At 46.9% G+C, this 71,928-nt stretch overlaps 1 protein-coding gene across 1 annotated transcript; it reads left to right on the top strand.

The window, feature by feature from the left end:
- The first annotated feature begins 53,631 nt into the window (after nt 1-53,631).
- Nucleotides 53,632-62,644, top strand: APLN (apelin). Its single transcript, XM_002832099.6, has 3 exons — nt 53,632-53,886; nt 59,672-59,843; nt 60,536-62,644. Exons 1-2 carry the CDS (start codon nt 53,820-53,822, stop codon nt 59,836-59,838), a joined length of 234 nt encoding a protein of 77 aa, XP_002832145.2. The 5' UTR covers nt 53,632-53,819; the 3' UTR covers nt 59,839-59,843; nt 60,536-62,644.
- The last annotated feature ends 9,284 nt before the right edge of the window (nt 62,645-71,928 follow it).

Genomic DNA, 71,928 nt, shown 5'->3' with positions numbered 1-71,928 from the left:
TAGAGAAGCTCTAGAGTATCATTTATTCTAGGTCTAGTTTATCCCTACTGGTGAGGTGTGACTCTTCTGGCATCCTTGACTGAATAACCTGGATTTTCCATAAGGTTTCTCTACTCTGGCTAGCTGGAAATTGCATGTCTCCTATACTTGTCAGGACTCTGGGAATTTCAGCCTATCGCTTCCTGGTAGTTCTTGCCTGGATTTGTAGGGTGTCACCCTATGTATGTATAGCTTAGTGTTCAGCAAGTCAATCAAGAGGCTCCCTATGTAGACATCTGGAACTCTTTTTTTCTATGTTGCTCTTTCCTTTCTAGAACTCTGACCTGAAAATTCCAGCTGCCTCAGTCTCCCAAACTCTAATATTTTTCCTCATTAACTCCAGGAGATCAGTATGCTCTTTTGGGGTTTCCCCATCCCATATTATGGTCCAGAAAGTGCCTTCGGGCAGAAACCAAACGCCATCATAGAATTCACCTCACCTCTCAGGGATCACAGTCCTGCACTGCCTATTGTCCAATGTCTAAAAATAGCTGTTTTATGTATTTTGGTACATTTTCTAGGGTTTTTTTTAAATGGCAGAAGAAAAAGTCTGTTTCAATTTACTCCAATGTGGTTGGAAGTAGAAGTTCCAGTACAGGCTTTTAAACAGGGGAGAGACATGATGATATTTGTTTCTAAGGAAAATCTGGTGGCCACCTGGTGGTCTCTTAACTGGACAAGAGGTAAATACTGAGGCAGAAAGACAAATTAAGAGGTAATTTAAGTTGTTTATGAATGAGTTGATGGACGTCTTAATTAAAAGAGTGACAGTGGGACTAGGGAGATATGAAAACCATGGAGAGCTCTATAGCAGATGGAATTGACAAGACCTGCTGATAGATGGGATGTAGCTGATGGGTGAAGTAAAGGGCAGAGTTCAGGATGGCCCCCAGTTTTCTGACTTGAACAGCTAGAAGGATGGTACTACCATTCACTGAGAAGTAGAATACTGAAGCAGGAGAAGATACTTTTCTCTTTTGGGAGGGATGTGTTTATTTGGTGGCTGGGTAGAGTGGAGATGATGAGGTCAGTTGTGGCCATGTGGAGTTTGAGGTGCCTGTGAGCCACTAAGGGAGAGAGAGCAGCTGGATATGCAGGTCTAAGAATCAGAGGGGAGATGTGGCTGGAGAAATAAATGTAGAGTTTATGGCATGTAAGTGGTAACTGAGGCCATGGGTGTGGGTGGGACTGTCTAGGAAGAGAGTGTGCAATGAGAGGAGAAGGTGGCCCAGGACAGAGTGAATATCCTCATTTACCAGCAGACAGATGGATGCTAAGAGTGGGCCACGGTACAGGAAGTCATGATCGGGGAAAAATAGGGTGGAGCAAGAGCCCTGCTGATTCTTGTCCATGGAGAATAGGCCCTGAGAGGGACTGCCATTGAGGCCCAGGCCCTGCGTTGGGAGTGGGCAGTGCTAGAAGAGAAGCCACGAGGTACCATAGCACACTCTGCTGACTTTAGCGTTCTCTTGGCTCTTGCCCTGCCCTCCCCTGTCTCACCTCCAGGCACAACCACCAACACTATTAAAAAGAAAAGAGAAAATAGGGCAAAACAAAGGCAGAATAGAAATGGAAATAGTTTCTAAACCCCACAGTAGGAGAAAACCTCAACTGGTATTTTGGAGGCGACAGCAGTAGTTGCCACTCTGTCTCCAGTGGCTGGCATTGTCAACTTGGCCCTGCGCCCTGCAGCTGGGCCCTGAGGGCTGGCCACACTCCAGTCAGCCCGCATGTCTTCACCCCCACCTCTGGTACTGGGAACAAAGCCAGGGCCTCCCCAGGCAGCCAACCATGTGGCCAGGCCCAGGGCACAGACTAGGAGGACACTAGAGCAACTGGGACAGACAGGGAAAGGCAGGAAGAGGGTAGCTCTGTGTAGGTAGGGCGACCTGGAGCCCAGGCCCAGGCACCCACCTTCAGTGGCATCCCTGGTTATTCTTGTCTAAACTCTTTCCTGCTTCTCAGAGCTAGTGAATGAGCAATGCTGTCACCATCAAGGTCTGATTGAATTTGTTTTCCAAGTAGATCCTGTCTGTCTGTCTGGTGGGCTGGGAGATCCCCGGGGCCAGGGACCTGCTGTGGTTGCCGTTTGCTTGACTTCTGTACAGTTAACCAGTTTTACTGTCATTTACCCATAGTCATCAGTTTTATTGTCAACTCAGATACATGGCATGGGAACTGACTTTTGATGTGCTGCAGAGCTCCCTTTAATTGCGAGGCCCATGGGGCATGTACAATAAGATCTACTTCCCCCCAATTTAATTTGCACTTAACATCTCAAGGACACAGTTCTTGGGTAAAGTGAGGTACATTTGGATTTCTTTTTTTTTTAATTAAAATGAATAAATATTTGGAAATATTGGGGGAGAATTTTCCAAGACTGCTTTCTGCTTGAGGGAAATGGAAACCCCTGAGTTGAAGGGAGGGTTGGTGCAGGTTCTCAGCAGGATATGAGCCATGTGAGGCTGGGACCCCTTCTAGACCATTGGAAAGGAGCCCACACCCAGCTCCTCCTACAGACCTGGGAAAACAATGTTCTCCTGGCAGTGGGTAGTGGTCCTTTGGGGCTGCAGGGGGCACAGGTATCCGGTAGCCTGCTCATCCTGATCCACAGGATCTTTGCTTCCTAGGTCAGCTTAGGTCCTCTGAGAAGTAGACATCAGATGGGATTAAATGTACAGGAGCTTTATGTGGCAGGGAGGGGGTGGGGATCTGCAAAGGATACAAAGATGGAAGCAGGAGCAAGGAGGGAGCACCTTCAGACCACAGTGTGGGACTGACACTTGAGAAAGGAGAGGTGCAAGGGAGGAGGCTGGAGTAGGAAGAGTCTTGGGCTGCAGTGCAGCTCTGAGAAAGTCTGGCCAGATTGATGGGAGATCCCGGAGCAAGGGTTGCCTGTTGGAGGAGTCCCATGTCAGGCAGGAATGGGCTGGAACTGGTATCCCTGCCGGGCTTAGTCATTGGCTGGGAGCAGCCTATAGTGAACACCACCATAGATCCAAAAGTGTGGCAGCTGGGACTGTCAGTTAATTCTGCTCCCTGCAGAAGTTTCTGTTGGAGGGAGATCTGAGCAGCACAATTCCATGCTCACCTCATGATCCCTTCAGCCTCCTGGGATCACTGTCTTGCCATCTTGCTTGGGATCAGTCCTCAGTTCTGGTGTTTTGTTCTCAAGGCAATTATTTCTCTCCTTTCAGCCAAACCCCATGCCAGACAATCTTCCTGGGCTTCCCCCAGTTCCACAGTAGGGCCCTGGCTCCCAGAAACCTGCCTTACTGGACTGTCCACTTGGAGTAAGAAGGTTGTGGGAGCAGCTGGGGAGGGGCCATGGGCTTTGACTCCCCCACTGGTCAGTTGGTCAGTGCAGGCATTGGAGATGTTAACAATAGCCCCCAAAGGAAGGATGCTGCTGCCTCTCTCCAAGGCTGACCGGGGAACCACCTCTTCTCCTTGGCTTTCAAGGAAACACCAATGTGGCTCCTTGTGGATGTACTGATGAATGACTCTCCACAGCACAGCCAACTGTGCTGCTTGTGGTGGAGAAAAGGGTGAAGGGATGGGGATGGCAGTAGGCAGCTGGCCAGGGCCAGTGGCACCACCTTCAGCCAGAATCCTGGGGGGAAACATTTCCTCTGGGAGGGTGGACAGAACTCTGGCCTGGCTGGCTGGTGGCTCCTCCTGACCGAGTGGCTCTGCTGTGGCATTGTGCCTCTAGGACCTAGTCTAAAGCCTGGGACACAGTGGGTGCCCAAGACCTGATGGTTGAACAAGTGCCTCCTCTTGGCTTCCCCTTCTAGTCCTTCCCCTTTGCCTTCCACTAAAATGGGAGGTTCATGAGGTCTGGAACTTTGATTTTTCACTGCAGTGTCCTAACTCAGAGACTGGCACATAGCAGGCAGTCAGCAAATACGTGTTGGATGAATGAATAAATAAAAGTGTCCATTGGGTGCAAGAACCTTGTTCATAGGAACACAAAAAAGCGGAAAGGATAGGTCCTGCCCATGAGAACTCTCAGCCTGATGGGGAGACACAGCCCCTTAGGCAGAAGATGGGGAGCTAGGATTTACTCTGTGAAGTAGCTAGACATAAGGACCCAGTTAAAGAAAGTTAATAGCAAGAACATAGCCAGCTAGAGCTGGCCAGAGAAGGCCTTTGTGTTGAGGGGCATTGACATGATGGAGGTGATAAGAGCTGGCTACATATTTCCTTTCTAGGATTCCTATTTATACAGAACACATGTTCTGAACCAGAATTCTGGACACCAGGTCTGACTAAGGCACAAGATGCGGGAAAGTGGAGCCGGCCTGGAAAATCCAACAGGACGCTTCCTAGTATCAGACAAGAACTGCTCATGGAAAGCAACAGCCTAGATGAAGGCCAGGCTCTCTGCTGGGGTCTGGGCCAAGTTCCCAGGAAATGAATCTTACCAGTGGGTCAACCTCTTGCTGGAGGTTGGTATAACTCAAGGGCATTGAAGGAGGAGAAAGACTTGGTGCTCAAACACTTCTTGGATCTATGAGAGAGCAACAGCCTACTCCCTGCATCCAGTCCAGCCTGGGTACCCCTGAAGGCTCCTCCTCACCATGGCAGCAGGCCCCTCAGGTCCTTTAGTATTGATCCAACAAGAGAGAACATAGTATCATTTGTGGCTTGCCCTTGGATTCCTAGCTGTTGTCATTACCAACTTGAGATGACAAATTCCTAAAGGGCAGTTTCCAAGGGTCTCCCATTCCTTGGGGGAGTCTATTCTATGCAACTTCAGTTTCACTGAGTGCTCATAATTGAGAGAGAAGGAACCAATAAGCCAGTGTCATTGCCATGAGATGTCTTTAGGTTGTTTTCCCTACGGTGGGGATGAGTTTGGCCTGAGCCTTTCACATTTCATCTGAGGCAGGCAGATTAGAGCTTGGGGGCTCAGGCTGAGGCCAAGGTTTGGGTTCAATTGGGGTTGAGGCCATGGGTAGGGCTAGAATTAAGGAAAGTGGTCCACACGGATGGAGTCCATAGTGTGGGCCCTCACTGGGCCACAACAACCAAAGTTAACCAGCCTCGATGTTGAGATGTAGTCTATTACAAATGACACATTAGGACTTGTTTTATAAATCTTTGAGGAAAAGCTCAAAGTTCAATATTTTTGTTGTAGGTAAAGGCTCTCTCCATTCATGCAAGAGTTGTGGATGGAGTAAGAGAGTTGACTGTGATTGGCTATTAAAGTGGCAATGCCTCATTAATGAGGCATTGGCAGAGAGTAGTGTTTCGAGGGGCCAGTTATTTTCCAGCTGAAGAGAGGATAGGTTGGTTTGTAGCCCCAGGGAGGTCAGGCTCTGAGGGGAAGGGACAAGGAAGGACACAAGGCTCCAGCAGCACCAGGAGTCATTGGCTTCCTCCTCCTCCTCCTCTTGGCTGATGCTGTGTGCTAACAATTATGCTTATTGCTTCATAAGTATTATCTTATTTTGTCCTCAGGACACCATATGAAGAAAGTCTAACATTCTGTCTTACAGATAAAGAAACTGAGGCTAGGCTGGGCGCAGTGGCTCATGCCTGTAATTCCAGCACTTTGGGAGGCCGAGGCAGGTGGATTGCCTGAGGTCAGGAGGTCCACACCAGCCTGGCCAACATGGCGAAACCCTGTCTCTACTAAAAAAAAAAAAAATACAAAATTTAGCTGGGCATGGTGGTGGGCACCTGTAATCCCAGCTACTTGGGAGGCTGAGACAGGAGAATCGCTTGAACCCGGGAGGCAGAGGTTGCAGGAAATTGAGATGGCGCCACTGCACTCCAGCCTGGGTGACAGAGTGAGAAGAAAGAAAGAAAGAAAGAAAGAGAGAGAGAGAGAGAGGGAGGAAGGAAGGAAGGAAGGAAGGAAGGAAAGAAGGAAGGAAGGAAGGAAGGAAGGAAGGAAGAAACTGAGGCTGATGGGAGTTAGATAACTGGTTTAAAGATTCAGAACAGGGCCAGGAGTCGGACCTGGGTCTGTCTGACTTGATCACTGCTGTTTTCGCTGCCTCTAGTATTTCCTGGGCTTGCTGGGGGCTCCCCAGCGGACAGGTGAGCACCAGAGATCTTGGTACCTTGACACAAAGCTGTCCCATGCATGACTCATCCATAATACCCTTCCTGTCCAGCCTAAAGCTCTGCACCCCCTGGAACTCCTTGGTCCTGCTGGCCTGCCTTGGAGTTTCTCTGGGCCCACATGGGCAGGGGCCTGCTCTTTGGTCCCTGTACTGTCTCTACAGACTCACTCCGAAATGACTGGACTGGGGCCACCCGCTCCGAGCCCCTACCACATCCCGCCTCTCTGTCTCCCTTAGCTCGGCTGCTCCCCGCAGCCCTCCCGCTTCCTGCTAACTGTGGGGAGAATTTGGCAGCATGCACATGACGTTTGCTGGCCCCTTCCCAGGCTGAATTTCACATGGTTATTTCCTCACCATATTTCTAGCCTGCCGGGCCCCCTGGAGACTCCATCTCATCCTTGGCTGATTCTGAACAGTCCAGTTTTAGCTCATCTGTGGATTTCATTACTGTGCTATTTACTGGCATCTTACAAAGTTTTAACTGAAGCTGTTCCTAGAGACTGGGCCAGGGATTGGTCACTGGGGTTGGTCAGACCTTGGTGTTAATGAAGCCAAGCACATGGACGCAGGCCACGTCGGGCCCAGTGAGCTGGACTGGGCTGCCAGCCACAGACTGAGGCTGAGCCCAGACCTGTTTCAGATTGAGCCTGAATCCTATGCATAGGCCTCCTCTGGGGCCTAAACTCTGAGGTGGCAGTGGACATGGAACATCGTACCCAGAAACAAGCTAAGGTTCTTGCAAAGACACTTGCTTAGAAGTTTGTCCCAGGTGTCCACTCCGTCACTCACCTCCTTGCCATCCTCATCGCAGGCTTTAACTCATCAAGCCTGGGCCTTTCTGCACGGAAGGATGGAGTATTAACAGTGTGCAGCAGGGTCTAGTCTGGACCCCTCTTCCCACTCTTGCACTGGCCTCCGGCTCTGGCCACAGTGTTATGGTGTCTCATGGTAAGGGGCAGTCTTTGCCGCCAGGCCTCCACTGGGGCTTTCTCCTCTGCTCCTTCTCCTTATCCCAGCTGCACTGACCCCAATAAGCCCCTGGATGAATACAGATGGCAGACCTGTGGTGTTCACAGCTTCTTTGGTTAGGAAGAGTCACATATGATTCATTTCCAAGACAGCACAGAAAAGTAGGACCAAAACATGGAGACTGTGTTGCCCTCTGTGCCCCAGGATGTTGCCCCAGCTTTCTGTTCTCCAGGGGTGGAAATAGCTGAGCTGGAACTGAGCTGTGACACATGCTCTCCCCTGGGCCCTGTGTGCCAATTTACAAGGTCACTAAGGATGAAGTAGGGATGTAAGTGTGTAGACTCTGCCGTCTACTCTTTATTATTTCTCTCTGCCTTCTCCCTCTGCCCATAGTGGGGCTGGGTACAAGAGAGATAGATGGCGGAGGCCAAGGGCCATCCCACCATGGGCTGATCAGCCTCACCCCTCTGCTCATCTGTGGTACAAGTCTGCTGCTTCGCACAAATCTGGGGGGAGGGAGGACAGCTATGTGCAGCACGATGGGCATTCCCAGCTCAGTGAAACTTTGCAGCTGCCACACCAATGATGCCTGGTCCTCGCTTATTAAATGGGCCCCTCTGGAGTTTGGGTTGTCAACTGGAGCATGAGGTAGGGGTGGCAGCAGAGCCCTGATCTCCATTTATAGACTCTTCTGTAATGTTCCATTTGATCAAACACCTCCGAGCCCCTCTCTCAGCATCCTCTCTGTCACAGTCAGCAAATGCTTCTAAGCTCCCTTTTTCCTAAAGGTGACCATAAAGCAAATGAAACTGAAATCTGATGGAGCTGAAGATCCTATTCAGTTTGATTTGGTTCAGTGTGATTTGACAAACATTTACTGAAGGAGCCACTGCTCTGGACCAGGCCTTTTGCCAGCACTAGGTACAAAGATATGTCTTGGTCCCTGTCCTCCAGGGGTTTCCAGAGACCATCTCAGTCCAACACAGTAAGGGCACTGATGCAGGTCCACTGACGGGAGCCCAGAGGACGAATGAAGTAACTCTGCTGGGCATGAGGGTAGAACGGGAGCGCAGGGAAGTTGTCGTGGTCTGAATGTTTGTGTCTCTCCAAAATTCATATGTTGAAATCCTGACTCCCAAGATGATGGTATTAAGGTGGGGCCTCTGGGAGGTGATTAGGTCATGAGAGTGGAGCCCCCATGATGGGATTAGAGCCCCTTAGAAGAAGAGGCATGTGACGGTACAACGAGAAGATGGCCAGCTGTGAACCAGGAAGCAGGCCTTCACCAAGAACCGGGCCATGATGGCGCCCTGACCTTGAACTTCCAGCCTCCAGAACTGTGAGAAATAAGTATTTGTTTAAGCCACCCAGTCTATGGTATTCTGTTTAACCTGAATGTCCTAAGACAGAAGTCTTCACAAACAAGGTGATTCCTGGCCAGGGGTTTGAAGGGTCAATAGTTTTCCTAGAAGGACAAAATGAGGAGAGTGGTGCAGGGGAATGAAACAACACAAGCAAAGATGCAAAAGAGACAGTAGCTGGGTGGGGAGCTGCAACTATTTCAGCTTAGCTGTTTGACTTTTGCTTCTCAGTGCCTGGCACAGTGCCTGGCGCATATGGTGCTCAGAAGATGTTGGGCGAATAAATGGACCTTCTTGCTCCTGGGGGATCACCGTGCATCTGGAGGAGTTCTGACCATCTTGCTAAATTTCAAGACAGTTGAGGGTGATCTGTAAGAGAGAAGTGAACATGGCCAGGCACGGTGGCTCATACCCGTAATCCCAGCACTTTGGGAGGCCGAGGGGGGTGGATGGTTTGAGTTTAGGAGTTCAAGACCAGCCTGGGCAACATGGTGAAACCCAGGGTCTACTAAAAATACAAAAATTAGCTGGGTGTGGTGGTGCACACCTACAGTCCCAGCATCTCAGGAGGCTGAGGTGGGAGGATCACCTGAGCCCAGGAGGCAGAGATTGCAGTGAGCCAAGATTCCACCACTGCACTCCAGCCCTGGGCAACAGAGTGAGACCCCATCTAAAGAGACAGAGAGGGAGAGAGGGAGGGGGGGGGAGAGAGAGAGAGAGAGAGAGAGAGAGAGAGAGAGAGAGAGAAGTGAACACATCAGATGACACAGAGAATTAGGCAAGGAACTGGTCTAGAGCCCAGGTCTCCTGACTCCCAGCCCAGTACTCTTTTCATTCCACCTCCTCTCCTCTCAGGCCACACTGATCTCTCCCTTTCTCAAGCCCCTTGGCCCCTTCAGCACTTATAGTCAGAGCCACTTCTTCCCCAGCTCTCCTGTATCATGTATGGGTTGTTTCCAGTGTGTTCCACTTGTTTCTCCAATGAACTGTCAGCTCCTTCAAGGTGGAGACTGGGGGCTCTTCTTTTCTGGGTTCTCCATGGTGAGCAATAAATGTGTCCTCACCCAAAGCATCAAGAATTAAAGAAATGTAGAAAAACTCTCTTTCCCTCCCTCTCCAAGAGCCTCGTGGATTCGAGTGCTGGCATCCTGAATTTAGGGGTTGAAATTTCTCTGCGTACACACCTTGTGGCCCTGCCCACACAGTGTGTAGGGAAGTCTAAAGAACCTACACCCTTCCTTCCCTCGGGAAGTTCACTGCTTAGAAAGGGAGAGAAAATGGCCCCAAATATAGAAGAAGATGGATTTCTCGTATTTTGTGGATAAGTGTGTTCCTGACATGCTTGTGGGAGTGGAATCTTACCTTTGATGTGCTGGGAAAAGTCCCTAGTTGAGGAAATCCCCTGGCGACGTTTTGAAAACTAATGATATTGAATCATTGAATTAATTTATTTCATTTCTCCATGGCATCTTTTGCTTATTAGAGTTGGCATCTAATTTAATTTACCAATTATCTAAGAAAAATCCATTCATCCCAATGAATCCATCCCTCCCAGTAAATACCCACACAGAGTAAATACACACTGACTCATAAAAAGTAAATACACACTGACTCATACACACATTTTACTTGTTGTAAATTCTTTTTTAATGTGAAGAATCAGCTTCTAATGGACCCACTGTGTTCTAATAGGACAAGAAGCTGCATACAAATAAAAGCAGTTCTTGCTGTTCTCATCTAGCAGGTCACCCTAGAAGTGTAGTTAGATTTGTGATTTAAATCTCATGAGACCTACTATTTAGTTTTTCCTATGGAATCCACAGAGTCTAGTGAATCAGAAAGACTGTGATTGAATCCCACTTCTGCCACTTACAGAGTGACCTGTGATAAGTGACATTGGTTTTTCTGGCCTTCAGTGTCCTTGGCTATATAATGGGGACAATCATAGCCACTACCTCATAGGATCATTATGTGGATGAAAGGTAACACTGAATGTCAAGAGCGCAGATCAACTGAACTAGGTGAAGGTAGGAACTGTGAGACAGGGAAGTATCTTCTTCCTAAGGTGACCCTGAAGCACCGATTACATTTCTCTGGGGTGGGTTCTCCTCCACATGCACCCATAGTATAAACTATTTTACCAACGGGAAGGCAGGCCTAGGGGAGGGGGGGCACATGTGGGTTTCAGCAGGCCATCAACGGGTTCTTCCATGACACCCCTATGAGCAAGGTGTCCACTGGTGCTGGATGACAGTCATAATCACAACTGTAAGCAAGAGCTCGCCTGAGCTGCTCATGCACTCAAAATAGAATAGTAGAGACACAGATGACGTGCAAATCCTGGAAGCTTTTTGTAGCAGATGATGACGACCCCCTTCCCTCCCCCATCTCTTCAGTCTAGCTGAGGTCACCTAGCTGTGGGACAGGGCTGTTTGCAGCATGCCACTATTTCCCACCTCGGACACCTGCAACTTCTCTGCTGGAGGGAGGGTTTTCTGCAGCACTTGGGAGAGTGTGGAGGAGTTGACACACCCAGGTAACTTTCAACTGATGGGGGAGGGGAATTGGTGGGCAAATGCCCCAGCCCTTTGACAGGACAGTTCTGAGGAGTGTCCCCACAGTTTCCCAGTGGTCCCCCACAGGTTGGAGCTCCAATTGCCTTAAGGGCAACCTACTCTTTAATGTGGCACTTCATTGGCTTCTCTGCCTTTTCTCCCTTTCCCTATTTCTGCCTCCCCAATAAACTACCTGAACCCAAGTCCTTGTCTCCAGGTCTGCTTTTGGAGGGGACTGAAACGAAAACACTTTTTCTGTTCTTCCACAGTTCACACAAGATTCAGGTGTGGGGAAATAAGAGTGTGAGAAAAACTCATTACAAAAGAAATGTAATCCCCCTACCTGACACCTGTTTTCAAAGCACTTTCTTTCACCTATATCCTCGTTATTCAAAGCAGGACAAGCAGCAAGGATGTCACCTGGGAGCTTGTGAGAAATGCAGACCCACCCCAGGCTGGCTAGCTCCAAATCTGCATTTTAATGCGATCCCCAGGTGCTTCTTGGCTGTTATAGTTTGAGAAGCCCTGCCTTGTGCTACCTTATCCTCCGGTCCCTCATGAAGCTCCTGTGAGAAAGAATGGCTATTTGTAGTGGGTTGAATAGCGTTTTCCCCCAAATTCATGTCCACCCCAAAATTCACATTGTGATCTTATTGGGACATAAGATCTTTGCAGATGTAATTAGTTAAGTAAGATGAGGTCATCCTGGAGTAGGGTGGGCCCTCAATTCAATGATCCACGTCGTTATAAGAAGACAGAGAGAGACTTGCACAGAAAAGAAGGCCACGTGACAGAGATTGGAGTGATGCTGCACAAGCCAAAGAACACCAGGAGTCACCAGGAGCTGGAAGGGGCAAGGAAGGATTCTCTCTGAGAGCCTTTGGAGGGAGCATTTTCCCGCTGATACGTTGATTTTGGACTTGTAGCCTCCAAGAACAGAGCAAATACATTTCTTTTCTTTTTTTCTTTCTTTTATTTTGTTTTTCTTTATTTTACTTTAAGTTCCGGGATACAAGTGCAGAATGTGTAGGTTTGTTACACAGGGATACGTGCAAATACATTTCTGTTGTTTTAAGCCACCCAGTTGGTGGTACTTTCTTATGGCAACCCTAGGAAACTAATATCATTCCCAATTTCACAGCCTCGTAAGAACTTGGCCTAGGCACAGTTTGAATTGCTGATTAAACACCCCCCTCTGCTGCCCCCTGAGATGGATACTGGGCCTCAGGAGCTCTCCAGTAGCATTTTCAAGAGCCTTGCTTCTGGCCTTTGTCCTGCGCCATATTGTTGGCCAGGATTTGGGAGCAGACACAGGGACGTGCACTGCTCAGTTTTGTAGATGACACGAGGCCAGGAGGGTTGGTTAATAGAATGGCTGGCTGAATAGGGACATGGAAAGATTGGGACAGGTTACAACAATGGCCCAAGCAAATGATGGGACCCCATATGGAATGAGAGTAAAGCTGAAATTTAGGTTACAAAAAGCAACCATACAGAAACGGGATGGCGGGAAGCTGGCTTGGCAGATGTCCTGATTGCAGCAGGTGGGTATGTAGGTGTAAGTGATCTCCAGCTCTGTTGCAGCTGAGAGTATGATGAAGTTGGTGATAAAGGAAGGTAGCCTTAAGCAGCATGAATAGAAGTGGTATGTCCCCAGTAGGTGGGGACAGCATTGTCAGCTTCTACTTTTTGTTGTTCATACCATCCCTGGAGCACTGGGCCAAGGTAGGGGTACCACTTTACAGAAAGGACCCTTCAAACTAGGGAGTGTTTGGGGAGGTGATCAGAATGGTGAGGATTCAGAAATAAAATAATGATAATAGCTACCATTTATTAAGTGCTTCCTTTGTGCCAGCGACTGGACTAAGGGAGGTGAGCAAGACAAACACTGTCCCTGGCCTTGGGAAGCTTACATGCCTGGTAGCAAAGGCAGGCAATAAGCCTGGAGGCAGACCAACGCATGGATTTATTTAAAAACCTACAAGTGCTACAGAGGAGGACAGGGTGCTATTACCTAGAGAACCTGACTCAGATGGGTTCCTCAAGTCTTCCTTGAGGAAGCAGCATTTTCATCTTTGAGCTAGTTTATGAAAGCAGATTAGGTATTACTTAGTGGACCATGACATCTTTTAAACAACGAGAACAGCAAGTTCAAAGGCCCTGAGGCACATTTAAGGTACAGGGAGACGAGTTGTATTAAAGGATGTGACTTATTTTGACTAAGGTCCTGGGAACATTGCTTTGGCTGTGTTGTGGGGGATGGACTGGGGAGATGCAAGGGTGGGTACAGGGATACCACTCAGGAGGGAGCGGTAGCTATCTGTACTAGTTTCCTATTGCCACTGCAACACATTGCCTCACATTTAGTGGCTTAAAACAACACAAATGGGCCAGGCACGGTGGCTTATGCCTGTAATCCCAGAGCTTTGGAAGGCTGAGGCAGGAGGATCACTTGAACCCAGGAGTTCATGGCCAGTCTGGGCAACATAGCAAGGACCTCATCTCCACAAAAGAATTTTCTTTTTTTCTTTTTCTTTTTTCTTTTCTTTTTTTTTTTTTTTTTTTGAGACAGAGTCATGCTCCGTCACCCAGGCTGGAGTGCAGTCGCCTGATCTCAGATTACTGCAACCTCTGACTCCTGGGTTCAAGCGATTCTCCTGCCTCAGCCTCCTCAGCAGTGGGGACTACAGGCATGCACCACCAGGCCCGGCTAATTTTTGTATTTTTCAGTAGAGACAGGGTTTTGCTATGTTGGCCAGGCTGGTCTTGAACTCCTGGGCTCAAGTGATCCTCCCGCTTCGGCCTCCCAAAGTGCTGGGATTACAGCCGTGAGCCACTGTGCCCGACCTCCACAGAACAATTTTAAAATAATTAGCCAGGTGTGGTGGTGTGTGCCTGTAGTCCTAGCTACTTGGAAGGCTGAGGTGGAAGGATGACTTGAGGCCAGGAGTTTGCGACAAGTCTGGGCAACATAGCAAGACCCTGTCTCTACAAAAACAAAAACAAAACTAAACAATCCCCTAAAAGATGCCACAAACAAACCAAACCACAAATGCATTCTTTTACAGTTCTGTAGGCCAGAAGTTCAACAGGAGTCCCACTGGGCTAAAATCAAGGGGTCAGCAAGGCTGCGTTCCTCCTGGAGGCTCAAGGGGAGGATCTGTTTCCCTGCCTTGTTCAGCTTCGAGAGGCTGCCTGCATGCTTTGCCTTATGATGCCTTTCCATCTTCAAAGCCAGCAATGGCTGGTGGAGTCTTTCTCACATTGCAGCATTCTGAGTCTGACTTTCCTGCCTCTGTCTTTCACTTATAGGGACCCTTGTGATGATATTGGGCCACTCTGGATAATCCAAGATCATTATTCCCTAATCTCTCTATTTTATTTTATTTTGAGATGGAGTTTCGCTCTGTTGCCCAGGCTGGAGTGCAATGGTACGATCTCGGCTCACTTCAGCCTCTGCCTCCTGGGTTCAAGCAATTCTCTTGCCTCAGCCTCCTGAGTAGCTGGGATTACAGGTGCGCACCACCACACCCAACTAATTTTTTGTATTTTTAGTAGAGACGAGGTTTTGCCATGTTGTCCAGGCTGGTCTCGAACTCCTGGCCTCAAGTGATCCACCTGCCTTGGCCTCCCAAAGTGCTGGGATTATAGGCATGAGCCACCGTGCCCTGCCGATCTCCCTATTTTAAAGTCAGCTGATTAGCAGCCTTAATTTCCTCTTGCCACTGTAACACAATATATTCACAGGTTGTGGGGATTAGGATGTGCAGATTTTGGGGAGTCCATTATCCTGCCTACCACACATCCTGATTTACACACATTACCTCATTTAATGCCCACGCCCTCTCCCCAGGAGGGTGGTACTACTAATTCCCTTTCTACAGATAGGACACTGAAGATTGCACAAGTGACCTGCTTAAGGTCACACAGTGGAAAGTGGCAAAGTCCACAGTCAGACTCCAGGCTGCTTGACTCCTGATCCTGTGATCCTAACCATCACCAGATCCTGCAATTCCATTTCTTAGGAGGACAATGGGAAAGGCCAGGGGATGATGTTTGCCCTAGGGAGCTGAGCTGCTAACTGACTTCTAGTGTACAATGGGATGGCTGACTGTTGGCATCACACAGGGTTAAGTTCTGTGTGACTCCGGAAGGCAAAACCAGGTCAAAACTTAAATTCCCAATTTTAGAGACTTAGAATGTTAGAGCGAGAAGGGATCTCAGAGGTCATCTTTTCTTATAAGGAAATTAAGGCCCAGAGACAGGAAGTAATCTACCCAAGGCCACACAGCTAACTAGTAGCCTAATAAATAACTTTATTCTTTCTTTTCTTTCTTTTTCTTTTTTTTTTTTTTTTTGAGACAGGGTCTCATTCTGTTGCCCAGGCTGGAGTGCAGTGGTGTGATCTTGGGTCACTGCAACTTCCGCCTCCTGGGTTCAATCAATTCTCGTGCCTCAGCACCCCCAGTAGCTGGAATTACAGGCATGCACCAACACGCCCGGCTAATTTTTGTATTTTTAGTAGAGAAGAGGTTTTGCCATGTTGGGCAGGCTGGTTTCGAACTCCTGACCTCAAATGATCCATCCGCCTAGGCCTCCCAAAGTGCTGGGATTACAGGCCTAATCAAGAACTTTCTATTACAATTCTCATGACAATGGTATGGGCTGCAATATTAAGTGATGGGCTCCTCATCCCTGGAGGTGGCTGAGCATCTAACGGGGACCTCCCACTGGGCACAGGCATCACTGGTCATTGTGAAGTGTGTTGCACGTAATTTTGAAATAAACAACAAAGCATACAAGCTTGTAAATGATTTCTTCATCTTAATAAATGAGAGCAGTTCTGGCCTGGGACTTTTAAAGTCAGGTTTATGAAGGCATAATTTCACCCTTTGATGTGTACAAGTTAAATGAGATTTAACAAAGGTAAACAAAGGTAAACAGTCATGTAACCACTACCACATTCAAGATATGAAACACTTCCATCACCTCCAAATATTCAAAAAGCTTTTTGTGCCCCCCTTTTAGTAAACTTTTTATTTTCAAAGAACTACTCATAAGAAGTTGCAAAAATAATATAGAGAGGTCCCGTGTCCGCTTCAGGCAGCTTTCCCCGCTGGTAACATCTTACATAACTATAGTACAATGTCAAGGCCAGGGACATAACATCAGTACAATGCCATTAAGTGAACTCCAGACCTGATTCAGATTTCTCGAGCTTTTTCATGCACCCATTTGTGTGTGCATGTTTGTGTGCACAGTTTTATGCAGTTTCATTGCGTGTATAGTTTTGCATAACTACCACCATCAATAAACTCCCTTGTGCTACTCCTACCCACTCATGCCCACCCGTTCCCTCCAAGCCATCCCTAACCCTTGGCAACCAGTAATCTGTTTCTGTGCCCCTTTTCATATGCTTTACTGTGAAAGTGCATTTTTAATTAGAAAATAAATTGATGAATCAACTCACGTTGGCAAAAATCCAAAGTATTTAGTTATTTGGAAAGAACTCCTTAAGACACGTTTCTCATTTTAGTACCTTTACTGGGGGTGAACATTGTTAGGGTTTGGGGTATCCTACACTTCTATCCTTGCAGTTGCATACCGTGCATACATTACATGTATATGTACAGTACCTATAGAAATATATAGTTGTGTACATTTTATCACATATATTATATCATACATATTGTCCCACAGCTTGTTTTTTGTTTTTGTTTTTGTTTTTTGAGACGGAGTCTCACTCTGTCGCTCAGGCTGGAGTGCAGTGGCGTGATCTCGGCTCACTGCAACCTCTGCCTCTCGGGTTCAAGAGATTCTCCTGCCTCAGCCTCCCCGAGTAGCTGGGACTACACGTACGCGCCACCACGCCTGGCTAATTTTTGTATTTTTAGTAGAGACAGGGTTTTGCCATGTTGATCAGGCTGCTCTCGAACTCCTGACCTCAGATGATCTGCCTGCCTCGGCCTCCCAAAGTGCTGGGATTATAGACGTGAGCCACCATGCCCAGCCCAACAGCTTTTTTTTTTGTTTTTTTTGTCACTTAACAACATGCTTTTCACCACAAAAAATTGATAAGTATGTGAGGTGATAGATATGCTAATTAACTTTATTTAATTATTGTACAATGTATACATATAGTGGGTCCAAGACTGCTTGAGGGTACCAAAATCTAAGGATGCTCAAGTCCCTGATATAAAATGGCATAGTATTTGCATATAACCTATGCACATCCTGCCTTATATTTCAAATCATCTCTAGATTATATATAACACCTAATACAATGTAAATGGCATGTAAATAGTTGTTATATTGTTCAGGGAATCCTGACAAGAAAAAAAGCCTGTACGTGTTCAGTACAGACACAACATCCATATTTTTTCCCAAATATTTTTCATCTGAGCTTGGTTGAATCCTTGGATGTAGAACCCACGAATAAGTAGGGCCAGCTGTACATTAAAACATCACATTTTACTCCATAGACAAATACAATTATTATTTGTTGACTAAAATAAAATAAAAATATGTCTTGGATAACTTTATCCACACATTTATGTCTCATACATAAAAAGGTATCTGCACAACATTCTTTAATATGGCTGACCCATAATTGATTGAATCAGTCCCCCGGTGGGAGATGTCTAGGTTGTTCTGAGTTTTTCTGTATTACAAATAGTGCTGCGGCGGCCAGCCTTTGTGCACATGTGCAAGTTCTTCTCAGAAGTTGAGAGAAGTGATATGCTTTCCAGAGTGGAAGGAAGAGGGATGAAGGTTCAGCTGATGGAGAATTGCCCCAAACTCTGACGTGGCCATGTGAACGTCATCTGGGACACATTTATTCTGGAGGCTGACAGCTGATGGGCTTGAGGTTTTTGGCAGTGCCTTTGAGCTCTGCACGTCTGGGGTTCTCTGACTTAGCCAAGGTCACTTCACACGTCCAGATTTGCTAACTTCTGGGCCCACACTCTGCCTCAGCCAGCCTTTAAGTCCCAAGAGGTGAAGGTGTCTACGGGAGCCCCCTTTATTTTGAGGAAAGCATGTATTGTTTTGATGACAGCTATTCTGACTTAATGCTTCCCAGCCCTGGAGAGATCACATGCCACCCTTGCACAATAGAAATGATGGGGGTCAAGAAATAATCAAGCTTCTCTCCAGAAGCAGGGGTGGTGATATGTTCACTTTCTTCAATGGAAACTAAGCCCCAGAGAAGGGAAGGAATCCCCCTGAGGCCACACAGCCGATTAGTAGCCTAATAAAGAACATTCTAATGGGGGTGGAGGGGTGGGTGTTGGAGCAGAGTAGGGTGGAATTGTTAGCTCTGTGCCTAACCGTTTGCTCAACCTCACCAAATCCACCCAGGGTAAGCCCTTCAGCAACTGGGGAATGGCCCCATTGCCAAACCCCCCTGCCTGAATCCTACTGTATGTGTATAGGGAAAGGCTGTTGGCCCGTCCCTGTTCCATAATCATGCGCCCACGGACTCACCCACTACCTTGGAGCCTACATGCTAGAGAGGAAGGAAGTGGTGGCTGAGAGAAGAAACAAATACAGTACAAGAATTATTAGCATGTTCTACTCTTGAGAAGTTCTTCCTGTCTCTCTTCTTTTTTCTTTCTTTTTTTTTTTTTTTTTTTTAGACAGAGCCCTGCTCTGTCTCACAGACTGGAGTGCAATGGTGCAATCTCAGCTCACTGCAATCTCCGCCTCCCGGGTTCAAGCGATTCTCCTGCCTCAGCCTCCCAAGTAGCTGGGATTACAGGCATCTGCCTCCGCGCCCAGCTAATTTTTGTATTTTTTTTTGTAGGGAAGGGTTTTGCCATGTTGGCTAGGCTAGTCTCCAACTCCTGACCTCAGGTGATCCACCCGCCTCGGCCTCCCAAAGTGCTGGGATTACAGGCGTGAGTCACCATGCCCAGCCCTGTCTCTCTTCTTGTCTGCTCACCACACAGGTAGGAAGGGCAAGCTCTAGGTTTTATACTGCAGAGGTAGGGAAACTGAGGTCAACTGGAGATTGAGAGGTTTGTCTCAGATCATGAACGCATCAAATTAGCCAGAGAGCTGGTTCGGGGACCCTGGCTTCCTGATTCCCAGCCAAAGGCTTTTGCCAACACATTTTACTGCCACCTCTCATCTGACTGTCAAGGCCTTCTGCACAGAGCCTCATCTGCCCATGTGCCTACCTTGAAAGAGACATTGCACTATGAACATAGCTCTGTCCTAGCATTTATGGCCAGAAGCTATGTCACCCTGAGGTTCTGAGACCCTGGAAGAATGAGGAGGACGTTTCAGAATCTAGATGTTCCACCTGGCCAGGTATTAGGGCCCAGATGTGGAAACCTACCCACTGGTCAGACTTGCCCTGACCAAATATGGAGCAACTCTTTGGCCTATCAAACGTGTAAGTGTCTGCTTGCTATGAATAAGGGAAAACTGCTGCTTGTTGTGCTTATGGAAGCCGTTAGGGAAACTTTAAGAGGTGGGACTCCAACTGGGGCCTGAAGGCACTGGAGAGGACAGAAGGGCACCCAGGGTGATGGATCAGCTGACAGCTGCACGCAAGAAAGCAAAAGGCTTGTCTGAGGTTCAGCTGAGGGAACAGCAGGAAGTAGGATTGGTGTAGTAGGGAGTATTTTCCCACAATTGCTGTGACAGTATCGTCTGTTCCACATGAGCATATTACAGTATGACTTTGACACTCCCCCATTGAGATGTAGGGTCTATGTTCCTTCTCCCTGAAGCTGGGCAGCTTTGTGACTATGGCAGAAGTGAAGCTAGATGACTTCCAAGGCGAGGTCATAGAAAAGGATACAGCTTCCACTTTGCTTGCTGGAATAATCGCACTTGAAGCCATGAGCCACCCTGTGATTGGTTTGACTGCTACCATGCTGTGAGGAAGCCCAAACTGACTCACATGGAGAGATCATGTGAAGATCTCTGAGACTACATGAAGTCACAGGTGTCTAGCCTGTCCCCAGCTGCTCCAGCCCCATTCTCCCCACCCCACACTGTTTTAGCTCCAGTCACTCCCTGATTACAACCTGATGAGGGACCCGGAGCCAGGACTACCACCTGAGCCCTTCCTGAGTTCCTTACCCACAGAAACCATGAGAGGTAATAACATGATTGCTGATGTCTTAAGCCACCAAGGTTCGGGGTGATTTGTACACCGCACCATTCGTAGCTTCTGTAAATCAATAAAGACAGTTAACATCAGAGTAGCCATTATTTGAGTCCAAAAGTCTCACCACCTCTCCAAAACCAGTGGGGGCATTCAAAGGTTCCTTAAGCCCCCTGTCTTCTCTAGGCAACCATTTATAGACTAGACATTCAACATCACAGAATATGCCCATAAAACTCCAATAAGGCACGCCTGTAATCCCAGCACTTTGGGAGGCTGAGGCGGGTGGATCACGAGGTCAGGAGATCGAGACCACAGTGAAACCCCATCTCTACTAAAAATACAAAAAATTAGCCGGGCGCAGTGGTGGGCACCTGTAGTCCCAGCTACTCGAGAGGCTGAGGCAGGAGAATGGCGTGAACCCGGGAGGCGGAGCTTGCAGTGAGCTGAGATGGCACCACTGCACTCCAGCCTGGGTGACAGAGCGAGACTCCGTCTCAAAACAAAACAAAACAAAACAAAACAAAACAAAACAAAAAAACAAAAAACAAACAAAAAAGAAACTCCAATAAGGGCTGGGCACGGTGGCTCACACCTGTAATCCCACCACTTTGGCAGGCCAAGGCGGGAGGACCACCTGAGGCCAACAGGGTGAAATGGAGGAGAATCTCTTGAACCTGGGAGGTGGAGGTTGCAGTGAGCCAAGATGGTGCTACTGCACTCCAGCTGGGGAAACAAAGCAAGACTCTGTCTCAAAAAAAAAAAAAAAAAAAAAAAAAAAAAAAAATGCGTGGATGAAGACAGAGCTGGGAAATCCTCCTTCCTCTTTTTCAGCTGAATGGAAGGTGAACACAGAGGAGATGAATAGCCCCCAAGCAAATACCTGACAGGAGGGGAAGTGGGAGTTTGGTTAAGTCAAGCAGACAGTCTACTGATCACATTGAGAGCTAAAAGCTGCAAGGATACCAAAGAGGCCCCTCCTGGTTAGAGAAAGGGTTCTTCTGGCACTTCCCACTTCAGATCCATCCATCTTCTTCTGCCTAAAGAACCATCTACTTACGCAGTCTCTCCATTGTGTCTTTCCAGTGGAATATTTAATGCTTTCTCACCTCTGGAACAAACCTGCAAGGCCTACCATTTTGATCAAATGTAGGTGGGATTAGGCTCTAGCCTTGTGTCCATTGCTCAGATGTCAGAGGCCTCAGAGCATTAATCACCACAGATAGCCAAGCCTGGGGGGAAGAGGCAGGTCAAATGCTCTAGTGATTGGGCCCTTTATGGGTCTGCCCATGACACCTGACCTGGGTCCTGTTCTAGAACCATTAGTTGTGGAGAATTTTGGTTATATGATGCTCTTACTGCAGTGCAACCTCCAGGCTGCCATTCCTTTAAGGGAGAGGTAGCCCCAGCACTTGGCTTGGGATGGTCTCTTAGGGAAACAATGGGCAGGCTGGTGCCAGTGGGGATGGGCTAGGTTTGCTTCTTAGCAACAAAGAGAGCATTTGAACGGAAAAGAAGCTCGGGGGGCCCTCTGGGACTGTCTCAGTTGGTTATTTCTCTCTGCTTCTAGATAACTTCAGGCAGCTTGGGGATCTGGATTCCCTTTGCCTGTAGCCTGTGGCTAACACTTCCCCCAGTGTGAAGGGAGGCTGAGTTTCTGCAGCCCTCTCTACTGAAGGAGTTGGCCTTTTCCACACCAACCCTGGCAAAGGTTCATAAGCTATTCAGGGAGTTGCAAAAACTGGGAGGCCACAGCCAGGGAGGAGTAGGAAGGAGAGTGCTGGGAGAGAAGAGCTGCATGAAACGGGCTCTGCTGCCTGGCAGGGCTGAATACTGTCTTCTCTGGAGGGAGGTCAAGGGCACAGCTGAAGCCTATTTGCATCCCCCTCCCTCCTACATCCCTGTGATAATAGCTCCTAACATTGATTGAGCCCTTAATATGAACCAGGCACTGTTCTCAGCCTTTTTCATGGATTATCTCACTTAATCCTTCACAACAGCCCTATGAGGTAGGTCTATTATTATCCCTATTTTAGAGATTAAATAATAATAATTTCTAAACCCCCCTGAGGCACATAGAGGTTAAGTAAGCTACTAAGTGGCTGAGTCAGGATTATGAACCCAGACAGTTTGGCTCAAGGGAGCAACACCTACCCACTAGGCATTACTGCTTCACACATATAGCTGAGCTACATTGTTCCACCCTGTGGGGCTGCCCTCTGGAGTGTCTCTCCAAGGCTTGCTTTCTTGGGGTCTATCTCATATTTTGAATATTGTAACAGCCATCAATTTACTGAGTGCTTACTATGCACCAGGGACTGTACTAAGCACCTTGGGTGATTTACATGGTTTATTTAGTATAATCCTTACAACCACCCTATGGGATAAGTATTATCACTATCTCCATTTTGCAGGTGAGGAAACTGAGGCTCTGAAAGGTTTAATACCTTGTTCAAGGTTAAACTAGTAAGTGGCAGAGCCAGGATTTAAATTTGAACCAAGATCTATCTCATTCTGAAGCTCTAAGAATTTCATTCATTCATTCAACCAACCCACCCAAATTTTAGGCTGGCTGCTATATGCCAGGCACTGTGCTCGGCCTAGGTGGGTATACATAATGACAATATTTCTGACTCTATATCTTTAGATTAGACTGCTCTTAAGAACTGCAGACTCATAAATCCAACTGTCTATTTGACACTACTATGTGGATGTTTAGTAGGTATCTCAAACTGACATGTTCAAAACAACTCAACGTTTCCTCCAAATTCACTCCCCCAATGCCTTCCTCAGTTCTGTAAATGGCATCCCCATCTGTTATGGTCTGAATGTTGGTCCCCCTTCTCCTCCCAAAATTCATATGTTGAAATCTAATCCCCAGTGCAGTGGTATTAAGGGGTGGGGACTTTAGGAGACAGCCCTGGTGAAGGGGATTAGTGCCCATACAGAAGAGGCCTCAGGGAGCTTGTTTGCCCCTTCTGCCATGTGAAGACACAGCAAGAAGGTGCCATCTATGAAGTAGAGGGTGAGCCCTCATCAGATACTGAATCTGCTGGTGCCTTGATCTTTGACTCACATTCTAGAACTATAAGAAAAAAGTTCTGTTGTTTATGAGCCACCCAGTCTAAGGTATTTTGATGTAGCAGCCCGAACAGACACCATCCATGCAGTTGTTCAACCCCCACATAGAAGCCATCTTTGATGCCTCTCTTTATCTCATCCATGACATCTAATCTATCAGGCTATCTGGTTGACTTCATCGCCAAACATATCCTTAATCTTTACACTTTTCTCCACCATCCCTCTGCCCACCAATCCATTCTCCATAAGGAAGTCAGCATGATCTTAAAACACCAATCAGATCATTTCCTTCTCCTGCTTGAAACACTCCAGTGGATTCCCATATGTTCATGACCTAGAAGACCCTGCCTGATCTGGCCCCTGCATTTCTACCTTGATCTGCTGCCATGTTCCCATCCCTTCCCATGCATCTTCTTCCTGTTCCTCTAACAGGCCAAACTCATGTCCACTTTTGAGCCTTTGCTTTCATACCTCCTGCCTGGAATGCTCTCCCTCTGAGATGGTTCCTTCTTATGATCCAGATCTCAATTTAAATGTCACCTCCTCACAGAGACCTTCCCTACCTCTTTATAAAATAGCTACTCTCTTTTCTCTGCATGGCTCTTATTACTAAAGAGTTTTTTGGCGGGTGTGGTGGCTCATGCCTATAATCCCAGCGCTTTGGGAGGCTGAGGCAGGAGGATCATTTGAGCCCAGTTTTAGGCCAGACTGGGCAACATAGTAAGACCCCATCTCTACACACACACACACACACACACACACACACACACACACAGCTAGGTGTGGTGGCACATGCCTGGGAGGCTGAAGCGGGAGAATAACTTGAGTCCAGTGAGTTATGATCACGCTGCTATACTCCAGCATGTGTTACAGAGTGAGACCCTGTCTCTAAAAAAAAAAAAAAGAAAAAGAAAGCTTTTTAAAATTTTCTGACCTACCCATCTTTCCCATCCACTAGAATAAAAGCTCCAGGAGAGCAAGGAGCTGACTTCTCTTATTCGTCATTTTATGCTCAGGATCTAACATAGTACCTGGCACACAGCAGGTGCTCAGTAAGTAAAGGGCTCATAGTCCAGTAGCAGAGGTTGGTGGATACAGCAAGAATGGTGGACAGAGAGCACTGTATGGTCCTTGGGGAAATGACAAAGGAACAACAGTCTGGAGGAAGTAGAAGGGAGTAGAGAACATGCTGACCCCACTCCGAGCCTGGGGCTGGTGGAGGGAGGAGGCATGTGACCTCCAGAAAGGTCTATGGTCCAGTTTCAGCTCTGCCACTCACCAGCCAAGTCACTCAACTTTTCTGAGCTGTCGTTTCCTCATTTGAAAATGAGAATACTAATACTATCACGCAACAGCATTGTTGTGGGGACTCTGTTCAATCCCTCCTGGGCTTCCCATCTCCCTCTGGGTAAGAGCCAAGGTCACCATAAGACCTCCAAGATCCTGTGCAATCTGTCACCCCCCCCCCCATTTCCTCTCTGCTCTCGTAGTTACCACTCCTCCTCTCACTCACTCTTCTCCAGCCCCACCGACCTCCTCCACATGCCTCAAACAGCTAAGCACATTCCTGCCTCAGGGTCCATGCCTAGCTATTTTCTCTGCCTAGAATGCTCTTCCTTCAAATATCTGCAAAGGTTCAGTGGCATCATTCAGGCCTAGTCTGAAATGTCCACCTCCTCCGGGAGACCTTCCCTGGTCAACTAACTGGACATTGCATTCATCTCTCTGGGCATTCCTTCTCCTCCTTCTCTGCTTTGTTTTTCTCCATAGCACTTATCCTATTTTTGCACACTCACTTGCTTACTTATTTTGTATATCATCTGTCTTCCCCCACTTGAGTGTAAGCTTCATGTGAGCTGGGAGTTTGTCTTAGTCTCTGCTCTACCTACAGCTTCTAGAACAGTGGCACATAGTAGGCACTCGGTAAATCTCTGCTGAATGAATGAATGAAGTGTCAACATGGTGTCTGACATGTAAAAAGTGTTTGGTAAATGGGAGTTATTATTACTGATAACTATCTCTTTATGGAGTAACTTCCTGTGCCCAGGGCTTAGCACAGAGCCCTGTACTTAGCAGATGTTCAGTTGACATGAGCTGAAAGAGGAACCCTACTTGAGGTGGAAAGTACTACCTGCCACAAGAGAAACCCAAACAACCCAGGCCCTAAGAGTGGAGTGGAGGGAAGGCTAGGCCTCAGCCTGTTTCTAAAAACCAAATCGCCAACCATGCTCCTGGAAAAGAGCCCTCCAGCAAGGAGACTTGAGACAAAAGGTGCTATGATCTGAGTTTTTGTGTCCTCCCAAATTCATATGTTGATATCCTAACCCCTAACATGATGATATTAGGAGGCTGGGCCTTCGGAAGGTGATTAGGTCATGGGGGCAGAGCCCTCATGAATGGTATTAGTAACCTTATAAAAGAGGCCCAAGAGAGTACCCTTGGCCCTTCCACCTTGCAAGGATATAGCTAGGAGGTGCCATAAATGAAGGAACTGGGCCCTTGTTGGACACCAAATCTGCTAGTGCCTTGATCTTCGACTTCCCAGCCTCCAGAACTGTAAGAAATAAATGTCTATTGTTTATAAGCCAACCAGTCTGCAGGCTTTTGTTATAGCAGCCCCAATGGACTAAGATAAAGGGAATTTCCACAAAGGAACACCAGGAAGCTATGTGGATCTTTAACTTGGGGTCCCTGTTCCTCTAAGTAGTCTGTGGCTGGAATTCAGAGGATTCATGAACTTAGATGGGGAAAACTACATCTTTGTTTCTGCTTTTAACTATATTTTAGCATTTCCTTCAATCATGAATGCAGGTGATAAACCACCACAGTATTACAGGACCTGTGACTTGGCCACCAGCAGAAATTACACATATTTTCATATCACGTTAGAATGAAGCAGATCTCTTGAAATAGCAATATGTTCATCATTGCTTTGAAATTGTGATAGTTATAAGACTCACAGCTAGATTTAGTTATATAATGTGCTAATAATGAAGCACAGACATCACAAATTTTTAAAAATATGTTGGAGACCGGGTACAGTGGCTCATGCCTACAATCCCAGCACTTTGGGAGGCCTAGGTGAGAGGATCACTTGAGCCCAGGAGTTTGAGGCTGCAGTGAGCTATGATTGTGCCACAGCACTCCAGCCTGGGAGACAGAGTGAGACCCCATCTCAAAAAAAAAAAAAAAAAAAGTTGATAGCTATATTTCACTATACTTGGTTTCCATTTAAATCCTTTGTATTTTATGCATCTAAAAATATTATTCTGAAAAGGGGACCAAAGGCTTCAACAGATTGCTAAAAGGTCTATGACACAAAAAAGGACCAAGAGTGTGTCTGGTTGCAATTGGTCACAACTCTCCTAGAATACGTGACATCTTCCAAGAAGAGCCTAAGTCGGCCAGTGCAGACCCTTTCCAGTCATTCCTGGAATGGGTGGGGACCCTCCAACCCCCAACAATCTCACTCTCTATCACAATATGTGTCTATTAATTAGTTTCTTAAATGGCAAAAGGCCAAGTGTAGGATGCAGATGGGCAGTGGAATCTCAAACTCCTTCCCAGACACCATGTACCAGCCAATTAGACTGTTCACTGTTGGCTGGGAGTGCTGTACACATCCCACCTCCTTTGCTTTATCTCTGCTATTTCCTCTGGCTGTAATGTGGGCCCAGCTTCAGCCCTAGCCCCAAGTCCATGCTACTCAAACATCAGCTCTAAGGTCATTAACGGTAAATGACCAGGGATACCTACCCTTCCAACAGTCTAGGCTAATATCATGTTCTTATGCTCCAAGACCCTGTATTCTGGAGCTTTATCTGAACACTTGCCCAAACACTTGAGCTGACCCACAGCTGCTTCTTTAAGGAACATGTTGCCTCTGGCCCCCATGCACTTTAGTAGCTTGAGGTGGGCTGTGGCCTGTCCAGGCAAGAATGAAAGGCAGGTACGCCCACTTTCAAAACAAAATAGAAGTTCTTCTTCCTGTGTCACCCAGAACACCCAGATCTAAATTTTAATCCACAGCACACAACTTTAATACCCTCTGCACACTCGTAGAAGACCTCAGCCTCCCCACCTCTTATCAAGGATCTGTTGGGAGCATGGCAGCCTCTGCCAATCTTTGGTATTGAATTGACAAACGGAAGACTTTAGGCTAGATAATGAAGTCAGGAAAGCAGAGAGCTAGCTGGTAGAGTGGGAAGAAGTAGAAGGGTCAGTGGGCTGGCCATCCCAATGAAGTTGAAGAACAGTTCTCATGGGAATAATCACACAAGAAAACTGGAAGATGAGAAGGTAGCAGAGCGGGGAGGCTTGAAAGAGTGATTTTTAAAGTGGCACAGCTGAAAGCAATGTCAAGGCCCAAGGTGTGACTGTGCCAGAGTGTAGCTTGAGGAGGAGTGCAGGAGGTAAAGATGAGCAAGTCAAAGAATAGAGAGAACATGACATTGGAAGGGATGTCTGCATGAATGTAGAAGTCATCCATGAGAATGTCAGGGTTTCTGGAAGAGGAGAAAACCATGAACTCTTTTACCAAAAGTCTTTAATGAATGAGATTTTAAAAATGATAGTGATTAGGAAGCGGAAAGGTTAGCATTGCCCAATAGTAGGGACCTTGGAAGAGCAAGCCAGTAAATGATAGAGTTCTTCATACCCTAAGTTGTTTTTTGTTTGTTTGTTTTTGCCATTCTACAATCTTTATCCAGGTGATCGATTCACACCCCCATCCTCATGGCTCCCAGATTTACATCTGTAGCTCAGATCTCTCCTCTAAGTTTCAGACAGCTTATCCAACTGCATACTTGACAGTTCCACTTGGACCAAACATATGACCTTCCTTCCAAATACTGCCCTCTTCCAGGCCTCTTTTTCTCTGCGGTGCCCCCATCCATTCAGTTGCCTAAATCTGAAACTTAGCAGTTATCCTTGACAGTCCCCCTCTCTCACATGTTCCCCTGTCAAATCTATTATCAAGTCCTGTTGATTTCACCTCTTCAGTAGCCCTTGAGTTCCTCCGCTCCTCCCTGCCACCACCCTGGCCTACGCTGCCATTTCTCACCTGGTTTAATGCAAGAGCTTCTGCACACAGCCACTTGGCCCCCCTTCAGTCTGTTCACTCTGCAGCCAGACTGATCATTTTAAAATGCAAATCTGATCATGTCACCTGCCTGCTTAAACATGTCACCACCTTCCCATGTCTGTCTGACTCACTGCTGAATCCTTAGTAGCTAGCACAGTACCCAATACAATGACTCAATAAATATTTGATGATTGAATGAATGTGAGGTAAGATGAAGTGTTTGAAGCCAGATGGACCAATTATGTTCTTTGATCACAAACTGAATTCCTAATCTTGGTCATAAACTGGACCCTACAGTTGGGCCCAGTATGAAATCAATAGGCCTGGCAACAGCCAAAGTCCTTCCTCATAGCTGCTTGTACCATTAGCTCTCAATCCTGCTGCCCATTATAATCACCCAAAAAGCTTAATTAAAAAAAAAAAAAAAAAAAAAAAAAAGCCCAGATCAGGCATGGTGGCTGCCTCATGCTTGTAGTCCCAGAACTTTGGGAGGTTGAGGCAGGAGGCTCTCTTGAGCCCAGGAGTTCGAGACCAGCCTGGGCAACATAGGGAGAACCTGTCTTTACAAAAAATAAAAAAAAATAGCTGGACATGGTGGCTTGCGCCTGTTGTCCCAGCTACTTGGGAGGCTGAGGTGGGAAGATCGCTTGAGCCCAGGAGTTTGAAACTGCAGTGAACCATGATCCTGCCACTCCAGCAGGGGCGACAGAGAGAGAGCCCGTCAAAAAAAAAAAAAAAAAGCCTGACTCTACCCAGACCAATTAAATCAGAGTATCTTGGGGGTGGGGGTCCTGGCCTAATTAGTTCTTAAAGCTCCCCAAGTTAATTTTAATGTGCAGCCGCAGTTGAGAGCAATGTTGTACCCCTTGCTTCTCAAGGTGTGGTGCACAGCAGTAGCTGCATCACCTGGGAGCTTGTTAAAAATGCAGTCTCGGGTGCCACCGGATTCCCCAGATTTTCTAAATCAGACTTAACAAGGACCTCAGGTGATTTGTCCAAGTGATAACGTTTGAGAAGCACTACCAAGGAGCCAGGCAGGAGAGGGTGGACTTAGGGGTGCTCCTCCCAGCTTCCAGGGAAGTATGTGGCTGCTTCAATGGAGGCGAATCTCCACTCCTCCACGAGTCCAGATCTAATAGCTGGCTCAGCATTTTGCCAGGCTAGTGGGCCGGCATTCCAGTGTAGATAATGTAAATGTCTTTCTGCATGGACAAAATCCCCATCCTGAGTAGCGACAGCAAAGCAAAGCAAGGGGTTCCATTCCATCGGGAAAGCTGGGACTAGCAGTATATATTTGCTAGGAGTCCTTTCTGAGGAGTGGGAACAATAGACTAAAGAACCAGCCCTCGCGGTCCTGTCACGTCCCTGCACCCAACTAACCGCGGGCTGGGCCTAGCCATGATTGCTCGCACTGTGAGCACTGCTGCTTGCGCAGGGAACCCGCCCTCAAAGCCGCAGCGCCCTGCGATTCTTTCCACCAGCTCCCCACCCCCGCCCCACAACTCTCCTCCAGAAAAGGAAAATAAAAAGTGATCAAAAGTATTCCAATTCTATTATTGGTTTGGTTTCAAAATGTTGGCCCTGTTCCTTCGGGCTGGGCCAGGTGGGTAGAGCCGACACCCCCTTGTCTCGGGGCTCTGAGGCTCTTGCAAGCGCGGGAACCAGCGTGGGGGCGGGATCCCCAGTGCCCCAGGTGCGTAGGCGCGCCGCCGCGCTGCCGCGCTGCCACGCCCTCTCCCGGCCCCTGGCCAGGGCAACGGTGCCAGGGGACTGGCGAAGGCGCGCGGTGGGCGCTGCACTGCCCCCCTCAGGGCGGGCGACGCGCTCCTTCGTGGGCCCAGCGCGTTCACTTCCTGGGCCCGGCTGGCACTGCCCTGCGCCGCCGCCCGTCAGTCCCGGTACCCCGCCAGGAAATGTCTTCTTCCTGGGAAGACGGCCGCTGTCTGCGGCAGTGGGTGGCAGAGTCTGAAACCAAGTTGCACAAGCCCTGGGCGACAGAAAGCCTTGTGTTTGTCTTGGGGACTGTTCCGTCAGAATGAGCAGCTTAAAAAATGTTGCCTGTGAGGTCTCAGCTCGTAAGTGCCCCTCATGCCCACCCCCGGGAGGAGGCATGAGGGTAGGGGAAGCATCTTCGTGGTAGATAGAAGCTTAAACGCTGCAGGAGCCGCCAGATCGCGGCGGCCAGGACGAGGCCCCTTCGAGGCCAGCTGTTTGCTGTGTAACTGAGAGCAGAGTCCTTTAAGGACACAGGCCACTGGGTAAACACCCTCCTTGTCCCTCAGGCAGCTGGGTGTGGACGGCGGCTGCCTTTGGCCTGGGAGGCAAGGGCACCCAGCTGTTACCCAGCCAATGAGGACACATAGCTTCTGAGAAAAGCACAAAGGTGGCCCCTCTAGGCTATCTCTAGGGGAAAAAATTACACACACACACACACACACACACACACACACACACACACACTCTTAAAAGTCTTGTGCCTGGATGCTCAGCACTGGCCCTGGAGCCTGCACCCACCTGCCTCCTAGTTGGCAGTAGTTCCCTCACACTGGCATGGTCTCCACTGAGATACTGGCTCCTTCATGAGCTCATTCCCATCCTCTACCTTCTTCCTCCTGTTTCCTTAGTATCTCTCATTCTTATCTTCTGCTTTCTTCACCTTTCTCCCCATTTGTTCCACCTCTTCCTCTTCTGTTTCTTTCTTCCTTTTTCATTCATTTAAAAATGCACTCACCATGCATTAAGCACTGTAGTGGTCAGCCTGGCTGCCATAATAAAAATACCAGAGACTGTGTGACTTCAACAACAGAAATTAATTTTCTCATTTTGGGGCTGGAAGTCCAAAATCAGTGTGCCAGCATGGTCAAGTTCTGGTGAAGGTTCTCTTCCTGGCTTGTAGATGGCTGCCTTCTTGCTATGTCTTCACGTGGCAGAGGAAGAGAGAGAAAGATCTCTTCTTCTTATAAGGCTGCAGTCCTATCTGCTTAGGGCTCCACCCTTACGACCTCATTTGACCTTAATTACCTGCTGAAGAGCCTATCTCCAGGTATGGTGATATTGGGGGTTAGGGCTTCAGCATATGAGTTTTTTGGAAGTTTTCAGAAGTCAGTCCATAGCAAGCACCTACAGGGATTGTTAGATCCCTAGGAGCTATAGCAATGGGGAAAGCAGCAGTGCAAACAGATGTGACCAATGTTGTTAACGCAGTGTGAACAGAACATAGCAGGAGCATGGAGGGGCAGGGGTGAATAGGTGCCTCAAGAAACCAAAGAGGGCCTGACAGAGAAGGTGACATCTGAGGTATGAGATGTAATTTGCCAGGCAGAAAACAGAAGAACTATATTTCAGGCAAAGGGAATAGCATGTGCAAAGACATAGAGTTGTGAAAGGGCACGGCCTGCTTCATAAGCAATGAAAGGTTCTGTAGCACTGGAAGTAAGGGTGTACGGCGGAGGGGGAGGGGGATGTTGGAGATGCAAGTTGGGGTTGTCACATGAAGGGCCCAAGCAGGACATGATGATGGTCTAAGAAGGCAAGGATAGTGAGGCTGGAAAGTAAGGACAGGGTGCAGGGGACATTGGCAAGATCAAATTGACAGCATTTGATAACTGATTGAATATTGGGGTGATGAGGAGGGAGGAGTGGAGGGCAACTCCTGAGTTTCTAACTTAAGGGACTGGCAACATTTACTGGAGATACAGGAGGAGGAGTAGGTCTGGGGTGGGGGTGAGAGTGGATATAATGAGTGTTAAGCATCTTTAGAACATTCTGAGATTGGGTACTAGCAGTGAAGTGGGGATGGAACAAACTCAATATAGATTCACTAGCCCACGTGAAGAAACTATTTAATGTTTGAAAAGGAACTATCCCAAATAGTTAAAAGAACAGTGCTCAGAATTCACACACGGCTGGGAATAGTGCCTGCTCCCAACCAGCTAAAATTAGAGTATTGGGTAGTGCTGCAGTCTGAGTCTTTATGTACCCCCCCGCCCCCCAAATTCATATGTTGAAATCCTAACCCCCAAGGTGACAGTGTTAGGAAGTGGGACCTTTGGGAGGTTACTAGGTCACTAGGATGGAGCCCCAATGATGAGATTAACGCCCTTAGAAGGAGACACAGGGGAGAGCTTCATTCCTTTCTCTCTCTCTCTTTCTCTCTCTCATTCTCTCTCTCTTTCTCTCTCTCATTCTCTCTCTCTCTGTCATCTGAAGGTACAACAAGAAGATAGCAATCTGCAAACCAGAAAGTGGGCCCTCACCAAGAACTAGATGATGACGGTGTCCTGGCTTCAAACTCCCAGCTTCCAGAACTGTGAGAAATAAATTTCTATTGTTTATAAGTTACCCAGTTTTGGTATTTTGTTATAGCAACCTGAGTGAACTAAGACAAGTAGAGTACACAGAAGGTTCTTGCTTCAGTATGGTGAAATAATTAGCCCTAAACTTAATACAAAGCTTAACAGAAAGACCCAAAAGGATCAAACAATTTCCAACAAACTTAACTGAGTCCCGGAACAAAACTCAAGAATAATTACAGCAAGGTTTCCCAACCTCAGAATGACTGACATATTTGGGCTTCATAATTCTTTATTGTGGGGGCTGTCTTGTGTATTGCAAGACATTTACCATCATACCTGGCCTCTACTCATTGGGTACCAATAGCACCCTCCAGTTGTAACAACAAGGAATATCTTCAGACAAACAAAACTGCCTTTAGATGGGAACCACTGATCATAGAAACTTAGATATATAAACAACCAACAAGGTAGAATACACAATGTCTGGCATCCTGTAAAAAATTCCCTAGCATGGAAAGAGCGGGAAACTGTGACTAATAAGAAGGAGATAAATCAATTAATTGAAATCAAACCAGAACTGACATAGATGTTAGAATTAGCAGACAAGGATAAAAAAGTTAATTACAACTGTATTCTGTGTGTTCAAAAAGTTAGGTGGAGACATGGAAGTTTTTTTTTTTTTTTTTTTTTTTTGAGACAGAGTCTCGCTCAGTCGCCCAGGCTGGAGTGCAGTGGCGCGATCTCAGCTCACTGCAAGCTCTGCCTCCCAGGTTCACGCCATTCTCCTGCTTCAGCCTCCGGAACAGCTGGGACTACAGGCGCCCGCCACTACGCCTGGCTAATTTTTTTGTATTTTCGGTAGGGATGGTCTCGATCTCCTGACCTCGTGATCCGCCCATCTCGGCCTCCTAAAGTGCTGGGATTACAGGTGTGAGCCACCGCGCCTGGCCAGAAGATATTTTTGAAAATAGCCAAATCAAACCTATGGTAATGACAACCACAATATGTGAGGTAAAAAATACATTGGATAGAATTAATAAAAGATTAGACATTGCAGAAGAAAACATTAGTAAACTTGAATACACAGAGATAGAAATGATTTGAAATGAAACACACATAGAAAAGAGAATTACAAAATAAATTGAGCATCAGTAAACTGTAGGAAAAATTCAGATGGCCTCGTATATGTGTAATTGGAATCCCTGATGGAGAAAAAGAAAGAAAAGGGACCAGAAAAAAGTTTGAAGAAATAATGGTCAAAATTTTTTCAAATTTGATAGAATTATAAACCCACAGATTCAGGGGACTCAACAAATGCCAAGTGCAAGAAACATGAAGAAAATTATGCCGAGACATATTGTAATCAAATTGCTCAAAACCAGTGATAAGGAGAATATTTTAAAAGCAACCAGAGGAAAAAGACACATTATATACAGAGAGACAAATAAAAGATTTCTCATTGTGAACAATATAAGTGAAAAGATGATGAAGCAAAATCTTTACAACACTGAAAGAAAAAAGAAAACTGTTAACCAGGGATTCTGTATCAGGCAAAAATATCTTTCAAAAATGAAGGCCAAATAAAAACATTTCGGTTATACGAAAGCTCAAATAATTTATCACTAGCAGACCCACGCTACAAGAAATGGAAGAAGAATAATAAATGAAAATATGGATCTACACAAAGGAAGGAAGAACACTGGAAATAATTAACTACACAGGTAAATAGGTAAGATTTTTTAAAAAGTATTTAAATATCTTTAATAGATAGTGGACTGTTTAAGCAAAAATAATAATGTAGTGTGAGGTTTATAACATATGTAAATGCAAAATATATGACTACAATAGCACAGAGGTTGCGGGGAGAAATGGGTATATGCTACTGTAAAGTTTTTATAGTATATGTGACGTGGTACATATCACTTGAAGGTAGACTGTGTAAGTTAAAGATGTTTATAATAAACCTGAAAGTAATCACTAAACAGCACAAAAAGTCATAGCTAATAAGCCAATAAATGAGATAAAATGGTATCATAAAAAACATTCAGTTAATCCCCAAGACAAAAAAAAATGTAACAAGGAATAGACGGGACAAATAGAAAACAAATCACAAAACAATAGATTTAAACCTGAGTGTATCAATAATTAAATGAAATGTAAATGGCTTAAATACCCAAATAAAGGATTGAGATTACCAGATTGGATATAAAAGCAACAGCCAACTATGTACTGCCTATAAGAAAAACATTTTAACTCCAAAGTTAGAAATAGATTAAAAGTATGGAAAAAAGTTATACCATGCTAACACTAATCAAAAGAAATCTGAAATGTCCATATTAATATGAGATAAAGTAGATTTCAAAGCAAAAATAATTTCCAGAGGTAAAGAAGTTAATTTCATAGTGATAAAAGGATCAATTCATCAAGGGGACATAACATTTCTAAATGCTTATGTACCCAATAACAGAGCTTCTAAACACCTGAAGTAAAAACTGACAGTACTTCAAGTAGAAATAGAAAAATCCACAATTGTAAATTGCAGATTTCAAGACCCATCTTTCAATAATTGATAGAATAAGCAAAGAGAAGATCAGCAAGAATATAGAAGATATGAATAACACTATCAACCAACTTGACCTAATTGATATTTATAGAGCACTCCATCCAACAAGAGCAGAATATATTTTCTTTCCAAAAGCATACAGCACATTTACCAAGATAGACCATATTCCGGGCCATAAAACAAGTTTCAACAAATTTAAAAGAATTCAAGTTAGTAAAGTATATACAAAGTATGTTCTATGACTATAATGAATTTAAATTAGAAATCAATAACAGAAAGATCTCTGGAAAATGCCTAGATATCTGGAAACTAAATAACACACTTCTAAATAATCCATAAGTCAAAGAAGAAGTCAAAAGGATAATTAGAATGTATTTTTAAATGAATGAAAATGAAAACACAAGATAATAGAATTCATACGATGCCACTAAATGCCTATATTAGAAAGTAATAATGCTCTTGAATTAGTTAGGGTTCTCCAGAGAAACAGAACCAATAGGATAGATAGGTAGATAGACAGATAGACAGATAGATAGATAGATAGATAGATAGATAGATAGACAGACAGACAGACAGACAGATAGATATAGAAATATATAAAAAGAGATTTATTATGAGGGATTGGCTCACATGATTATGGAGGCTAAGAAGTCCCAAGATCTGCTGTCTATAAGCTGGAGGCCCAGGAAAGCCAGCCATGTAGTTTCAGTCCAAACCCAAAGGCCTGAGAATGAGTGAGCTGATGGTGTAAGTTCCAGTTCGAGGGCCCAAGAACCAGGACCACTGATGTCTGAGAGCAAGTGAAGAAGAATATTCCAGCTCAAGCAGAGAGAGCACATTTGCTCTTCCTCCACCCTTTTGTTCTATTCAGGCCCTTAAAAGATTGGATAATGCTCACTTGTGCTGGTGAGGGCAATCTTCTTTACTCCATCTATTGATTCCAATGTTAATCTCTTCTGGAAACATTCTCACAGACACACCCAGAAATAATGTTTACCAGCTGTCTGGGCGCCCCTTAACCCAGTCAAATTGACACAAAATTAACCATCACAGTTCCTAAATCAATTATCTTAGTTTCCAGAACCAAAAAAGAGCCCGCATTGCCAAGACAATCCTAAGCAAAAAGAACAAAGCTGGAGGCATCATGCTACCTGACTTCAAACTATACTACAAGGCTACAGTAACCAAAACAGTATGGTACTGGTACCAAAACAGAGATATAGATCAATGGAACAGAACAGAGCCCTCAAAAATAATAGCACACATCTACAACAATCTGATCTTTGACAAACCTGAAAGAAACAAGGAATGGGGAAAGCATTCCCTATTTAATAAATGGTGCTGGGAAAAATGGCTAGCCATATGTAGAAAGCTGAAACTGGATCCCTTCCTTACACCTTATACAAAAATTAATTCAAGATGGATTAAAGACTTAAACGTTAGACCTAAAACCATAAAAACCCTAGAAGAAAACCTAGGCAATACCATTCAGGACATAGGCATGGGCAAGGACTTTATGTCTAAAACACCAAAAGCAATGGCAACAAAAGCCAAAATTGACAAATGGGATCTAATTAAAGAGCTTCTGCACAGCAAAAGAAACCATCATCAGAGTGAACAGGCAACCTACAGAATGGGAGAAAATTTTTGCAGTCTACCCATCTGACAAAGGGATAATATCCAGAATCTACAAAGAACTTAAACAAATTTACAAGAAAAAATCAAACAACCCCATCAAAAAGTGGGCGAAGGATATGAACAGACTCTTCTCAAAAGAAGACATTTATGCAGCCAACAGACACATGAAAAAATGCTCATCACTGGCCATCAGAGAAATGCAGATCAAAACCACAATGAGATACCATCTCACACCAGTTAGAATGGTGATCATTAAAAAGTCAGGAAACAACAGGTGCTGGAGAGGATGTGGAGAAATAGGAATATTTTTACACTGTTGGTGGGAGTGTAAACTAGTTCAACCATTGTGGAAGACAGTGTGGTGATTCCTCAAGGATCTAGAACTAGAAATACCATTTGACCCAGCGATCCCATTACTGGGTATATACCCAAAGATTATAAATCATGCTACTATAAAGACACATGCACACGTATGTTTATTGTGGCACTATTCACAATAGCAAAGACTTGGAACCGACCCAACTGTCCATCAATGATAGACTGGATTAAGAAAATGTGGCCCATATACACCATGGAATACTATGCAGCCATAAAAAAATGATGAGTTCATGTCCTTTGTAGGGACATGGATGAAGCTGGAAACCATCTTTATGAGCAAATTATCACAAGGACGGAAAACCAAACACCGCATGTTCTCACTCATAGGTGGGAATTGACCAATGAGAACACTTGGACACGGTGGGGAACATCACACACTGGGGCCTGTCGAGGGATAGCATTAGGAGGAATACCTAATGTAAATGACGAGTTAATGGGTGCAGCACACCAACATGGCACACGTATACATATGTAACAAATCTGCACCTTGTGTACACATGTACCCTAGAACTTAAAGTATAATAGTAAAAAAAAGAAACTAGAAAGAGATAAAGAAATTAAACCCAAAGTAGAGGAAAGAAAATAATAAAAATCAAAGCAGAAATTAAAGAAATAGAAATGAAACAAACAATAGAGAAAACAAATTAAGCCAAAAGCTTAGAGTTGAAAGTTCTTAGAGAACATCTGAAGTTCTTAGAGATAATCAATAAAATTGATATATTGTTAGCCAGGCTAATCAGGAAAAGAAGAAAGAAGACACAAATTACCAGTATGAAGAATGACAGGGGTGACATAATTATAGATTCTCCAAATATTAAAAGAATACTAAGGGAATATTATGAACAACTTTTTGCCAATAAATTTGACAACTTAGATGAAATGGAAAATTTTTTGAAAGACACAAAACACCTAAACTCACTCAGGAAGAACAGACACTATGAATAGCCCTCTATTTAAAAAATGACTTTGTGGCTAAAAACCTTTCTACAAATATAACTTCAGGGTCAGATGACTTTATTGGTAAATTCTACAAAATATTTTAAGAAGAAATAATACCAATTTTATACAAACTGTTCCAGAAAATTGAAGAGGAAGAAATATTTCCCTTTTCATTTTAGCTATGTTTATTACTAACATTACCCTGATAACAAAAAAGGAAAAAGATGTTATGAGAAAACTACAGACCAGTATCCCTTATAAACATCTATGCTAAAATTTTAGCAAATCAAATCTAACAATATAGAAAAAGGAGAATACACCCACGATCAAGTGGGGTTTATCCCAGCAAGGCAAAGTCGGCTTAACATTTGAAAATCAAGCAATGTAATTTGCCACATTAATAAACAAAAAGAGAGAAAAAAACCATATGATTATCTCAGTAGATGCAGAAAAAGCACTTGACAAAATCCAACATCCTTTTTAAGAAAAACTCTCAACAAACTAGGAATAGAAAGAAACATTCTCAACTGGAGGAAGAGTATTATGAAAAACCCACAGTTAACACAACATGTAACGGTTGACTACTGAATTCTTTCCCCCTAAGATCAGGAGATAGACAAAAAATGTCTGCCCTTATTCGATAGTTTACTGGAAGTTCTAGCCAGTGCAATGAGGCAAGAAAATGAAATAAGAGCCATCTAGATAACAAAGGAAGAAGTAAAACAGTAAAACTGTCTTTATTTGTAGATAACATGATCATGTATATAGAAAAATCTAGAAGGATCTACAAGAACTCTACTAGAACTAATACATGACATTAACAAGGTTTCTGGGTACAAAATTAATATATATAAGTCAACTTTATTTCTGTATGCTAGCAACAAACAATTGGGAACTGAAATTTAGAAACAATACTGTTTACAATTCAATGAGAGAAAGAATAGTCTTTTCAACAAATGGTGCTGGGACAAGTGGATATCCAGATGCAAAACAATGAAGTTGATCTCCTTTCCTACATCACACATAAAAATGTAGTCAAAATAGAGCATAGACCTAAATGTAAGAGATCAAACTATAAAAGTCTTAGAACATAGGTATAAATCTGTGTGCCCTTAGATTAGTTGTTTCTTAGATATAACACCAAAAGCACCAAGGAAAATATAGATAAATTTCACTTCATCAAAATGAAGAACTTTTGTGCATCAAAGAACACTATTAAGAAAGTGAAAAAGAAAAAAGACAACCCATGGAATAAGAGAAAAAATTACAAATCATATATCTGATAAGGGCCTGGTATCCAAAACATGTAATGAACTCTTACAACTCAACAATAAAAAGACAAATAACCCAATCAAAAAGTGGGCAAAGGCTAATTTCTCCAAAGAAGATACACAAATGACCAACAAACACATAAAACATCATTAGTCATAAGGGAAATGAAAATCAAAACCACAAGGAAATACCTCTTCACACATACTAGAATGACTATAATAAAAACAAAAACAGAAATAAGTGTTTGGGTAGGATATAGAGAAATTGGAACCCTCATACATTGCTGGTGGGAATGGAAAGTGGTACCGTTGCTATGGAAAACAGTTTAGCAGTTCTTCAAATGGTTAAACATAGAGTTATCATATGGCCCAAGTAAATATTTGTAGGTATATTCCTGAGAGAATTGAAGACATACATCCACACAAAAATATGTACACAAGTGTTCATAGAGCATTATTCATAATAGTCAAAAATAAAAACAACCCAACTATCCATCAACTGATAAATGGATAGATAAAATGTGGTATATCCAAACAATTGGATGTGATTTGGCAGTAAAAGGGGATAAATTTCTCATACATGCCACAACATGGATGAACCTTGAAAGCATTATGCTAGTGAAAGAAGCCAGACACAAAAGGCCAACACTGTATGACTCCATTCATACGAATGTTCAGAAAAGGCAAATCTATAGGGACAGAAAGAAGGTTAGTGGTTTCCAGGGGATGGAAGGGTAGGGGAATGGGAAGTGACTGGTAATGGATATGGAGTTTCCTTCTGGGATAATAAAAATGTTCTAATATTAGATTATGGTGATGGTTGCACAACTCTGTAACTATACTAAAAACCATTGAATTGTACACTTTAAGCTGGTGAATTGTATGGTATGTGAATTATATCTCAATAAGGTTGTTAAAATAATTCAATATTGAGAAAACCAACCAATAAAAAATGGACTAAATATTTGAACAGACAATTCACCAAATAAGATATCTGGATGGCAAATAAACACATATAAAGATGCTTAACCTCATTAGCCATTAGGGAGATAAAAATTAAAACCACAGTGAGATACCACTACAGATCTATTCGAATGGCTAAAGTTAAAAAGACTGACCGAAGTACTATTCCAATCATGTGAGGTAGTAGAGTAGTTACAGTCATAGAGACAGAAAGTAGAATGGTGGTTGCCAGGGGCTGGGGAAGGCGCGAATGGAAAGTTAATGTTTAATGGGTACAGTGTTTCAGTTTGGAAAGGTGAAAAAGGTCTGGAGATGGTGGTAATGGTTGCAGAGCAATGTGAATATACTTAATGCTGACAAAATATAAACTTAACAACAGTTAAAATTTGTTATGTGTAATTACCTACAATTAAAAAATATGTGAATGAAGTCTTCTTAAAAAGGTCTAAATGGTAAATTTTGTTATATATACCTTTCACCACAATAAAGAAAACCAACAAAAGACTGACCATACCAAGTGTTGGTGAGGATATGGAGGAACTGGAATTCTCATACACTACGGGTGAGAATGTTAAACGGTATGACCATTTTGAAAAATGGTTTGGTAGTGTTATAAAAGTTAAACACACATCTACCATATGGCTTAGCATTCCACTCCTAGGTATTTACCCAAGGGAAATGAAAGTCTTTGTCCATACAGAGACTTGTATATGAATGTTCATAGCAGTTTTATTGGCAATAGCCAACAAGTAGAAAAAAAACCATCCATGAGCATCAACACATGAGTGAATAAACAAAATATGGTGGAAACCACTCAGCAATTCAAAAGCAATGACCTGCTGATACACAAAACACTGTTAATACGTACAACAGCAGGAATAAATCCCAAAATAATTTTTCTGTGTGAAAGAAGCCAGCAAAAAAGAGTACATATTGTGTTATTCTGTTTATTAAAAATTCTAGAAAATGCAAACTATATATTAACAAGTAAACCCTCCCTCCAGCCCCTCCCCTCTCCTCCATCCCCAGGTGACTGCTTGAAAGCATTATCCCCAAGTGATTGCTTGGAGATGGAGCAGAGGGGAGGGGCTGGATGGAGAGTTTACAAAGAGGCAGGAGGAAACCGTAGGGATTGATGAAAACTTGATAGTGGTGATGGTTTCATGAGAGTATGTATATGTAAAAGCTTAGCAAATTGTACACTTTTGTACACTGCATGAAACTTGTGCAGGTATTGTATGTCATTTATACCTCTATAGCGCTATAAACAAAAAAGGAGGGTGTATTTGAACAGATAAACTTCAAGGTCCTTTCCAGCTTCAATTCTATGGTAACTATTAGAGAAAATTATCCCAAAGCCTGCTACTGAAGTAGTCCTTTGTACTGGGATGCCCAAATCATTGAGACAAAACTGAGGATTTTGCTTGGATTATGTGCAGACATGCTTCTGTTATTCACCTCTCTGGGGCTGTGTAGACTGAACCTCAAAAGCCAGTGGGACAGAGTGGGGAAGCACACCACCAGACCAGTGGAAAGACATCCAGGTCAGTGGAGGAAACTGGGGAAATGACAGCCTAATGAGCACTCCTCTTTCCAGTTTCTTTGTCTATGATTCAGAGGATCAGCTCGCCCTGAGCATTCCAGACCAGTGAGGCATCTCAGGGCCATGAATGCAGAGATATCCCAGGGGATAAAACAATGGAAGACAAGATGGAAATAAGAAATGGCCTTTTTAGGTCTCTTGACCCAAATGCAAGGAGCTAAGAGGATATGGAGGAAGAGGTGGAAGTATCCCTTCCCTGCAGGAAGGAGATTATGACTTGATGGGGTGTAGGGAAATCAAACGTAAGAAACTAAAGACCTGGAATGTCAAGCCTCCTGGGATGTTTTTTAGATGGACGTGCTAGAGGAGCAAGAGGAAGGAGGTGATACCACCTCCCCCACCCCCCCCACCCAGCCCCGCCAACCCCTCCGCCTGCCTGCTAACAGTGAAAGCCAAGAAGGCCAGGAAGTGGAAGAATGCAAAGCCAAGAGGCACACTTCAAAGCCGTTTGTCAGCTGGGCAGTGCCTTAAGCGAGTGCCACGGCTGATGGATCACCTCATGGGAAGCACCAGCCAAGAGGGATCCAGCCCAGGAGGCTGTCACCCTATCCTCAGCCTGCACCTGGGTCAGATGCTTTAAAGGAAGACAGTCAAAATCCTAAATACCCGAGGTGACTCCGGACAATATTTACACTTGAGCAGAATGGCATTTTCTTCTCGATCCCAGAGGGTGATCAGTTATAAGCTTCAAGCCTGAAGCAGGGGAATTGAATGTTCTTGTAATTTTATCCTACATAGCAGAGCCACAGAAACTCTCATCCAGAGGAATGTAGACCTTAAGTATTCTTCCCCACCTCCACCCTTGTTCCTCCTGCTACCCCTAAGCCGTGCACAGTGCACTTCCCACTCCCCCAGAAGAATGGTTACATTGGCCAGTATTGTAATGATTCCTCAAATTAGTAAAGCGTTTCATGGTTTATAAAGCTCTTTCCCTTTCATTCTCTTGTTTTGATTCTTATTCAACCCTGGGAGTGAAACGTTGTTTTCTCATTTTTTAGAAGAACTTGAGGGACCAAAGCACAGATGTTCAGACCTATTCATTCATTCATTCATTTATGCACTGATTGGGAAAATGATTGAACACCTACTATGAGTTAGACACTGGCTAGATGCTGAGGACACAGTCATGAAACCAGACGGCCATGGCCCCTGCCCTTATGGAGCTCAGTCTAGTTGGACAGTGAGGGGTGGATGGGGTGAGCCAGATGTGAACTGAACACAAACTGAATTGTGAACTATGAGAAGCGATTACAGGGGAATTTCAGCCAGTCTGAGGGCCAAGGAAAACATCTCTTGAGGAGGAGTGATTTGACATTAGAGATGAGCTGATGGATGATAGGCGTTAGCCAGGAGAAGATGGGGTAGAGCAGAGAATCATTCAGTAGGAGGAAAAAGTATCGGGAAGGCACTGTGACAGGAGGGACATGGCATTGCAGATAGAAAGAGGATGAGAGGCAAGAGAAGAGGCTGGCGAAGTGGGTAGGGGCTAGATTATTCAGGGCCTTGCATGCCATGGTTAAGAGTTTGGTCTTGGTCCTAAGAGCCATGAGCCACAGAAGGTTTTCAAGCCAACTGGCATAACCATTCTGGTTGCTATGGAGAATGATGTGTGAGGAATGACAGGGCTGGAACAAGAATAGGGCAGCAGAAACATAGAGAAGTGTAGATTTGACAGATATTTGGAGGTTAAATTGGCAGAAAGTTCATGCTGTGTTGATTCCAGCATGCCAGAAATGTAAACGGAGGTAGTGGGGTGTAATGGGTTGAACAGTAGCCCCCCAAAAGATATGTCTATGTCCTAACCCCTGGAACCTGTAAATTTGACACCTCATTTGAAAATGGTCTTTGCAGGTGTAAAAAGGTTGAGGATCTCAAGAGAGACATACTGGATTATCCAGGTGGGCCCTAAATCCAATGCTGACAATCTTTATAAGAGTGAGGCAGTCATGCCTATAATCCCAGCACTTTGGGAGGTCAAGGTGGGAGGATCACTTGAGGCCAGGAGTTTGAGAACAGCCTGGGTAACATGGCAAGACCCATCTTTACAAACAAAATAAAAAATAAAAAATAAAAAACCAGCTGGTTGTGGTGGTGCTTGTAGCTACAGCTACTGAGGAGGCTGAGCCAGGGGGATTGCTTGAGGCCAGGAGTTCTAGGTTCTGGTGAGCTATGATCACACCACTGCACTCCATTCTGGGCAACAAAGTGAGACCCTAGAGAGGCAGAAGGATATCACATAGATAAAAGGGTCAGGTCATGTGAAGATGAAGATGGAGGCAGAGATCGGAGGGATGCAGACCTAAGTCAAAGAATGCCTGGAGCCACCAGGGGATGAAAGAGGCAAGGAAAAATCCTCCCTTACACTTTCATTTTCTCTTTATTTATTTTTAATTGACAAATGATAATTGTGCATGTTTATAGGGTACAATGTGAGGTTTTGATCTATGCATATGTTGTAGAAAGATTCCATCAAACTAATTTACACGTCTATCACTTCACTAATTTATCATAAACTTCTCATGCTAGAGCTTTCTTGATTTCAGATTTCTGGCTTCCAGAAGTGAGAAGAAATAAACTTCTTTTGTTTTAAGCCACGAAGTTTGTGGTAATTTGTCATAGCAGCCCTGAGAAATTAACACATGGAGTTTTGCTGTAAGATGGCTAGTTTTCTTTATTTTTTCTCCAAAAGTGTTACCTTTTAAATTTTAGTACAATATTTGACTCTCTCTTTATGTGTATGGGAAATGTATGAAAGTCAAAAAGTAAGAACCTCAAAAGATCTCAGTCTGTGGCCATGGTTAGGATTCAGGTAGTGACTGGTGCCAATCCAAACTTGAGTTTGGGATAGAACAAAGCTGACCTCATTATCTCTCTGACTTTAACCTTATTATCCCAGAACTCTAAGCCCATAACGGAACAGGTCATAGGCTTAATACCGTGTCCTCAACAGTCTTTGCCCTGGCTCTGCAAACAAAGGTGCCAGATTTGAGACATATAATATCCTACATGATATAAGCCCAGATAATATTAACCAGCAAAGCAAGAGGAAGAAAGGTTCAATGGACTTTGGAGATAAACCTGCTCCTTTGGGAGTGGCTATCCTAACCCACAGGGCCTTGCTGCATAAGGAAGGAATTCACGTGCCTCCCCTGGGATACCACGGTATTTATAGACCGTAGGGGAGAGGAAGGATGGAGGCTCCTGGGAGACGTCATAGAGGATATGCAGAGGAAATGAAACTGCTCTGAAAGACAAACAGGAGGAACGGGGACCTGTGTGGCTATGGGACAGGATCAGAAGGAATTAAGCAGGATGTAGGGAAAAGGGGGTAATTCTGTGGAGCTGGGCTGGGCTGGGGGCAGGAACAGAGGAACAGTTCTTCACCTCAGAGAATCTCTCTTAGGACTTATTCAGCTAATAAACTGTGAACCCTTCAAAGACATTTGAAATACAGCTAATTATCTGAATTCCATTGACATAACATTTTTCAGGAACTTGGGTGTTGTGTCGAGGAAGGCATATCTGTGGGAACCCCTGGTGTTCCTTAAATATATCAGACGATCTGAGAAGGTATGTAGTTTGCAAAGAAGTTGGAAGAAACAGAGAAATAGAATAAGCATTTCCAGGGCAGTTGGAGCCCATGTGGCAGTGGCTGAAAGGTGCCCCATGGAAGGAATTAGCATGTAGCGACTTGAATATAGTATTAAACACTTGAGATGTGAATAGAGATAATGTGGTTATGCTGCAAAATGGCTACTTCTCTAATTTTGGCAAACGTGATACCTTGTGATGGTTAGTATTTGACTCTGTGTGTTTGGGAAGAGGGCAAGTGTGAAAGACAAGATCTCGGTCTGTGGCCAGGCTTAGGACCTAGCTGGTGATCAGAATTAAGAGGTATTGGACATCAAGACAAGAATCACACAGTTAGCTGAAGAAGAAACCCCAGCAAAGTCCAACAAAGAGATTATTTCCTCAAAATGATCATTAGGATCTTTTGATTCACAGAATAAGTTCCAGGCTAAGTTTCACATAATGAACATCATGTCTCTGATTTAAATGGTCTCACACCCAGAATGGGAAAGTGAATCCATGAATATGGCTTAAGCATCTACTACTCTATGGCAAGCATTGTGCTGGCTGCTCTGGTGGTTATAGATGAGTTAGAAAGCTCAACTCTAGCTGTTAGTATCAGAAAGACAAATACTCAGTAATGAGAGAGTGAAAAATTCATGTTCTCTGGTGGTGGTTAACTGAGCAAAGATAATTTGTCATGAAGCTAGTTAGTGAGGCATCAACTAGCAGCTGGCCCGTGCTTTTTTCCCCCAAGTTCCTGTTAAGTAGCTTCAGAGGCAGGGTAAGCTTTGAAGTTCTTCTTAAATACTTTTTTCCGGTGTTGCTGCTACTGAACTTCTTTTGCTCATTAATTTAGCTTATGTCTTAACGAACAAATTAGATGAGTGACAATGGGAAGACTCATTCTGAGATGCTCCAAAAGGGCTGGCCTATGGAATGAGAATCCTGTGCCTAACCACAGTCATTTTGTTGTGCCTATGCAGCCAGCTAGGGGACTGCTTGGCCAGTGAGCACTACTTCTATGCTGGGAAGACACAGAAGGAAAAACAGGAGTTGGGATTTAGTTGAACCTAGGCTCCGTCCTGACTTTGCCACCAGCTTTTTGTGTAGCTTTGGGTAAGTCACTTTTCCTTTCTGGACCTCAGTTTCTCCATCTGCATAATGAGGGGACTGGGGCTCTTGCTGTTGTGAAATCTCTCTGATTGCTGGCCAGGTTCATCCTTCTTCAGATGTCCTCTCCCCACTCCACTTTTTGCATTAATCCAGTAAAAACAACTACTACACAATGAGGGGAGGGAAGATGGTCACATCTTTGTGTATGTCTGTTAGCTGTTAGTGTTGACCCATCTAAGAACCAGCTGGACAAGTTGTGATGATTTTGCCCAAATAAAGACACTTGATATGGATCATAAACCTAGAGCAATTATTAACAAGAATATACAATTCCTTCTTTCATTCAACAAACATTTATTGAGTATTTGCTTTGGGCAACAGCACTGCTGGTGAGAATATAAAAATGAATAAGACATAGTGTTACTATCTCATATTAGTCAGAGATATACACAAATACCCATGGGAATATGTAACATTTACACAATGCTTCCCTTACTATAAGAACCAAACTCAGTGCCGAGTACTTTATAGGTATTGATTCTTTTAATCCTTTCAATAACAATGGGAGCTAGGTGCTAGCCCTTTTCTCTGATGAGGTATCTAAGGCTCAGAAAGGTTAATAATTTGCTCAAAGTTACCTATGTAGTAAGAGACAGAGCTGCCTTATTCCAGAACCCATGTGCTTAACCACTATGTACTTCATGGCTTCCTAATTCAAGACAGTATGAGTTAGGTGCTAGAAGTTCAAATAAAGTGATAGGTGGACCCAAAAAGTGAGAAACTGCTTCTTTTTTTTTTTTTTTTTGAGACAGAGTCTCACTCTGTCGCCCAGTCTGGAGTGCAGTGGCGCAATCTCGGCTCACTGCAAGCTCCGCCTCCTGGGTTCACGCCATTCCCCGGCCTCAGCCTCCCGAAAAACTGCTTCTTGATGTTCAGTGAGGGAAGAGTGTGGGCTTTGAGGTTAGGCGGTGATACAATTTGATTCTGTGTCCCCACCCAAATCTCATCTTGAATTGTAATCCCCACATGTTGAGGGAGGGACCTGGTGGGAGGTGATTTGATCATGGGGTCGTTTCCACCATACTGTTCTCATGATAGTGAGTGAGTTTTCATAAGATCTGATGGTTTAAAAGTGTTTGGCAGTTCCCCCTCCCTCTCTCTCTCTCCTGCTGCCATGTAAGATGTGCCTGGCTTCCCCTTTGCCTTCCACCATAATTGCAAGTCTCCTGAGGCTTCTCCAGCCATGTGGAACGGTGAGTCAATTAAAACTCTTTTCTTTATAAATTACCCAGTCTCATGAGAACTCTGCCCCCATGATCCAGTCACCTCCCACCAGACACCACCTCCAACACTTGGGATTATAATTCTACAGGAGATTTGGTGGGGACACAGATCCAAACCATATCAGAGCCCTTTCTTCCTGATCAGTTTCAGAAGGCCAGAGGATAGACCCAAAGGTGGGGGGAGAGGCAGGTCAGGAAGAGGAGAAAACTAACATTGAATGAGCAGGGGACTGTGCTAAGTATTTTACATACATTATCTCATTTAATCTCTCAACCATAATGTCTTTGTCCATTCCTGTTGCTATAATAGAATACTCGAGACTGGGTAATTATAAATAATCCAAATTTATTTCTTACAGTTCTGGAGGCTGGGAAGTCTGAGATCAAGGTGCTGGCAGTTTCTGTGTCTGATGAGGGCCCAGCCTGTGCTTACTAGATGGTGTCTTGAATGCTGCTTCCTCTGGAGGGTACAAACACTGTGTCCTCATATGACATAAGGGACAGAAGGGCAAAAACGGAACTAGGGTGCCCCTTCCAACTTCTTTTATAAGAGCACTAATTCATTCATGAGGGTGGAACCCTCATGACTTAATCAATCTCAAAAGGCCCTTCCTCTTAACACATCACCTTGGGCTTTTAATTTCAACATATGAGGCCGGGCGTGGTGGCTCACGCCTGTAATCCCAGCACTTTGGGAGGCCGAGGCGGGGGTATCACCTGAGGTCAGGAGTTTGAGGCCAGCCTGACCAACATGGAGAAACCCCATCTCTACTAAAAATACAAAAAATTAGCCGGATGTGGTGGCACATGCGTGTAATCCCAGCTACTCTGGAGGCTGAGGCAGGAGAATTGCTTGAACCCGGGAGGCAGAGGTTACGGTGAGCCAAGATCGTACCATTGCACTCTAGCCTGGGCAACAAGAGTGAAACTCCATCTCCAAAAACAAAAACAAAAAAATTCAACATATGAATTTTGGAGGGACACATACATTCAAACCTTAGCACTTAAAAAATTAGGTACCATTATTATCCTCATTTAACAGAGGAAAAAACTGAGCCTCAGAGAAGCTAAATAACTTGCCCAAGGTCACACAGCTAACAAATGGGGTTGAGGGGCAGGATTTGAATTCAGTTATGTGAAACTCCAAAAGCTGAGTTCTTTTTAATGCCTCACACTGTTCACTTTAACCCACAAGAGACGTGGATGAGTCAACTGAACAGCAGTGGCTGGTGGTGACATAGGACGATAAGCAGAACTGAATAGCATGTGCATAGCTCTGATGAGGGGGGCAAGTCACACTTTGAACTCACATAGGTCAGCTATCTCACTTCTGTCCCCAACAATGCACTGAGTCCTACCCTTGCCCCCAGGATTGTCCCTCACCTTGACTGGAAACTGAGTCTTGCTGCTGACCACAGGTCCTGAGCCCCAAATGCAGCAATGCTTCCAGCAATTTCACAGCTACTTGCTGCCTCAGGGCAGGAGAGTGTGGACAGTTTCATGTACTTCCTTCCCACCTCCAGAGAAATACCTTGAAACAGTGGTCCCCACATTTTTGGCATCAGGGACTGGTTTCATGAAAGACAACTTTTCCATGGACTAGGGTTAGGAGGGATGGTTTCAGGATGACTCAAGTGCATTATATTTATTGTGCACTTTATTTCTATTTTTTTTTTGTAATACATAATGAAATAATGCTACAATTCACCACAATGTAGAATCAGTGGGAGCCCTGAGTTTGTTTTCCTACAACTAGATGGTCCCATCTGGGGGTGATGAGAGACAGTGACAGATCACCAGGCATTAGATTCTCATAAAGAACATGCAACCTAGATCCCTCACATATGCAGTTTACAATAGGGTTCATGCTCCTATGACAATGTAATGCCACTGCTGATCTGACAGAAGGTGGAGCTCAGGTGGTAATGGGAGCAATGGAGAGCAGCTGTAAATACAGATGACGCTTCGCTGGCCCATCTACTGCTCACCTCCTGCTGTGAGGCCTGGTTCCTAATAGAACAGGGAGCCATAGTGGTCCATGGCCCAGGGATTGGAGACTTATGCCTTAAAACATTTATCCTGCTGATATTCATTCAATAGTATCATCTTGAACAAAAGACAGCACCGAGTTGGGCCGACAGTTGCTTACCTGACAGGCAGTTATGAAGTATCAATTATGTGCCAGGCATTGTGCTAGGTGCTATCACAGCAGTGACCTTAAAGTCTGGCAAATAGATACAGATATTCGAAAACTGGTCATTTCAATCTGATATTAAGATATCTGGGAGCCTACAAGGGGTTCAGAGTGGGCAATCAGAGCTGCGTTCCTTGCCTCATGGGCCTTGACCCCTGAATGGATATGGTGGTGATGGGTCCTCTCTGCAGAATTACAGCAGGCCCATAGAGCACGGTGTGCAGATGCAAAAGTGTTCCCAATGCACTGTGAGAGCATCTACCAATGAAAGGTACAGCCATAGCTGTTATGGAGAGGGCAAAGTCACCGTGGGCAAGGGTGTCCTGAGAAAGAAAGATGAAATCTTGGATCTGGGACTACAAAAACAGATGCGGCCAGGCATGGTGACTGACACTTGTAATCCCAGCACTTTGGGAGGCTGAGATGGGAGGATTGCTTGAGACCAGGAGTTTAAGACCAGCCTGAGAAACATAGTAAGACTCAGTCTCTACAAAAAATAAAAATAAATTTAAAAATTAGCCTGGTATGGTGGTGCATGTCTGTAGTCCCAGCTACTCGGGAGGCTGAGGTGGGAGGATCACTTGAGCCTAGAAGTTTGAGCCTGCATTGGGCTGTGATCGCACTACTGCACTTTAGCCTAGGGTAACAGAGCAAGACCCTGCCTCTAAAAAAAATGAATGTAATTTGGTTAAATGAAGAGAAGGATTCAATTAAAAAATGATTCTCTCAAGTGTCAGATCTTTAAATCTTACTGTAAATGCATGCCTTCAGCTTGGCTTGAATTTCTATTGGTTTGCTTTTATGTTTTTTTTCCCTCACCTTGTACATTTTGAAGGCTAGGTAGGGTGGGAAAATGGATTATAGAAAAAAGAAGAATGAATGAATGCTCTAACCAATAGAACTTTCTGCAGTGATTGAAGATTCTATTCTGTGCTGTCCAATACAGTAGCCACTAGCCACATATGGGCAATTGAAGCGTGGCCAGTGGAACTGAGGAACTGAATTTTAAACTTCATTGGAAATGTGGTTAGTAGCTATTGTATTGGAAAGCGCTATGTGTTCCAACCACTTAGCAATATGCCATACACACCCTAGTAAAGGTGCAATTAAATACAAAGGCTTCTATTAACCTAGTTATGGGGGACACTTATTTGGGTGTGCATGGGCTTGCCCAATCAAGGATTGGAGCACCAAGGTTCCTAAAAACAACCCTGCAAGAGCTTATTCTTAATTTGCATGGTACCTTCAGGCACATTATCTTACTTAATCCCATAACAACTTTGAAGTGGGTAGAGCAGAGATTATCACCTCCATGAACCCCAGTAAGTTTAGGTGATGATGGCAAGGCCCTACAGCAAATGAGGGTGGAGACTAGAAGCCAGGTGTTTCTCCTCCTGGTTAGAAAACGCTTTCCAGCCAGGCGTGGTGGCTAACACCTGTAATCCCAACACTTTGGGAGACCGAGGTGGGTGGATCATCTGAGGTCAGGAGTTCGAGTCCAGCCTGACCAACATGGTGAAACCCCGTCTCTACTAAAAATACAAAATTAGTCGGGCACGGTGGCGCATGCCTGTAATCCCAGCTGCTCAGGAGGCTGAGGCAGGAGAATTGCTTGAACCTGGGAGGCGGAGGTTGCAGTGAGCTGAGATAGCGCTATTGCACTCCAGCCTGAGTGACAGAGCAAAACTTGGTCTCAAAATAAAAAATAAAAAAAAGAAGAAAGAAAGAAAGAAAAAAGAAAAAGAAAAGAGAAAGAAAGAAAACTCCAGGGGAACAGCGAAGGGAGAATGGTCTCCTGCTACTCATATCCTGGTTCTCAAGGATGAAGAGGGGTGCCATGCTTCACATGCTTTTTTTTACTTGAGTGTGGTTAATGGGCCATAGGCTATTAATGAGAACCTTATCTTATTCCCTTCCTGCTACCTGAATTTAGGCAGTAAAGATGTTTTTGAAAATTTCATTCATATATTCAAAATTATGTATTGAGTACCAGTCATGTCGCAGGCACTGTTCTAGGTCTGGGGACACAGCTGTGAATAAAGCAAAGATCCCTCCCTTGTGGAGGTAACCCTTCTGGTGGAGAGAGACTGATAATAAATACATTGTGTATATATAGGATTTCTGCAACATTTCAAAGATATTTTAAATATGCCGTGGTCTCTCATGTCTCTTATGGCATACACGCACCCTGTCCAATGTATCTTTCGTGTAAATCTGGACTTACACTTCAAGCAAACTGCCTGGCTTGCTGAAAGGTGGAGACACCTTTCGATTCAGTCTTTTACTATGTGTTGAGTGCCACCTATGTGCAGAGCAAGATATTGGGGACTTTGGAGAGATCCAGAGAGTGAGAAGACAATATCCTACCTTAGGGGGTTCCCAGTCCAATGAGGGAAGCAGCCCCATGCTTTGGGAGCTCCCAAGCTATAGAAGCAGCTAACAATCTAGTCTGGAAAGGCAAACAACTTCAGGACCCGCTTCTAAACCGGAATCCCAAGTACACGCAAAATGAATCCAGCCTTGACTGTGTGGAGTTGGGTAAACCACCTGCCTCTTACGATGATGGGGAACTAGAATGAGGACAGCTCCAGGGAACAAGAAAGGGGACACCACAGGAGCTGTCCCATGTCCCAACAGTGGGGAGGAGCTGAGGGGCAGCCCCTGCTGGATTAGTGTTATCCTGAGAAGGCTTCCGGATGCGATGGGATCTGAGGTGCTGCTGCAAAGAATGAATTGCTCACGGAAAGGTGGGTTGGAGGCATTCCAGGTAGAGGGTGCCTCCTGGGGGATGCAGGGAACATGAGGGTCCTGGGCAATTAATCAAGCCTTGGGCACAAGCCTAGGCAGTCACGCCCAATTCAAAGCCAGCTGAAAATGCAGAGGAGAGAGGAGGGCCGGTGTTTGGGTGTCTTGACCAAATCCTTGAAGCTGGCCAGCGGCAAGAGCAAGGACCAGGGTCAGGGTCAGAGGTAGAGGGCGTGAGTGAAGGCAACCCAGACTGAGTCCTTCCCTAAGCGCCCAGGTTTCCTGACAGCTGTTAAGGAAGCAAGGTGAGAAAGGGTTAAGTGTGCCCCTCCACCGCCCCAAATGCTTCCTGTGTTTGAAATCCTTCAGGTCTCTGCAAACCCTCTGGTCCCCGGCCAGGCGGGCATTGTCCGGGGAGCGGTTGTGGGTTGTCAGAGAGGCCGCGCAGCCTTTGTTGTGGGGCCACCTCGGGGTTCCCTCTCGCGCTCGCGCTCGGGCTGGGGCTGCAGAGTGCGTGCCTGGAGGGGGGCGGTGCGGGAGGCTCGCTCCCTCTCCCTCTTCCTGCCCCCCCCAGCCCTCCCGATGACCACATGACCAAGTGGGCTCGCGGCCAAGCCACAAGCTACAAAATGCAGCCCCTGGAGTGAGCGGGGAGCATTCTCGCTGGCAGCCGGGGTCACGGGCAGTTGCAGCCGCGGCCGAGCAGCCAGCCGCTAAGAAAGAGCTCGCCGCTGCCGCTCCTGGAGCCGCCGAGGCCAGCTTAGCGGCGCTGCCCCGCGGCGGGAGAGGAGGCTGCAGAAGAGCGGAGGCGGCCAGCGGGAGCGGCGGGGCTCAGCGCGCACACTCAGCGGCCCGGGAGCCTCTCGAGCTCCGCGTCCGCACGCGCCAGCCGCGGCTCGCGCCTTTCTTGGCCTCCGGGCGCCCGACCTCTCCTCCCCCGCGCCGGCTCGCCGGCGCCGCGGCAGCCCGAGGAGCAGCATGAATCTGCGGCTCTGCGTGCAGGCGCTCCTGCTGCTCTGGCTCTCCTTGACCGCGGTGTGTGGAGGTGAGTGCGCGCCCTCCCGCTCGCCCGGGCTGCAGCCGAAGCGCTCCTTTCCCTCCGCCCTATTCGCACTCTCCCCGCCTCCCGGGGAGCCCGGCGCGAGTCGTGCAGTAGCAGCCACGCGCCGGCCAGCTCCAGGCAGCAGATTGACAGGGCGCCCCGAGCCATGGGGCGGCTGGCCGCAAGGACCGCTTCTTTTGCGGGGCTCAACTCTGCCTGTGGCATCACCTGCCCGTCACCTTGTCCCTCCTAACCGTCGCTCGCAGTCCCAGGAGCTCAGGACCACAGGTGTGCGCCGCGTGTCCCACGCCCTGCACCCCGCGTGGTGGAGGTGGGGGCGGGGGACATGCCCGCTCCCTCGTGGATCGATGGAGGGAACTGACCAGAGTCGAGTGGGCTGGGCTCCCATGTTGAACGTCTTCTGGTCCGTGAAGGCTGGGAGCCTCCCGCCAGTCCAGGGGCGCGGGAAACCGGGGATGATGTGCCAACATGCAGACGTGACACTTGTTGCATAGGCAGGAGTGCGCGGAGGGGGTGGCGGCATGGAGCCCAGCTGTTGCTCCTTTCGGCCTGCATGTGTGAGCAGAGGCAGCCTCCCCCAGGCAGGGCCGGGCCCAGCCGGGCTGGGCTGGTCTTCTCCTCCGTAACCCCAAGGTCCTGGCTGGTCTCCTCCCCTGCACAGGATGCCCTCCCCATAGCCTCCATCCCACCCCCAGAGACTTGGTTCTCTTACATCCTGGCTCCAGCCTTCCTTTCTGTCTCAGGCACGGGCATGCTTCACCTTAGTCTCCCTGTCGCTAGGCGCCAAAGGAGGAAGCACAGCACCTGACCCGACCCCTCCCTGCAGCTCAGGAAAGGGGAGTCCTTTTGCCCTCACCTGCCAATACTTGGCACTAGTGCCCATGTCCACCCCTAGCCTGGTCCCCACCCACGCCCCAGCAGCCCCATCCCGGGCTGCCTGTCCTCTGTGTGTCAATGTCTCCTGGGGCTGCCAGCTCCCACCTCCAGCTGCCACAGTCCTATGATCTGGCTGTCATTGCTGCCTGCCTGGCACCACACAAGGGGAAGGCCAAGACCAGGTGGACTAACGCCAGGACCATGGCTGGAGTCACAGGGAGGTGGGAGCAGAAGGAAGGAGAAGGCAGGGCAGTGAGTTTCCTAGGGCAAGGGCACAGGGCCCTAAGTGGTTCCAAACCCTCCAGAACAGGAGAATGGCATGCAGCCCAGGAGCCTCCCAGGGGCCCAGCCAGCTCTGCCTGCCTCTCATCGCAGGCCACCTCCTTTCTCTGCTCTTGCTTTTTGGCCCTGCTGTGGCTCTGGGAACACTGCCTGGCTTCTCAGAAAGGTGCAGTGGTTGGGGCTGGCACCTCCTGCCTCCAGGTAGCTGGCCGGTGATTTCTCTATTCAAGACCTGAACACGAAGTGAACCACCACCACACTAAGAAGTGGGCAGGCTTTTTCCACAGAAACTCCTGTCAGGCAGGTAACAGAGGGAGCAAAAGATACGAATGTAAGATACGAATGATACACCATACCAGCCTGTCCTCAGGGAGCCTACCATCTGGTGTCATTGGCAAGGCACGACGCTTGCACAATACCACCACAGGCAAATAGTCCAGGGTGGTGCCTTCAGGGAAGAAAAAGACTGGGTGCAGAGAGTGTTCCAGAGGAAGGTAGGGCTCCTGGATCTGCACATTTGGTGCTCCCCCTAGAGGCTGTGGGGAGACCCCTGGCCAATAGACAACCACTCAGACCCTCCTGGGTCCCAGCCATTGGGACAGTACTAGCAAAGGGGAGAGAGCTGGTTTCAAGGGAAGGGAAGTCAGCCAGGATGCCCGAACACCGTGTGGCTGGTCCAGAGCCTGCCACTTCGTGCTTTAATTCCCCCGTCTTCATTAGGTCATCTGTCCACTCTGATTTGGATAAATTCGTTGCCCTCACATTTTGCTCAAGCCTCGTGCTGGAAACTTTCAGGGCTCTCACTGACTTCTCTACTCCCTGACTTCTCCTGGAGCCAAGGAAGGGCATGTCCCTGGAGGTGGCCACCAGCCAAGGGTCCAGGTACACATGTCCTGCTCTCGCTGGCTCCTGTCCTGGGTTAGAAGCAGGAATCCCAGAACCACTTTGTCCTTGGCCCGGACTGGCATGCTGTCCCCAGCCAGAGTCCCCAGTCAAAGTTCCAGCCTGAAAACCACACTTCCTCCTCTCCACAGTCTGTCTTGACTTGGAATGTCCACCCCTGACCCCTCTCCACGCCGCCTCTCATCACCCTGCTACCACCACGTACACTCCTCCACTGCCTCCTGACCTGGGATACACTTTGCTCTTTTGAGTCTGAGAACTCCTGGGCCAGGGCCAAGTGTCCCTCGGTCTCTGAGCACCCCTCTTTTTCCCCTTCTCCTCCCGCTCCGCAGGCCCAGCTCAAAGCCTGCAGTCACAGTGGGAGTGTGAGGAGAGCCTACTGTACCCCTCCTGCTCAGGGAAGGGCATCTCTACTCCATCCCCAGTCCTCAGCACTAAGCACCCGTGTAACCTGAGCCAGGCCTCTCCTCGCAAATAACTAAAGCAAGGGAAGCAGAGGGCCACCAGACAGAGCATGATGTATCCCAGGGCAGCAAAGCTGGCACTGGAGACAGCACAGGGCCCTGGAGAAGGCGACTGGGATGGGGGGCTGGGCAGACAAAGAGACACATGCAGGACCACAGAGCAGTGGAGGGGCATTGCCAGCGGGGTCCCCACAGGAGCATACGTTTGGGCTTTTAAAGTCATCACAAGACAGGCCAGACTGAGAGAGGAAAAACAGGTGCGTCATTCCTGATGAGACTGGCATGTTCCTGAAAAGTCGCAAGTACCTTTTTGTGCGTTGGCAGGGTTGGAGTTCAGATAGCATGAAAGTCAAATCCTGTCCTCCCCCAGACTGTGGTTCTCAGCATGGAGATGCTGTAGCTTCGTGGCTGATGGCACTTCAGCAGGCAATGGCTCCAATCTCTCTAGGCTCGAGATTGTTTGGAGGATTGCTCCAGCCTCCTTTTACGTAGCAAATGAGCTGGAAGAAAATATTTAAGTGCATTAGGGCTGGCCTCCATTTCTAAAGGGGAATTCTTTTGTACAGTCAAGACCTCTGCAGTGATGAGAATCAACAGCCTCTAATTTGTTCCTTTGGACAGGATAAAGCCAGGGTTTCAGGTGTCAGCTTATCTGATGGTGAGCCAGACTCAGAATCAAAAGTAGGAAACAGGTGGGTGATGGGCTTAGAGTGCGGGAGGAGCCGGCAGATCTCGGTGATGCTGAGGACAATGAGTCCCCAACCCAATGGGAGGGACACAAGAAGCCCGGAGCTGCTCTCCAGGGCCTGGCAGGGGGCTCAGTCAGCTCAGAGTGGTTCTTCTCTGCAGACCTAGAGTCTAGACATCTTCCTGGCCAGAGTCAGAGCCACCAACCCTGCTCCCCATCCTGACATATGGCCTCTAGCCCTCACTTTCTGACTGCCACAGACACTCACAATCTTGGGTGCTGAGCACATGGAGATGATGCCCTCTCCTTCCTGGCACCGTGCTTCTCTTCATGTCTGCCACCACCCTGAGCTACAATGGCCTGCACCACTGCCCCATCCCTTCTACACCCCCAGCAGTCGAAGGTGCAGAGGTGAGAGCCAAGTGTTGACTTGGTTCACTTCACAAGGCCCCTAGGTTCTTCCCCTGCTCCTTATCAGCATCATTCAGATCCGCCCTCAGTGATCAGGGTGAGCCTTGTGGGGACCCCAGAACTCAAGGCAGAGGCTGAAGCAGCTGCGGTGGGGAGCTTAGTGAAGGTCTTTCCTTCCTCTCCCTCTCCAGCCGCAGCCCCCTCACAGATGGCGCCAAGAGGGTAGCTCTATGACAGTCAAACAGAAACAGCCCCCTTGTTCCATCCATACTTACTGCTCCAAAGTGCTAAGATAATTCTTCTTTTAATTCTCATAGGTTATGAATTTAAGGGATAAGTTGGCACGGAAGTGTGGCTAGTTAACCAAATGACCCAAGTCAACAGTGGGGTCCTCATGGGCCTGGCGATTTTTCTTGGGGAAAGAGGGAAGGAGGGTGCAGACTTGGAGAATATGTGTTTATGTGTGTGTGTGTGGAGGGGGTGGGTATGTCTGGGTGTGAGTGGGGAGAACTGCAGGCCCAGAAGCCTGGGGGAAGAGGGCCCTAAGGCCAAACCCGCCCATTTTTGGCCCAAGAGGAGGCTAAACACTTGGAAATTGTGTGCAAGCAGAGGAGGACTCACAAAAACCAAGGAGCCAAGGAAGGAACAGAGCATGGGGATGTTGGAGGCAGAGGCAGAGGGGAAGGGGGAGCTGCCAGGGGTATGACTGGGGTGTGAGCAGCCAATGGGAGGCTCTATGGAAACTGTGAGCAAGTGGTGGGAATTCCTGGGTAGGTGGCAATGGGGCTCGAGGGACAGGGATTTAGATGCAGGCAAATCAGATGGTATGCGGGGGGAGAGAGACTGTTATTCATTATCTCTGGCCTCAGATGCTGTATCTGCGCAGGCCTGTACTGGGCATTGCACAAGTACCCTGCCTGGCTGCCTCTTCCCCGGCACCATCTCATCTCCGCACACTGCCTGCCACCACCAGCCAGGCTTGTCTTGGGGGTGGCAGCTCGGCTTCCCTGCATGGACTGCAGGCTTCATGAGAGTCGGCCTGCATGTCTTTTCCCTCACTGCACCCAAGGATACTCTGCACCACTTGGATTCCATTGTCAGGGCTCAGTCTGGTGTCAGGAGGCTTCTACTCTAAGCCTCCTGACAGATGCGGACAGATGTAAAGAGGAGCCCCAGAGTGCAGAATAGAAGCCAGCTGGGATTGAAATGGAAAGAATTTACATGAGACACAGGATGCAGGTGTGATCTGGGAATTTCAGGAGGTAGGGCATTGGTGGGGAGGTACCAACTGCAATAGCCCACCCCCCTCCTGGTGCACAGACATGCTGCTGAAGGTGACCATTCTCTCATTTATTCATTCTCAAATATTCATGCAATATTTATTGGTCTCTAAATCTGGTCTCAGGTCTCTAAATCTGGTCACAGCATGAGGCAGGCTGAGTCAGAGACCCCTCCCCCTTAACCCGCCTGGCCCAGCCCCATCCACTGGGAGGACTTGGCGCCCTAGAGATGCCTAACCACTGATGAGACACCCAGGGGCGAGATATGAGCTCCCTAGTACTCAAAAGTGGGTCATCCTGCATATCAAAGGATGTAGGAGTACAATGACGTGATGTTCAGGATTTGCTTTAAAATACTGCAGTCAAGGAAAATAGAAAAGGGATAACTAAAGCATATGTGACTCCATCTGGATAACTGTTGAATCTGGGTGATGGGTACATGGCGGTGGGAGGGTCATTGTAATGTCATATGTCTGAAATGTTTGAAGTGTACCAGTTGCAGAGGTGCCATGGTGATTACTGCCTCCTGCCCCCCAGCCAAGTACAGGCATGACACCCCAAAGTGGACACCCCCCAATGACGTTTCAAAGAAAGAACCCACTTGTGCCTGTCAGAAACACGATATAACTGTCAAAAGGACAGAAAGTCAGCTACATCAATGGCAAGATGTGAGTACGAGGTTCCGTTTGTCCCAGGACAGTGCAGAAATGGCAAATTTTCCCTCAATATGAAAAAGAGAAACAAAGAAAATCTATGAGAAGTGCCACCACATGGACAGACGACCCCTCCCGCGGGCCTGTGGTCTGCAGCCCCTGCCCGTTTCCAACAACCTTCCTCACTAACAGGCTTTCTCCTTCCTGCAGGGTCCCTGATGCCGCTTCCCGATGGGAATGGGCTGGAAGAGGGCAATGTCCGCCACCTGGTGCAGCCCAGAGGGTCGAGGAATGGGCCAGGGCCCTGGCAGGGAGGTCGGAGGAAATTCCGCCGCCAGCGGCCCCGCCTCTCCCATAAGGGACCCATGCCTTTCTGAAGCAGGTACTTGAGCCTCTGTTCAGTGGACAGTGCTAAAGCGGAGGGAGAGGGACAGCCTAGAAGCCGGGTGACCCTGCCGCTCATCACTGGCCAGACACATCCATCAAGCAGTCTTGGCGCCACACTCACGCGGGCTTAGAGCTGGCAAGAGAGCTTATGGGGCAGCTGTGTAGCCCCTTTATTTTACAGACGATCTCGTCTAAGGCCCAGAGAGGGGCTTGATACTTGGGGCCAGTCTCCCTTCCACCCTGCTGCCTGGGGTTGGGGAGGCTGGCCTGCTTAGAGATTTCTAGACATCCTGGTGGACCTTAATGGCTGGGGAGGGGTGCCCAGGGCAAACCTACAGATGTCCAGTGTAGATTGTCACCAGAGTTGGGGAAGGAGGCAGAGAGCTCTAGGGGCTCTCAGGCAGAGAACAAGAGGACAGTTGTGGCTGTGCTTGCCCGGAGCTGTGAGAAGGAGGGAAGAACCAAGGTGGCAGCAGAGAGAGGAGAGCTGAAGCCTGCCCCTCCCCTGGTCTGCTGGCCGTCCCACTGCAATGGGGACAGGCAGGCACCAATTCAGGGGCCTTGGGCTTGAGGTTTGGGCTAAGTGGAGTTGAGGGGAAAGAGAAGGCGGTCTCCTCTCCTTTCTGGGGAGTTCCTTTGGCCTAGGATATGTCCATGACTTCTCTCTCGTCATTTTTGTCTCCTTAGGACTGAAGGGGCCCCCAAGTGCCCACCCCCTGCGGTTCTGTCTCCTCCATAGATTGGTCTGCTTCTCTGGAGGCCTCACGTCCATTCAGCTCTCACCTCGCACCTGCTGTAGCCACCGATGGGCCCAGCTCTTCTCACCTGCCTGCTTCCCCCAGTGGCATGCTCCTGGCTGTAGTTTGGATGATTCCCGTTCTCTCACAAGGATCCGTCCAGTCCATCTTCCTGGCCCCTCCCTGGACTGACTTTGGAGACCCAGCCCCAGAAAGCCTCCCTTCTTCTCCAGGTCCCCTCTGCTTTAGTCCCTGCCTGTCTCATCTAACGCTCCAAACCTTCACTTGGGCCTTCCTTCCTCATGTCTGCCCTGGGCGCGGGGTGGAAATGCTCCCTTCTGTGGGCTCCAGCAGATCCCTTGTTTTCCTGTCAGTTGGACCCTTCACCCGGCCTCCAGGGAGGAATGCAGAGAAAAGCAAGGAGAGACTCTGGTTAAGAGGTGCTGGCTGCAGGGATCCAGACAGGGCACATTGGAGGCACGGAAGTGTGGCGGGGGGAGCTCTGGTGAAGTGGGTGGAGCATCGGCATTTGCTCAGTTAAGGGAGAGGTAAAGGAGAGGGGCCCGTGAAGTCCTTTGTCACTTCTCTTGCCTTACTGTGCCTCCCAATACTCCCTTCTTCCTGCCCCCACACCCTGTCCCCAGCTAGCCCAAGCTCCAGGTCAGGAGGGGAGGGTGCTGGGCCTGACATGGCTCTATACCCTCCCAGGAGTAAAAGCCAAGCAAGAGGTTGTTTTTGCCAAGAATCACAGAATATTAGAGCTGACAGGACCCTTGAAGATCACTTAGCCTTCTTAGGCAAATACCTGCAAAACAGAAGCCTGGAGAGGGGAGTGACCTGCTCAGAGTCATTGCAGAGCCGGAATGGGGACCAGGTCTCCCATCTCCTACTTTATGACGCCCTCTTCCCTCTTGATGATGTCTTTTCAAAGCAAATGAAGTGCCTTTTCCCGAGGCTGGGGCTGGGGTTGGCTGGGAGGGGAAGGGAAGGGAGAGGCGAGCTGGCTGTGAACTGTCCTGTTGTGGGGCCGGAGCTGCTCCCACCTCCCTGACCTACCCCTGCTGCACCATTCCCCCAGCTGGGCTGGAAGGTTCCATAACTGGCTGGCTGCCCCCATAATTGGCAGTGTTCCCAGACCCAGGGTACTCTAATAGGGGCGGCTCAGGCACTGAGACTACCGCTCAACCCCAGGGTGGTTTTCAGGAGTCCGAGGTAGCCTTCAATCATTGGACTCCATGGCCTTCCCTTCGTGTTGACCGGACCTTCCTTCCAGGGCTTTTCCTTTGAGGGAGGCGGAGAGGGGAGAAGAAGGAAGGGAAGGGCAGAAGGAAGGAGGGGCAGGAGGAAGAAAAGAAAGCAAAGGAAGAGAAGGAAGGAAAGAAAGATGGGAGGAAGTGCAGCAGGAATAGCACCCTCTCCCCGGGAGGCCCCAGCTTGCGTGAAGGGCCATCACCAGCCATTCCTTGGAGGGGGCTTTCTCCCCTTTTGCTTGAGCAGGCTTCCCAGGAGGGAGAAAGAGAAGACAAGAGCCTGATGCCCAACTTTGTGTGTGTGGGGATGGGGGAGTCAGGGCCCCCCAAGTCCCACAATAGCCCCAATGTTTGCCTATCCGTCTCCCCCAAGCCCCTTTACCTATGCTGCTGCTAACGCTGCTGCTGCTGCTGCTTAAAGGCTCATGCTTGGAGTGGGGACTGGTTGGTGCCCAGAAAGTCCCTTCTGCCACTGACGCCCCCATCAGGGATTGGGCCTTCTTTCCCCCTTCCTTTCTGCGTCTCCTGCCTCATCGGCCTGCCATGACCTGCAGCCAAGCCCAGCCCTGTGGGGAAGGGGAGAAAGTGGGGGATGGCTAAGAAAGCAGGGAGATAGGGAACAGAAGAGGGTAGTGGGTGGGCTGGGGGGGCTGCCTTATTTAAAGTGGTTGTTTATGATTCTTATACTAATTTATACAAAGATATTAAGGCCCTGTTCATTAAGAAATTGTTCCCTTCCCCTGTGTTCAATGTGTTTGTAAAGATTGTTCTGTGTAAATATGTCTTTATAATAAACAGTTAAAAGCTGACAGTTCGCCCTTACTCTTGGAGGTCATGTTCAGGAGGGGCATTCCTTTCCCCTGGGGGTCATGGTTGTCCCCATGCCCACATATTGCACGTGCAGGGAGGTAAGTGCCTGCATCCCAAATCGGTTCTAGGTCAACTGGCCTCAAACCGATTTGCCATGAACTCACAAAATGAATCCCTATGCTCAATGACCAGGTCACATAAAATCCAGCCCACTTACGGGTTTTCTGGCATCTGTTTGGGTGTCCTAATTTTTTTGGCAGTGTCATTTGAAGAATTTTTTAAAAGCAGTTTATTTAAGAACATACTGATTAAATGCAGGATCGCTACTAAAAATTGTTTTGTATCCTTGGTGGGTGTCTTCTGCTATTTTATCTACTTTTGAACACTTTCAGGACTTTTTTAGCCAGTTTGCCTTTCTTGAAAAATGTTATGTTTTCAGCAATAAATACATTTGATAATGACTTTGTTTGTATCATTTTATGTTTCACAAAGTAGAGTTGCTTGATGAATGAGATAGCCTGAAAAATAAAATGCAAAGAGTTCAATATAATTCTGCCCCATCTGTCTCACTTCATGTTTGTTGTCAAAATGCCAGTATCTTGCAGAACAGAAGGGAACATTGGGTACATGCTAATTTGGTTAATAAACCCATTAGGTGCACACAGGCATACACAGTACAGAGCAAAACTCAGTGGGAAGCAGAGAGGAGGGATCAAAATGGGTTCATTTGATAAATCTCGTGGGAAATCCTATAGATTTGACAAATATTTAGTGCTAGAAATATACAATTTTAAAGGGTATTCAAACAAACTCCCTAAAAAGTTGTAAAGATGCTCAATAGGAGAGAAAAATAGAAAAAGTCACCCACAAGCATACAAAACAATCTCATTATTGACAAAATGCTGCAAGTTGTGATAGTGATTTAAAAATGCAATGTTACGGCTGGGCACGGTGGCTCACACCTGTAATCCCAGCACTTTGGGAGGCCGAGGCAGGCGGCTCACTTGAGGTCAGGAGTTTGAGACCAGCATGGCCAACACGGTGAAACTCCGTCTCTACTAAAAATACAAAAATTAGCTGGGTATGGTGGCAGGTGCCTGTAATCCCAGCTACTCAGGAGGCTGAGGCAGGAGAATTGCTTGAACACAGGAGGTGAAGGTTGCAGTGAGCCGAGATCACACCACTGTACTCCAGCCTGGGTGACAGAGCCAGACTCCATCTCAAAAAAAAAAAAAAAAAAAAAAGTGATGTTACATTGGAAGTGCCTCTTAGGAAAACTGGTGCAAAATGCCTTATTTTAAAATTACTAGTTTGACTTTTAGGCAAACAGGTGGAACTGGTTTAGGCAGAGGTTTCAGGTGGACTGGCTTTATGATGATTAGTCTGTTACCTCCCTAATCACTCCCAAAGTTCTAAATTCACGTGAAAGCAAGGAGAAGGGAGTGGGGCATGGGGCAGGACAACTTAATACTGACCCATAAGGGTACAGTGAATTAGATAAGTGAATCTAGAATCTGGTCTTCAAATTCCAGAATGCAAACTCTTTCTACAGTACTACAGAAGGTCCCCCAACTAGAAAGAAGAATTAGGTACAATTTGATATTCTTTTTTTTTTTTTCCGAGACAGAGTCTCGCTCTGTCTCCCAGGCTGGAGGGAAGGCAGTAGTGCAATCTTGGCTCACTGCAACCTCCACCTCCTGGGTTCAAACGATTTTCCTGCCTCACCCTCCCAAGAAGCTGGGATTACATGCACCCACCACCATGCCTGGCTAATTTTTTGTATTTTTATTTATTTATTTATTATTATTATTTTTAGTAGAGACAGGGTTTCACCAGGTTAGCCAGGCTAGTCTTGAACTCCTGACCTCAAGTAATCCACCTGCCTTGGCTTCCCAAAGTGCTGTGATTACAAGCATGAGCCACCATGCCCAGCTATGTTTGATATTCTTAGTAAGTACAGTACAAATTCATAGTACAAGAGGGCACAGTGTGGACTGGTGGGATCAGGGAAAGCTAATAGAGGCTGAGTGATAAAAACAGGCCCTAGAAGGCACAATAGGATTTGGTTAAGTTGGTGAAAGGATGATGGGCAGTGATGGCAGGGACAAGGAAGGGGGAGCAGCCACCAGGGTCCATGAAACATATGTAGTCAACTGGATACTACTTGGTGGATGCAAGTGTGACCTCCTTGGGGCAGGGGATAAAGAAAAGAAAGTTGGTGGCTTCTGTAAAGATCATTAGACCTCAAACCAAAAGAAGGCTGGACATATGATATGCGTTGCTACTACCCTTTGGAGATATCTTGACCAAATAAATACAACAGAAGCAGAGTAGGGCATTGCTTCTCAAAATGCAGAGCTTAGGAAAAGAAATAGGAGTTCACTTAACTGATTGTTTCTGGACTGGAGGTCCTGAACTGAGAGGTTGACGAGTGGGGGCAGAGAACCTGAAAACCAACACTCTTTCAAATCCATCCGGAATTAGGCAGCCTCTGAAATGACAGAGATTAGGGAGGCAAACAGACTCAGACCACACACAGCTTTTCAGGACCCCAGGTGTGGTGTAAAATGAGCCATAACTGCTTAGAAATCTAACATTTCAGACTCTCCTGTAGGCCTGGCTGGCTTGGTACCCCCTGTAGGGGCTGGGCTCCTCCGCATTGAGGGAACCATGAGGCCTGGCCTGAGCAGCCATTCTGAGGTCCTTATAGAATTCGATTCTCCAAGCCTAAAGGTTATTCAACTGAAATTTCTCAATCCAAAGTTTCTTTCTGACCAGAATGTGCCTGTGCCAGCTAACTGCCAAAGGAGATGGCAGAGATTTACTCAGTATCTTCCTCTCCTGGCTTGAGAAGGGCCGCTGACTCAGCCGGCATTTCTCGGTAACTCTTGAAAGGAAGGCTTCTTCTCTAGGACTCCTTTGAAAATCCAGCTTTTCCTATGTAGTGGCCAGTGCTCAGAGAAGGAGCCCAGCAAGGGACTCCCCTTGCCGCTGTCTTGGACTTCAGCCAAAGGCCCAAGCCGCATCCAGGACACTTCCTTGAATGTTTCAAATCAGCCGCCAACAGGCTTTTTCTGTAAAGAGCCAGATAGTTTTCTTGACTTTTTGAGCCATATGGTCTCTATCTCAACTCAAACCTCTTTGAATTTGATGCTGCTGCCTACTTTTTAGCACTGTGGTCAGGATTGATGATGCAGGTAAAGTTTTTGGCACATGCAAAAGCAGCCATACACAATACATACACCAGTGGACATGACTGTGTTCCAAAAAAATCTTTATAAAAGCAGGTGGCTTCCCAGCCCTGTCTCAAATGAAGCATCAGCAAGCCCTTCAACTCAGCCCCTGAACCCTTGCCTGGAGTCCAAGGGGAAGACTTACATTCTGCAGCAAGGTGTAGAATTAAGTGATTTAATACACTGGTTATGAGATGGCCTCTGATAATAATCATACTAACAAAGTGATTCCAGTGGAAGGGGAAGTCTGGAGTCAGATCAGGGTTCAAATCCTGGCACCACCATTTACTCACCTGTGTGACCTCGCAGCAAGGGTCTTGATCTGGATGAGCCCATGTTTCTGCTTTAGGCAGGATGCTGCTGCCCAATTTATAGCACTGTGGTCAGGATTGACAGCGATGATGCAGGGAAAGTGTTTGGCACGGTGCCCAGCCCATGTTACGAGCCTACTAAGTGGGAGCTATTATTATCTCTGTTAAGCCTCATTCTAGCCCTGAGAACTGGACAGGGCAGCCATCATTATCCTCAATTTATGGATGAAAAATCAGGCTCATGGAGGTGAGGTTGCTTGTTCAAATTCACAGAGCCACTCATGGGTGAGTAGAGCCTCAAACCTGGGTCTGTCCCCGGCTCAGGTCAGCTGCTGCTATGGTTTGAATGCATCCTTCAAATTCATGTTTTGGAAATTTAATCCCTAAATTCATATGTTGATGGTATTTGGAGGTGGTGCCTTTGGTAGGTAATTAAAATTAAGTAAGGTCATCAGGGTTGTGCTCCTACGATGGAACTGGTGGCTTTATAAGAAGAGGAAGAGAGACCTGAGCTGGCACACTCTTGCCCTCTTGCCATGTGATGCCATTCTACCATGTCATGATTTAGCAAAAAGTCCCTCACCAGATGCCAGTGCCGTGCTCTTGGACTTCCCAGCCTCCAGAGATGTGAGCTAAATAAAGTTTTTTTTCTTTATAAGTTACCCAGTCTGTGGCTACAGAAAACAAACTATGATAGCTTCCCTGCTCCTGCTAAGGGTCCTCTTTCCCACCATGAGTGTGCCTCAGTCACTAGAAATTTCCGGTCTCCCAGATAACCTATAGGGCCTCCCCAGGGACAGATTATGTCCTCAGCATTTTTCCTTGTAGAAGCTTAGCTTGGGCAGCAGCCCAGGAGGCCTCTCCAAAGGTATTAAGTGCTCACCATTATTAGCACCTGATCTGTCTGGAATTGTGGAGCCAAGCACCTGTTCCAGCACACCTGCTTGGCCATTGAGGTTCCTCTTTGCACAAGGCCAGGGGCTCAGAAACCTGGGTTCCAGTCCTGAATCTGCTTCTACCCAGGGCTTGCTGGGTAGCTTAGCAAAGTCTTTTCTTGGCCCTTTCTGGGCCTCAGCCTACTCACCTGCCCAGGACACCTGGGTGGGTAGATGTGAAGCACCTGCTTGTGACTAGGGATTTGTTGGGGTCCCAGCTAACAGTGGGGGGTGATTCAGGCTGCCCTCTAGAGGCAATTCAGGACCTGACCCAGGGACCTGTAGGGAGGAGCTCTGGGAGAAGAATTGGGCATACGGCAGGAAAATGGGAACCTAAGCCAGTGAGGAAGTCCACTGCTGGGTTACGTGGGTTGCACAAGCTTCCCATAACTCCAGGGGCTGCTGGAACCTCCATTCCATACTTCTCCCTTTGCACAAATTAAATGCTTTCTGATCTTCCCTGAATGTTAAAAAATTGGCACACTGCTGCAGAGCTAGCCTGGTGGCGTGAAACTTGGGGTTCTGAGCTCTGGATCCTAACCCCAGCTTGGTCAGTAACTGGCTGTGTGACTCCAGGCACGTCTGTTCATCTATTAGGGGTCCTGGTTCTCCCTCATCTATTTTCATAGGATGACAATCTCTGCTTTCCCTACCTTAAACACACAGAATCACAGAAGGGCAGAGCTGACATGAACCTGAGAGATCATTCAGTACCCTAAGCCCTGTTATTTTTACAAATGAAAAAAGTGGGACTCAGAAAGGGTAAGTGAACTCTTAAAGGAACATAGCTAGATAGTCCTAGCAAACTCATGTAGGGCGCTTCTCATGTGCCAAGCACTGTTTGAGGAACTTCACCTGTCCTGACTTACTCAGTCCCCATCACAATCCCATTTTATAGCTGAGGAAACTGAGTCACTGAGAAGGTAAGCCACTAGTCTAAAGATCTTCTGTGGTATGTGCAAACGAACTGAGAGGAACAAGGTGGCATTGCTTTAAAGGAAGGCAAAGGCACTGCTGAAATGCCAAGCATTCCCTCCAGGGCTGCAGTCACCTCTCGTCTGTAGGGGAGGGGCTTCGCTTTGGCACCCTCAGTCCCAGGGCAACAGAACTGCTTGTGATTTGGGGGCTGTGACAGGCCTGCTGGGAAGAGGGTGCCTCTTTTTCCATCTAGGCAGAGACATCTCTGGCTCCCTTCCCAGCAGGTGTAGGGATAGAGGCTGGTGACTTTGGCATACGTTATGGGGGGTTTCATCCCCCATGTCTCTAGGCTCCTGAGCTTTCTGGAAGCCTGGAGTTCTTCTCTCCTCTGGAAATTCCCAACTCCTCAGATGTGAGGGATATGGAAAGATAAGAGAGGATAAACAAAGCAGGGAGGAAAAAGGTCCCAGTGAGGAGTGCAGGGGGATGGAGGAGGGAATCTCACCGCACAGCCCCTTCTACCTCCAGCACTGCAGAGATCTTCTGATCTGATTATCCTCTTTCCTCCTTCTCTCTACTCTGGGCTACCCTCTAGCTCAGCTCCACAGCCTGCCTCACCCCCATTCCCACTCCCAAATTGCCTGTCAAGTTTTAGGTCCCATGCCTTGTGTAAGTTTCAAAAGGAGCTCCCCTTCTCTCAATCTATGCCCAAACTTTTAGAACCCAAGCCTATAAAGAGCTCTTTGGCCTACCCTTACCCCAAATAATCAGTCTCCTGGACAATCAGCTAAAAAATGCCTACCCTTGGCCAGGCGTGGTGGCTCATGCCTGTAATCCCAGCAGTTTGGGAGGCCGAGGTGGGTGGATCATCTGAGGTCAGGAGTTCGAGACTAGCCTGGTCAACATGGCAAAAACTCGTCTCTACTAAAAATACAAAAATTAGCTGGGCGTGGAGGTGAGCACCTGTAGTCCCAGCTACTCAGGAGGCTAAGGCGGATGAATCCCTTGAACCTCGGAGGCGGAGTTTGCACCACTACACTCCAGCCTGGACGACAGAGCAAGACTCTGTCTCAAACAAACAAGCGAAACAAACAACAGCAGAAAAAAAAAAAAACAAAAAAACAAAAAAAAACAAAAAAAACGCCTACTCTGTGCAGGACACCATGCAAGGGACAGTGGAGGAGGAACAGTGGAGAAAGACTTGGTCCTCACCTTTCCTCTGGGAGGCACCAGCGAAAGGTGTGTGGTGAGGGTGTGACATCTCTCACTAGCTGTTGTAGCCACAGTGCCCTCTGTACCACTCCCCCGCAACCCCAGGGATGTTCCCCTGGCCCTGAGCCTGCGCACTGGCCTCAGCAGGACCTGTGAGGGAGGGAGCTTCATACCCATCTTTTAGGAAGCAGAAGCAGGGAAAGCCTCAGCCTAAGTCACCCAAAACCCATTTCCAGTGCTCTTCTAGTTTCCCCAGACTTCCCTTCCCAGGTTCTCTACCTTCCTCCAATTCTCCAGGTCCTCCAACTGCCAGCCAAGGCTCACCTCCCCCATGAAGCCTCCCTGGATGCTCTCCTAGCCCTGATGGTCACCTGCATGTGAGGCCAGAATTGGAACCCAGACTTCTGCCCGCCACCTCCAAAAGCCTTTGTGCTCGCCAACCGTACACCTCCTCAGCAGACTAGGCATGGCCATAGCCACAATGGAGATGATGATGCTGACAGTGATGATGAGGGAAAGTAATGATCCTACCTTCCAGCATGGGATGCGGAGACTTAAACATCTTGACTCCTCCAAGTTCCAAGCCTGGGTCAGTCACTTCACCTTTCTAGGCCTCAGCTTTACCTTTTCTAAAATGGAAGTAAGAATCCCTGGCTCCCTCTGGGGCTTCTAGTGATTGAAGTTTCTGAAGTTAAAATGTTTGGTACAGTAGAGAGTGCTGTGTGTGTAATGGGGAAAAAACCCCACCGTTCTCAGCAGGTACCATGAAGACCACCCTGTTTGCATGTGAAAGTGCTTTTTGATCTGTAAAGGGGCTATGGGAATTCATTTCTCAGCATTCACTGAATGTTTATTGAGGGCCTACTTTGTACCACATTCCTTAATACCTGGAGAGGGAAACAGATGTTATTCAAAAATCACAACCGAATGTCTAACCAGGAACTGTGGCAAGGGCCCTGGAGGCGAAAAACAGGCCTCTAGGAAGTTTATCACTGAGTGCACGATCTGGGGTCAGAGAAAGCTTCCTGGAGGTGAAGTGGGAGCTGACACCTCAGGAGTGAGTAGGGGTTAAGCTGGAGAAAGGAGGTCTCAGAAGAGGGAGCACAGGGCTTGTGTCCAAAGCACCAAGGTGGGAGGAAGCAGATATGATTTATTGTTAAACCCATTTCAGACAACGAAGCAGGCCCTGAGAGAGGCTGTGACTTGCAGAATGAGAGATTCCACTGAACTCCCGTGTGCTGGCTGATTTCCTCTCTGGCTCTAGGCTGGGCAAGCAGGATGTACTATGGTCACTAAGACATCCTCTTCTGATAACTTGCCCAGACTCTATCAAATTCACCAGCTGAATATGAGGGGCTGAGAATTCCCCACCCACAGGAGTGGCTGGCTACATGCATCTGGGTCAGCTTGATGGCCGGACACTTTGGAAAGTTCTTATATGTTTCCCTTTCTTTGCAGTCGGCCTCCCTTTCTCCTCCAAGCCTGCTTATTCTTTGGGGGAAACCCAGTGTGTCATGAGAGGCTGCCCCCTGCTGGCTGAGTCCTGGAACTGCAGGGACTTCTTGAGGCTTGCGCCAAGTCTAGGCACAGGCCATGTTAAGAAAGTTCCCGAGGTCATCTCCTCTTTCCTGTTCTGCAGGAGGTGTGAGAACGAGCAAAGGCCAAAGTGTGTGTAGAGGAGTGGCTGATTGGCGTTCATCAAAGACGACTTTTTTAAGGGGGGGCAGCTCTAAAATTGCTTCTGCTCCAAGATTCTGAGTCTGAACAATTTTGCGGGTGTGCCCCACTGACTTGAGAGGGTGAGAGGGTGCCTCTACAGGTCATGGGCATATGTGGGCTCCATGCATGTGCTTGTGTGAACACCGAATGGGTATGCATATTTGCTGCACGCTGTGTAGCATATTATAGTCCGTACGCATGTTCACTGAGAGAGGGAGAGAAGTTGCTACCCAGAGGCACCAGGGGTGAAGTCTGCGAGGGCAGAGGGCAGCATCTGGGTCTCCAAGGCCAGACCAGGCCCCATTTGCATCCTTACAGGACTGTCCTAGGCTGTCTGGCCCTTGAGCTGTCCCAAGGAGCTCTTCCCCCAGTGAACCCCATGTTCCCACCAGTTTTCCCCCTGCCAGGTACACCAACCCTGCCCACCCCCACACCAGCTGCTGTGGGAGAAATCTCATACCTTCTGGTGGCCATAGGCAGATCTGATTCCTGCGTGTGCTCATGGGACCTCTCAAGGAGCAAACCCTCCCTTCACCCGGCCCCTGCCAAGGCCCACATCCAGGGCTGCTGTTTTCCTCTATCCGGGCTGGTGCATCCCTATAGCGTGTTTCTGGCCAGCAAACATTCTAATCAGTTGGTGTGCAGACCTTGCTGGCTATTAAAGATTTTTCACTATTGCCCCTGTCCAATTTCCATACTCCCAGGTAATGTGTGCATTTTAACCTGGAGCTTCATGAGGCCATGAGTTAGGGCATTACTCTTGTTCTCAGGCAAAGTTGTTTTTTTTTTTCTAAACAATCCTTTCTCATTGCTCCTCCAAATGGCATGAAAACACTAGCCCACCTTGCTAGTCTCAGCAAGCAAAATCCCTTGCTGAGGCCATGAGCCATCCGTTAAATACTTGAGCTATTAGGTTGAAAGCAGAAGTGTCAGATCACAGTTGAATGACCCCCTT

The sequence above is a fragment of the Pongo abelii genome, chromosome X (assembly GCF_028885655.2).
Source record: "Pongo abelii isolate AG06213 chromosome X, NHGRI_mPonAbe1-v2.0_pri, whole genome shotgun sequence".
NCBI classification, from domain to species: domain Eukaryota; kingdom Metazoa; phylum Chordata; class Mammalia; order Primates; family Hominidae; genus Pongo; species Pongo abelii.
The sequence above is the reverse complement of the archived record's forward strand: the minus strand, read 5'-3'. Positions and strand labels throughout refer to the sequence as shown.

Coding starts and splice junctions, on each gene's coding strand:
- APLN (XM_002832099.6), top strand. CDS start 53,820: ATGAATCTGCGGCTCTGCGTGCAGGCGCTCCTGCTGCTCTGGCTCTCC. Junction 53,887..59,671: donor CTTGACCGCGGTGTGTGGAG/GTGAGTGCGCGC, acceptor TCCTTCCTGCAG/GGTCCCTGATGCCGCTTCCC.